The sequence below is a fragment of the Hibiscus syriacus genome, unplaced genomic scaffold (assembly GCF_006381635.1).
Source record: "Hibiscus syriacus cultivar Baekdansim isolate YM2019G1 unplaced genomic scaffold, ASM638163v2 tig00110461_pilon, whole genome shotgun sequence".
NCBI lineage: Eukaryota > Viridiplantae > Streptophyta > Magnoliopsida > Malvales > Malvaceae > Hibiscus > Hibiscus syriacus.
In genome coordinates this window covers 809,159-881,247 of record NW_024062746.1, presented here as the reverse complement: position 1 = coordinate 881,247, position 72,089 = coordinate 809,159, and the positions used below count along the sequence as shown (strand labels likewise).

The 72,089-nt window shown below is 33.7% G+C and overlaps 1 protein-coding gene and 4 pseudogenes across 1 annotated transcript; 3 read left to right on the top strand and 2 right to left on the bottom strand.

Moving 5' to 3' along the window:
* LOC120126637 overlaps positions 1-2,369 on the top strand; it is a 4,505-nt pseudogene extending 2,136 nt beyond the window's left edge.
* A 36,160-nt stretch (positions 2,370-38,529) lies between these two features.
* LOC120126695 lies at positions 38,530-40,114 on the top strand (annotated as a pseudogene).
* Positions 40,115-48,736: 8,622 nt separating this feature from the next.
* Positions 48,737-49,598, bottom strand: LOC120126689 (zinc finger protein AZF1-like). The gene has a single exon (XM_039144805.1). The coding sequence runs from the start codon at positions 49,451-49,453 to the stop codon at positions 48,752-48,754; it is 702 nt and encodes a 233-aa protein (XP_039000736.1). The 5' UTR covers positions 49,454-49,598; the 3' UTR covers positions 48,737-48,751.
* A 1,111-nt stretch (positions 49,599-50,709) lies between these two features.
* On the bottom strand, positions 50,710-63,774 carry LOC120126663 (annotated as a pseudogene).
* Positions 63,775-63,900: 126 nt separating this feature from the next.
* On the top strand, positions 63,901-68,025 carry LOC120126669 (annotated as a pseudogene).
* Positions 68,026-72,089: the final 4,064 nt, after the last annotated feature.

Sequence of the window (72,089 nt, the reverse complement as noted above, 5' to 3'; positions counted from 1 at the left end):
ATAGAAGTGGCTTAACCCTGGTGATTGTTATGTACTTCAAACTTCAAAAAATAGAGTTGAATAAGCGATGGATATGGTGCCTAGAAGCAAGCATGAAATATGCATTACTTAATGCATTTTGCTCTTGGTTTGAGGGGGAAAATAATTTGATGTTTTTCGTGATTCAATGTAACTCTGAAAATTATAAAACTACAGTAAGTTTGAAGATGAAAGATAGGTAACATTCAATATGCATGGAAAACGGAAGTTCAAATGGAGGGGAGATGGGAGTGATGTCCACTTAGGAGCAGTAGAGACTTGAGTGCATTATATATATATATATAGGGAAAGACTTGTTAAATTCTGACATGTTAGTTCAAGGGTATTGGTTTAGAGGATTTTGTTAACAAGTGCCCCAAGGGTACTCATTGAGGTTACCATATGTAGTACTATCTTCGTCTATTTGATTGAAACTGATGAATAAAGTACAAAACTCTATTCAATATTAGAAGAGGCACTTTCTAGTGCACTTCCTATTTGTTGCATGTTATTTTCAATTTGTATTACTAGATTTCTGAATATTTATCAGCTTGGGCATCTTCAGAATTCTGTTTTTTCAGTTTCAAAATTCATCCTCCATTGTAACATTTCCCCCCTTTTCTATCATTCTATTTCTGGTTTGCAGATATTTTAAAGGACCTGAGCTTCTTGTTGATTTGCAAGATTATGATTACTCTTTAGACTTGTGGAGTCTTGGCTGTATGTTTGCTGGAATGGTGAGTTACAGAGAGTAAGGTTTTATAGTGTACTTACCTTTGGAACTTCACATTCAAATTCTCCTCGTGTACATTTGTGGTGTGATGCAAGTAGACTTGTAAATGTCTTTAGGAAAGGCTGATCATCTTGAAGTCTTGGCTCAAATGTCTTCTGCTATATTACCAATATATAGTTAAATGTTAATAGAAATCAGGCAAATGGACTTATTTCTGTCAGGACACTTTGAATATGTTCAAAATATTTGTATCCTACATTTTATGGGGTAGAATTTTGCCGTTGAAAGAGCGTATCTTGATCTGCTTGCATATTCATCCGTTGGCTGTGCTAACTTTTAAGGGTTGTGCTAAACAGATATTCAGAAAGGAGCCATTCTTCTACGGGCATGATAATTATGATCAACTGGTCAAGATAGCCAAGGTATTTGAGTTGTTGATGTTTTAAGTAGGAGTGAACTTACAGAATCGTGTGCCATTGTTTACGTCCTCATCATGTATGATATTATTTTTTTGTTGAGGCCTGTATAGTTGTTCTCTTCCTCTTATTGCAATATTTGTGCTGTTTTTGAAGAAATAAGATCCTTCTATATGGCATTAATGGAGGCCTGTGGAGTGTGGGAGAGTCCTTTCAGTGATTGTTAAAATTAAATTTATTGGGGATATATAAAAATAATCCCTATATTTCTTTAATACTTGTATTTGCTGCTATAGGTTCTTGGAACAGATGAATTGAATGCTTATCTGAACAAGTACCGCATAGAATTGGATCCCCATCCGGCTGCCCTTGTTGGGAGGTTGGTAGTATAATATTATTGTCATATTGATAATAGAGAAGTGCTATGATTTCCAGTTGAGAAGAGCTTTTCCCCTCTTTTCTTGATACAGGCATAGTCGTAAACCTTGGACAAAGTTTATTAATGCTGGCAATCAACATCTAGCTTTGCCTGAGGTAGTAGAACTAGTGATTTATTTGTACAAATGTAAGACTTCTCCCTGCAGTCCATGTTTAATGTCAAATGTATTTCTTGTAAGGCCATCGACTTCGTTGATAAGCTCCTTCGATATGATCATCAAGAAAGGCCAACTGCTAAAGAAGCAATGGTAAACTCCTTATGTCTATGAACCTATTGAAGAATACCCCTTTGATTTGTCAGACGCAACTTTCAGATATTTGTCTAGCTGTAGTCTATGAACTCGCTAAAAAAATATTATAACCTAATTGGATACATTTTTTTTAATTGGCATGCAGGCTCATCCTTATTTTAACCCAATTAGAAATGCGGAAAGAGGCAGAACTCGGACGTAGCAAATGCCAATTTCATGGTGATGGTGTTGAAGAGATGGACAAATCTTACTTTTGTGGTTTGGCTGGTTACTGAATTCCTGCCTTTGTAGCGTGACCGGAGATTTGATTATTTATGTCGTTTGTTTGAGAGCCAAAGGGAAAATTCAGTTTGTTTCCGACCTTTCATGTTTAATGCTATTATTGCCTGATAATCTGCGTGTTCAGATATGAGACAACAATTTGGTTGAACCGACCTTTTTTGTGCCTCGTCATGTGCGTTACTATGATTTCACCTTCATATTTTCAGTAGGTTTTCATGGGCTTCTTGGGTATAAGCTGGCTCTTTCCATTTCTTTTTGTAGGTAAGATATTATTTATTAAAAAAAACTAAATATATATATATTTATGAAACGAATATTAATTGTCTATTTATTTTGATGTCGAGTTTATTCTTAGTCCCTGAAACAAAGGGTTCAACCACTCTACTAACATATGACACCACTGTTGGCCTATGCATTCATTATACTTCATAATATTCCTTTGGTAATTTCAATTGTATCGCAATGTTTAAACCTATTTTTTGGGTATAAAAATATATAAAAAGGAAAAAGAAGATTTGATTGTGTTTGCTTTCTTTATAAAGCTGATTACGGGGAGAGTAATCATCATTTGTTATGGAGTCAAAATTGTATGTAAGACGTTAGAAATGGAAATAGCCGATGGATATGATGTCCTAGTCTCCCGGAAACCAAACTTTTATATACTTGAAGAATGCATGAATTTGTGAGAATGGGAGATTTCCAATGAAACAGATTTTCTTACGTTTATTCATATATCCACATGTATCTTCACGCACAAAAACACGACGCTCCATCTCTTATTTATTTTGTCCCATGAATTCCGTTTCAAAGTTATTTCCCCCCCCCCCCCACATTCTCAACTAAACCCTTTTCAGGCTTCTTATTTCCCCTTATTTCTACTTTAATTTCCCCCCATGTATTTATTCAAAAATTGGATTATACGTACGACTATTTATTCGAATTATCTGTGCGTCAGTACGAATCGAATCTTTAAATAAACTTATTAAATTTATTATTTAATAAATATTTTCATTATTTTATCATTTTAGTCTTACAATTGTTAAAATTTAGATACCATTTAATGTGCAACTTTATGTACCGTCATCAAATAATATAATATTTCTATTACACCCACCTCTTAATTCACAGTAAAAAGAACAATGATAAAAGATAAATAAATATAAAACGATTATTTGATATATCAACGATAAAATCCTTTTATCTTCATAAATGATTTGAAACCACATTCAATAAATTACTATTTCTTAATTGAAAAATTGATATTAATAACATATCAAATAATAATCTATAAACATATTAACCAAACAAAAACTTAGCTTCATTGATTCAACATCAAAATCAAGTATTTTTATTCATTGTAAATATTATTTTAATTTTTTGTTGTTCACATAAAGCATCTTGTCTCATTCTTGAACATTTACTAATCAAGTGTACAGTAAAAAATGGCGATGCTTTAATTTTATAATAAGCAGGGGTGTATGGAAGGAATTTAAAAAGCTCAGTATACCTCATTTTTGGGCTATTTGTTGTGCATGTCAGCATCTGTTAATAAAGATCCTCCTTAAGTTATTTTCTTATACATAAAATATCCGTGAAACAAGTAGGTATATGTACATGAAAATCAAAGTACATAAAATATCCGTGACTGAAAGTACGTGAAAATCATTACTAATTGGTGCATAATAAATATCGACTAATTGGATCCATTCGCATTCAGTATTTTTAAATGTTATTGTCGAAACGATTTTTAAACGGGATGGGGGCGAGATTTGGAAAATCGCGTCATTTTTAATTATTTTCTTTACGATTGAATTTTAATTAAAAACAATGCAATTTTAGAAAACCTCTCGTTTTGAAAATTTGGAATTCCTTTTACGATAAAAACATATGGTTGGAGGAGTCGCCACCAATCTTTGATTAGGGTGTGATTGGGCACCCAAAAACGTTGTCATTTTAAATAAAAATTAATTTTAATTAAAACGACAAATTTACGGTCTACGTTACCAAAATCCGAGTTCGGGAGTCGGTTACGTGTGGGGAATGATTAGCACCCCCACAACGCCCGAAATCGGTACCTAGTCGATTAATTAATGTCTTTGCAACGAATTTCACAAGTTCAAATTTAATTTGATTAATGATCCCTTTAAACAACAAAAATGCAAATTTGTAACATTGAAAAGCAACAAAATATGTTGATTTAAAATTTCCAAGTCATTAGAAAGATAAAGGATATTCGATTATTTAAAAATATCGAGACCAGATCTTTAGGTGAGTTCTAACGATCTTTTCTCAAATAATTTAAATAATCGAATATTTCTTTTTCTTTCATTCCCAAATTTTAAAGTGATTAATCCAAATTTAATTAGGTGTTACTGATGGGATACAATTTTAATTTAAAATTACCAAAACAACTCTCTAGTAAGTTAGGAGAAGCCATTACGACAATTTTAAATTAAAAGAATATTACCCTTAATCTGATTATGTAACGACGTCGGGTCATGCACACGAGGTTAACATACAATATTAAAAATTATCTAATTAATAAATAATATACGAAAAACTAACATGCACTAACATTTGGGACTAAAATTAAACGTACTTAACATAACGAAACAAAATTAAAAACACAGAAACATTCGAATTAAGGACTAAAACTAAACATGCGAAAACTTGAAAACCAAATGTGCAAACGAAAGAAAACACATACACTAGCATTCAGGACTAAAATCAAATGTGCATAAAAGATGAAGTCCAAATTACTAACAAACGAGACTCGATTCCATGACCAAAACGAAAATATGGGCAAAATCGTAGTGACCTTAAAGCAATTAATCCTAAAAGCCTAATATAAAACCTACTTTGGACTAAACCTAACCCTCATTTACCCCATCATCCGTTCTCTTCTCTTCTCCCTCACCAAGGAGTCGCTCCTCTCATCCCATATCTACTCTCTTCTCCATATGGTTCAACCGAGACATCGCCTTCATCAATCAACACCGTCGGCTGGCCACCACGCCTTGGTGGCCATCTTCACCCCGATAACCACCTAGACCGTGGGGGGAGGAACCTACTAAAACCAACCCTGAACTGAGCCTAAACCCTTCTCCATTCTACCAAGGCTAAAACTTACTAACAAGATAACCTTAAGCCAGCCTCTCTCGGAATCAAACCAACACTGCTCCCTCTAGACGCTCTGACTCGTGATTCAACGGTAACATGGGCTCCGACGAGGGACCAACAACGAGGTAAAATGTCTCGTCCCCCCTACTGTTTTTATTTTTTTTCTTTTTAGAGTTAATAACATGCATGTAAAAAAGACAAAAGATTAATTGAGATACCTCTGATTTGAATTGGTTCTATTGATTTGCTTTTCATCATTCAAAAATGAAGGGAATAATACCCTTGGCTTACACTGCTTGAATCGAAAATTGGGAGCAAAAAACCCTCATCTTTACATCGTTTCTCTGTTTTTAATTTTCTAAAAGAAGATTCCCCTATTGTTGATGATTTCTCTTTCGAAGGGCTCCCCTGTTTGCTGTCTGTCCGTCCATTTTTCTGGTTGTTCACTGCTCTTGATAGCTAATTTTTGCGTGGTAATCCCCCCTACTGTTCGTTTCTGATTGCTGACCTGAGAGCCCAGAACCCCCCCAATTGTTATTGTCTTTTTTTTCTGGTTAATGAAATCTCCCTGCTCATATTCTCGATGCCCCTTACCCTGGTGTTTGCTCGGGGTGCCGAGCCTTGTCTGTCGCGCTTCACGTGGGTGGATGGTAAGCCCGGGTTGGAAATGGTGAAGGCACGGGAATGGGTTGGAAATGGTGTTGTCAGGTCGTTGTGCTCCACGCCGAGTTGGAAATGGCACCAGTTTTGTTATTATGCTGCAGCAAAGTATGGGAATGGGGTCTTCACGTGGTTCACGAGATGTTGTTGGGTGTTCCAGGTTGTAAATGGAGTGATCGGCACAAACTGATGCAGTGGGAGTGCTGCTTCACATTGACGTGGGCGCCCGGTTATGCGTTTCACGTGGGAGACACTTAGGCGTTGTGAAGCATGGGCAGCCAGGCCATGTCTCAGTCTTCACGGGCGTGGTGCTTGGCAGTGGCATGGGCTTCCTTGGGAGGCATGATCTGCTACAGTGGATGAGTGCTTCACATTGGATGCACGTGGGAGGAGTCTGCTGTTGGGTGTCTCCTTCACGTGGGATACACGATCCATTGGCAGCATATGGGTAGCTGCAACCGAATCTGGGCTATAATTGGATTAAACTTGGGCCTGTTCTTGAACTCCGGGTTGGGTTGCTTGTAATTAGGCCCGATTTGGGCTTGTTTTGTAAATGGACCTTAGACACTTACATTTGGATTTTGGATTATACTTAGGCTTCGATTTATATCTTGAATTCCAACGTGTACAATTCCAATTTAATTAAACACCTCAAGCTTCCACAATCCATCACTTAAATTAGTTCCTCATCGGCCACAAATTCCTTCAAATTAAATCTTGTTAATCTTCAAATGGATTTAAATGACCCGGAAAAAATTAGGGTATTACAGCTTCCCCTCTTTGCTCGTTGGTGTGAACACAAGAACGTGGCAAAGATAAAAATAATGACTTAATTTTGTCTGATTGCAACGTCGTTTACCTTCTTCAGTCTTCTTCTTGACTTTTGTCTTCATCTCACTTGCACGAACCCTTTTAATGGATTATTCCGCTTCTTCATATCCGAGAATCTTTGATTTCTCCCCACATCTGATGGTCTGATGGTTTTCTCCAACACTCTTCTAAAAAGGCTAAAAATGGCTCGAATGACTTATATAGTACTTGGGCGTTTTTGTCCAGTCCCATCTTCTTGCTTTAAAATTTGATAAGAGATCTGCTTCACTCGATCTCCGGGGTAAGTGAGACTTGAAAAATCTTCAGATAACATGTCTTCTCCCTATTCTTTCAATGGGTATAGGACTTGATCAATCTTAGATCAGCGGTTTCGCTCCTATTTTTCAGGATGCATGAAACTCGCACAATCTTCAACAAACGTCTCTGATCTCTATGCTTCAGAGAGTATAAGACTCGAACAATCTTCAACAATCGTTTCTGCTCCCTATTTCTTCAGAGAGTATTAGACTCGAACAATTTTCAACATTCGTGTCTGCTCACTATTTCTTCAGAGAGTATAAGACTCGAACAATCTTTAACAATCGCATCTGCCCCCTATTTCTTCAAAGAGTATAAGACTCGAACAATCTTCACTGATCGCGTCTGCCCCCTATTTCTTCAGAAAGTATAAGACTCGAACAATCTTCATCGATCGCGTCTACCCCCTATTTCTTCAGAGAGTATAAGACTCGAACAATCTTCAACGATCGCGTCCGCCCCCTATTTCTTCAGAGAGTATAAGACCCGAACAATCTTCAAAAATCGTGTCTGCCCCCCTGTTTCTTCAGAGAGTATAAGACTCGAACAATCTTCAACAATCGTGTATGCCCCCTATTTCTTCAGAGAGTATAAGACTCGAACAATCTTCAACGATCGCGTCTGCCCCCTATTTCTTCAGAGAGTATAAGACTCGAACAATCTTCAACGATCGCGTTTGCCCCCTATTTCTTCAGAGAGTATAAAACCCAAACAATCTTCAACGATCGCGTATGCCCCCTATTTCTTCAGAGAGTATAAGACCCACAATCTTCAACGATCGCGTCTGCCCCCTATTTCTTCAGAGAGTATAAGACCCACAATCTTCATCAATCGCGTCTGCCCCCTATTTCTTCAGAGAGTATAAGACTCGAACAATCTTCAACGATCGCGTCTGCCCCCTATTTCTTCAGAGAGTATAAGACCCATAATCTTCATCAATCGCGTTTGCCCCCTATTTCTTCAGAGAGTATAAGACTCGAACAATCTTCAACGATCGCGTCTGCCCCCTATTTCTTCAGAGAGTATAAGACCCAAACAATCTTCTTTTGCTTCACTACTTTTTGTGAAGGCTTTAGTTTGATTTGCTTCGAAGGTCGAACCTGAAAATCAAACATTATCAATCATTAATGTGTGCTTGAAAATATCATACTCAAAAATTTAGAGTTCCAGAAATTTTCTGAAAGTTCATCTCCATCGCGAAAACTTGTCTGGAAGCCATTAGATATGTGAATCTCCTTTGGCCCAATTGTTGTCATCATTCTTTCTAGGATTTCAAAACTGGTCATCATCATCTTGATGCTTCAATATCTTTAATCTTCAATTATAATTGGGAAACATTTTTTTCTTCGAAGAAACATCATCTCTTTTGATCTCGATGAAACTCAGACATCATCTGGTGTGATGAAGGCGCAACATGGAAGGTGAAACTATGTGGATTGACCTCTCAATTCTTCAGGGTATGCCTCTCTAAACGTGGTTCCTTGCATTTGAGGTTTGAAATCTTCCTTTCAACCATCGAGATTTCAATATCCTGCATCTTCTCTTTTCACTGGAAGATAAGTCAAAATCATGTGTTTATGCATGAAATACTAATGCAATTAAATGTATCAGTGTAATGCATTTTCTTTTATGCAAATGATGTTTTCGTGAATGCATAAATGTTGAATCAATCTTTTCTTGGCTCCAGAGTGGTGAGCTTGTTCTTCTTCCATTTGATCATTCTTTCAAATGTCTAATTCATACGTGTAGCAACTCATAGTTTCCAACTTGCATCTTTGACGGGCCCTCTGATCTTCTTATATCTTCTTTTCATCTATGTCTTCTATCTTCATTCTGGAGAAAGCGCTTACTCCCTCGACTTCTTGCTATAGTCAGAAACAATAATTATATTGCCCCATTCTCAGAGACTATGTATATGACAGCGCCAAACTCCGAAAAGATAAAAGGGAGAGTTGCATCTATTCTGATTTGACTCTTGAAACTCGACATTAGGAGGACATATCCAAATTTTCATGTCACCACATCTAATCAAACACCAAATGAGGCTCATTTTTAACAACAACCCATCTTTCAGCCTTAGCTGACTCCGCTAGTCTCTTGCCGTTAAGAATTTATCGCTTCTTCTGTGGAAATAAATCTTCATCATTTCTCATTTTTAGCCATGGGGTTGTAGAAGACAATATTCACCTTGGGTAATACAACGTTGGTTCAGCATCATATTTACTGGTTCGTAAAACATTTGACAACATATTCATCTTTCTTGTGGCTTCTGCCCATATCTTTCAACCAGAGAATCCTTTTTTGCATAGCCTTCAGAGTTTTTACACAGTATTACAAGGATACCAAAACTTAGTGGAAACCATAAGAGTAATGCAATTGATGATGAACAAAAATGAGCATACGCAGTAAACCTCACTGTCACTGTTTCACCATCTTCAGCACTCATACATTTCTATCCCATTGGAACTATTTGTTCAATCCAATGATCGTTCCACAGGTCTTCATAGGCTTCCAAAGATGCCCCACATTAATATCTCTAGCTGAAGCAGGCCTTCACTAGTGCTGCAACATTATCTTATACTGGTACAGGCCTTCAAAATGCCCCAACGTCTCAAATTGTAAGGCTCCTTCTCAATGTCTTCTTGGTCTCAATCTTGTCATCTCAACATGACGCGGGTTCAGTCATGCCCCAAGGTGGGTACTCATGGATCTCTTCGTGCCCAAAATATCCTAACTTGAATGTTCTCATTCTCGTGCCGCTACACAACAGTATAGCCGAATATCTTGAGGGCTTATCTTCATGCTTGCCATTTCTGCTATGCACTGGGGTATATGCCTCTTTCCCATAGGGTGATCATCTTCTTGATAGATTGTTGATAATGTCACAAAGGGGTGTTATAAGCTTCATTCCTCAGTCCTTCTGATCTCTCGGACTATCTGCTTCAAGATTGCAGAATGCTTCATGTTCCAACATTGTTTATTCTTCTTCTCCAATAGAGGCATAATGAGCCTCATCAGCTTCAAGGACTTTTCACATTTGAAACTTGTCCTGTTTGAAAATGTTTTTATCATTTCTCTTATTTGGAAATGTGAAAATATTATAAATGAATTCCAAAAAATACTGTCATTTTCTTCAGACTCATAATCAAAACAAATTGTAAAACAAAAGTTTACTGAATATCAAATAAGTCAAATCTTCTTTTAATCCTTCAAAAATTATATACATTTGAAAAGAGTAAAGATTAATGCTGACAAAAGGCTTAGGCTAACTTGGGAATGAAATGTGTTTCAGGTTAGCTTTATGCACCCTTGATTCTGGCGTTTTGATAAGGCAAACATTTTGCTTCTCTTCTGGAAATGTTCATTGGTTCTCAGTCTTTGTGAGCGCTTTTGGACTGTGTAATGCTTTATTAAGAGATGTATAATATCACCCCTCTGTACAGTGGTTGACAACCTTCATGTTCGAGTCACATTTTCAGGTTTTCAACTCGAATTCTCCTTTGGTTTCAAGACGTTATCTAAAATTTTACTTCTTGAACCCTCCTTTTATTCATCTTCTTATCATGCATTAAAGATTTTATTTTAAAAAATTATTTACAAATAAAATTAACCCTGAGGGGTGGAATGAAGTCTGAAGATAGCCTCTCCACTTAGAAATCCATGTATGATTAGAAGGGACTTTTCAGGCACATAATGTGGGCCATGGCTCATTGTTATGAAAGAAAATGATGAATAGGCCCAAACAAGTGTTTAAGGGTTTGTTTTGTTATCTTCAACCTTGCTCTGCCTAATTTGAATCTGCTCGTACATCTTCTCTTCTTCTTTTTTACCTTCAATGTTTCACGATCTTCGGTGAGTAAAATTGAAATGTTTGAACCACTCGTCTTGAGGTGTTTGATCGATTTTCTTTCATTTTTTTTTTCATTTTCCTCATTTTCAATTTTTTCTTTTCTTTTCTTTATTCTTTTCTTTTCCTTTTCTCTTTCTACATTTCTCTTCCTTCTCTTCATAATGACAACTCAATTTGATCTTAGAGCGCATTGTATTTGGTCTGCCTTATAGTGTCATGACTTACTTCTGTAACGAAATCCGGATTAATGATCTTCACTCGTGCGAGCAGATGTTCTTTACATTTGCCCTCCAGTGTGGAGGGTGATCCTTGGTTTGGGTTGAATCATAAAAAAAACTATAAGCTCAAAAGGGGACCACAAGGGATATATATATATATATATATATAAGGATAAATGAAACAAAGCCGTTCATCATCTCATACATGGAAGTCTTCGTAAAAGAAGTATCCCCAGGGGGACGAATTTTTAGGATTAACCTTATCTACATGAAAACAATATAATTAATGCATGATAGAATTATTTCAATGATTCCTTTTATTTCTTCTTCTTATACGTAGTCCTCGCATGCCCTTGGTTTGTTACACTCCATCTTGTCTTTATTGTAGGAAAGGTCCTCGTCATGCCCCTAGGATTTATTGAGGTTGGGGAATTGATGTCAATGATTAGTCTCTGTGTTATTTCGGGTAAGGAGTCCACCAATGGTTCTTTCGGCTTTGGATGGGACATGAAAGGTATAATCTTGCCTCTTTTCAAACGCATATAATTAATGAAGTAGCAAAACAACCTTTAACTCATTTGAAATTCAAAGAATTACAAGATTAAAACTTGAATCATTGCCCATGACCTTTGGAAAATGACGTAAGTTCATTTAAAAATCCTTTTAAAAAAAATTGAGAAAAATGACAAAAACATGTTCAAACAAGATGTTGCAAATGACAAAAAGTTTCACGATGAACAAAATGATTTTTGTGCAGTCAGGATGCCCCCATTATTCTTCTGATGCAGTGGTGTTTGATTCGATCAGGTGCTACATATTGGGTTGTAGTGCCTCACTCGAGCTCGTCATCCATTGTTCCACCAATTCTTGTGTCAATGTCCCATTTTCAACGAGCCTCTCTATCTCCTTGAACAACATCCTACAATTCTCCGTAGCATGCCCCAATGCCCCTAAGTGGAAATTACAGACACTATCTGGATCGTAATTGTGGCCAGAAGGGTTTGGTGGTAATTTCATTGGTTTCGGTTTGAGATGTTGATATTTAATCAAAGGTGGGTACAAATCTGAGATAGGAATTTGGAACACCTTCAGAGTATCTTTTGATCGTAGGACCTTCTTTAGGCGACTAGAGCGACCCACCGCCCTTTTTCTTTTACGGTTATGAGAGCTCTGGATGTGACATTCGTTCACCTCACCAGCCTTTCGCTCTTCATTTCTTGAGCTTTTGGAAGTGACTTTCAAGTTTCCCTTACTGATTGCATCTTCAATTGACTCTCCAGCCAGCATAAGATCCTTAAAATCATTCATCGAATTTCCCAACATTAACTCGAAAAAAGGAGCCGGAAGAGAATCGTGAAACATATGTGATATTTCCTCTTTTACCAAAGGAGGTTGAACTTGTGCTGCCACTCCCCTCCATCTTAGGGCATACTCTTTAAAGCTCTCAGTAGCTTTCATCCTTATCTTTTGAAGGTGATGACGTTTTGGGGCTAAGCCTTTAACATATTGATATTGCCCCAGAAAAGCATCAGCTAGGTTAACCCATGTCCGGATCTGCTCTTTGTTCAAACAATTATACCATACTACAGCTGGACCAGCAAGACTGTCATGGAAGAAATGAATCAACAAATTATCATCATTTAAGTACCCTTCCATCTTTCTACAAAACATCCTCAGATGAATTAGGGGGCAACTGGTGCCATCATATTTCTCAAAATTAGGCACCCTAAATTCATGTGGGATGACCAAGTCAGGGACCAAACTGAGTTCTCTGGCTTCTAACTCCTTGTGAGTGGCATTAACAACCTTCATATTTTTAACGGCTTCATTCAACCACTTGAATTCGTTTTCATACTGCCCATAATTGACGAGGCTCTTCCCTTGGTTTGAGTTAGATGCTCCGGGGTGAATTATTACTCTTGGTGCATTAGTCTGATGAGATTGATTTCCTTTATCCTCCACTTTCTCTCTGCCAACAGCCTTGGTTGTCAGCACCTGGATCATTTGATTCGATGCGCTTTGCAGATAACCCGATGCTTGATTCCTCTTATCTTGTTGTAACCCGAGTAACTGTTCTTGCAGCTGATCTTGTGATTTCTCATTAGAATGCTCCCTTGCTTCCATTTGTTTGCTCACGATGATGAGGAACAATATGAATGAATGATCTTGTTATTACTGAACAAAAATCTTGCATAAGTTATTTTCGTGTTTTCATAATTAATGCATGTAAAATACTTAAACAAATACATGCAATGCAAATGCAAATGCACGAGGTGCTAATCCCGAAAGTGACCACTTATAGAACAACCGTTCACTTAGACAACAAGAATTCAATAAGTACACCATGTAGTCGAAATACAACTGTGAGTCTTCATCTCTTCATTTCCTTGAGTCGTACTCTTCATGGGATCTGGTATTGCACCTTCAAAATCGTCTGCGTATTCCATCACATTTGATGACGTCGGATGTCTTGAATCTTGAAATCTTCATTCTTATCTTCCATGCGATGTGGTCTTCTCGTCTTGATGAATGGCATTCTCGTCTTGATGAATGATATCCTCGTCTTGATGAATGCTCTTCTCGTCCTTGGTACGATTGTATTTATCCCTTGACTCAACATCTTGGCCTTTACAGTTTCTTCAATCAGCTTCAGATCTCTTCATTCATCGGGTGTCCTTTATGGATCGTTTGAACATCTCTGGATCTCCTGGTTTTGACTACATAGTGGAGAATTTCTTGCCTCAACATGGTCAGCCTTCTTGTTAGTCAATCACTTGTGAATTAACACCCCTCGATGACATGAGGATGCAAATGCAATAAAATCACAATAAAATAGACATAGAACGAAAACGGGTTAGTACACATAAGATAAACAACAAGATAGTGGATACCGTAAACATCACATAAAACCTACCCTCACATGCTGGCTACCCAATCATGCTTTAGTAGATCCTACCCGACATGATATCTACCCACATGTTTTGTCATTCATAAAAGATCCTAACCGCATGGTATCTAATTCACATGTTTTGTGCGAAAATATAAAACCTAACTGCATGCTTTTCTAGTTCTCATAGTTATGGCAAAAATAAATTCGAGGAAAAGGTTAGAATGAGTTTCCCCTTCATGTCTGCGGACAGAGATTCAGCATAAGACGGGCAGAGTTTGGGTATCACTAAAAGGGTCCTCGAATTGTCCTTTGCTGGTGCCCCCTTGAGCTTGCCAGACCCTCGATCCTCACCCATTATAGGCTTAAAACGGATCAAGTTCAATTTCGAGAGGATACATTTCCCTATGTCCATGCGAGAAAACTCAATGTTTCACTCGTAAACATAAGGCATGTACCCCAGAGGTTACTAGCTAAAGCCCATGCGGAGAAAAGTAATTTTTCTCACGTAAGCGTAGCTTTCACCCCTACCTAACGGGACAGAGTACAGTTAGAATACTCTAAATATTAAAGGTTTACAGCAACAGTGGGGAAACTCATAATCCTTTGCCTCGATCCAAGAGAAACAATAGACTAAAGTGAAAGTCAGAAAACTGAAAACATGTAGATCACACATTAGTACAACTATTTACTCATTAACCCAAATTACAAATTAAGATGCATCCAAAACAATTCAAAAAATAAGGGATCAAAAACCAAATCAAAGCGAACTTATAACTTTCGTTTGCAAAGACAATTAATTAATCGACTATAGGCCTGACTCTCTAAAAGTATCCCCAGCGGAGTCGCCAAGCTGTCGAAACGATTTTTAAACGGGGTGGGGGCGAGATTTGGAAAACCGCATCATTTTTAATTATTTTCTTTACGATTGAATTTTAATTAAAAACAATGCAATTTTAGAAAATCTCTCGTTTCGAAAATTTGGAATTCCTTTTACGATAAAAACATATGGTTGGAGGAGTCGCCACCAATCTTTGATTAGGGTGTGATTGGGCACCAAAAAACGTTGTCATTTTAAATAAAAATTAATTTTAATTAAAACGACAAATTTACGGTCTACGTTACCAAAATCCGAGTTCGGGAGTCGGTTACGTGTGGGGAAGGATTAGCACCCCCACAACGCCCTAAATCGGTACCTAGTCGATTAATTAATGTCTTTGCAACGAATTTCACAAGTTCAAATTTAATTTGATTAATGATCCCTTTAAACAACAAAAATGCAAATTTGTAACATTGAAAAGCAACAAAATATGTTGATTTAAAATTTCCAAGTCATTAGAAAGATAAAGGATATTTGATTATTTAGAAATATCGAGACCAGATCTTTAGGTGAGTTCTAACGATCTTTTCTCAAATAATTTAAATAATCGAATATTTCTTTTTCTTTCATTCCCAAATTTTAAAGTGATTAATCCAAATTTAATTAGGTGTTACTGATGGGATACAATTTTAATTTAAAATTACCAAAACAACTCTCTAGTAAGTTAGGAGAAGCCATTACGACAATTTTAAATTAAAAGAATATTACCCTTAATCTGATTATGTAACGACATCGGGTCATGCACACGAGGTTAACATACAATATTAAAAATTATCTAATTAATAAATAATATACGAAAAACTAACATGCACTAACATTTGGGACTAAAATTAAACGTACTTAACATAACGAAACAAAATTAAAAACACAAAAACATTCGAATTAAGGACTAAAACTAAACATGCGAAAACTTGAAAACCAAATGTGCAAACGAAAGAAAACACATACACTAGCATTCAGGACTAAAATCAAATGTGCATAAAAGATGAAGTCCAAATTACTAACAAACAAGACTCGATTCCATGACCAAAACGAAAATATGGGCAAAATCGTAGTGACCTTAAAGTAATTAATCCTAAATGCCTAATATAAAACCTACTTTGGACTAAACCTAACCCTCATTTACCCCATCAGTCGTTCTCTTCTCTTCTCCCTCACCAAGGAGTCGCTCCTCTCATCCCATATCTACTCTCTTCTCCATATGGTTCAACCGAGACATCGCCTTCATCAATCAACACCGTCGGCTGGCCACCACGCCTTGGTGGCCATCTTCACCCCGATAACCACCTAGACCGTGGGGGAGGAACCTACTAAAACCAACCCTAAACTGAGCCTAAACCCTTCTCCATTCGACCAAGGCTAAAACTTACTAACAAGATAACCTTAAGCCAGCCTCTCTCGGAATCAAACCAACACTGCTCCCTCTAGACGCTCTGACTCGTGATTCAACGGTAACCTGGGCTCCGACGAGGGACCAACAACGAGGTAAAATGTCTCGTCCCCCCTACTGTTTTTATTTTTTTTCTTTTTAGAGTTAATAACATGCATGTAAAAAAGACAAAAGATTAATTGAGATACCTCTGATTTGAATTGGTTCTATTGATTTGCTTTTCGTTCATTAAAAAATGAAGGGAATAATACCCTTGGCTTACACTGCTTGAATCGAAAATTGGGAGCAAAAAACCCTCATCTTTACATCGTTTCTCTGTTTTTAATTTTCTAAAAGAAGATTCCCCTATTGTTGATGATTTCTCTTTCGAAGGGCTCCCCTGTTTGCTGTCTGCCTGTCCATTTTTCTGGTTGTTCACTGCTCTTGATAGCTAATTTTTGCGTGGTAATCCCCCTACTGTTCGTTTCTGATTGCTGACCTGAGAGCCCAGAACCCCCCCAGTTGTTATTGTCTTTTTTTTCTGGTTAATGAAATCTCATTGCTCATATTCTCGATGCCCCTTACCCTGGTGTTTGCTCGGGGTGCCGAGCCTTGTCTGTCGCGCTTCACGTAGGTGGATGGTAAGCCCGGGTTGGAAATGGTGAAGGCACGGGAATGGGTTGGAAATGGTGTTGTCAGGTCGTTGTGCTCCACGCCGAGTTGGAAATGGCACCAGTTTTGTTATTATGCTGCAGCAAAGTATGGGAACGGGGTCTTCACGTGGTTCACGAGATGTTGTTGGGTGTTACAGGTTGTAAGTGGAGTGATCGGCACAAACTGATGCAGTGGGAGTGCTGCTTCACATTGACGTGGGCGCCCGGTTATGCGTTTCACGTGGGAGACACTTAGGCGTTGTGGAGCATGGACAGCCAGGCCATGTCTCAGTCTTCACGGGCGTGGTGCTTGGCAGTAGCATGGGCTTTCTTGGGAGGCATGATCTGCTGCAGTGGATGAGTGCTTCACATTGGGTGCACGTGGGAGGAGTCTGCTGTTGGGTGTCTCCTTCACGTGGGATACACGATCCATTGGCAGCATATGGGTAGCTGCAACCGGATATGGGCTATAATTGGATTAAACTTGGGCCTGTTCTTGAGCTCCGGGTTGGGTTGCTTGTAATTAGGCCCGATTTGGGCTTGTTTTGTAAATGGACCTTAGACACTTACATTTGGATTTTGGATTATACTTAGGCTTCGATTTATATCTTGAATTCCAACGTGTACAATTCCAATTTAATTAAACACCTCAAGCTTCCACAATCCATCACTTAAATTAGTTCCTCATCGGCCATAAATTCCTTCAAATTAAATCTTGTTAATCTTCAAATGGATTTAAATGACCCGGACAAAATTAGGGTATTACAGTTATAAAAAAAATTCAAAATAAAAAACGTTGAAATATTTAGATGATAAATGTATTTTAAAACAGAAAATTAACAATGATAATAAATAAATCGTAATAAATAAAGAAAAAAATTTGTTTGTGAAAAAAATTACTCTGTAATTGGTGTAATTAAAATATATTATAATTAAAAAGAAAAAAAAACATTAAATCTTAAAGTGTGGGTCACCTTTCATTTCAGCATCGAAAGACAAATTAAAAATGCTGAAACTGACATCGAAGTTCATGATCGTTACGTTTTTAATTGCTTAAAATAGTCATCTATTACTTTCCCTGCTTTTTGCCAAAAGATTAGTAATTTCATGGACATGATACATGTATGCATGTCTTATGATGGATGATGCGACTATACATAGGAGGAGGAGTAAACGACGACGTGGCCCTGGTCCTCTGAAATTGTTCTTATCCTTTACCATAGTCCACCCTCGCATCCCATGCTTTCAGTTTCAGGACGTTTTGTCCTTTTCTTTTTCAACCGAGGAACCTACAAATTAACATACAAAAGCCACCATCTATGTAGATGTCTAAACTAAACCCTACTTTTGTATTTTCCTTCTTTTTTATAAATTAATAAAATAAAACCCTAAATCTTATTCATAAAAGTGGAAATCTCACATGTCAGGAAAGAGAGGACGGTGCTAATCAGATAGACTCATTTTCCGTGTTTAGGTTAAAATTAGCCCTTACCTATTTCTGCACTTGCTTTTATTACCACCAACTTAATTGGACCGACTACACAACTTTTTAATATTTTACCGATAATTTTTACAATTACATATAAACTTTAGTTTAATATACAAATAAAATTTTGAATTGATACAAAATATACATTTTTTTCAATTATATACATAAAGGTTTGGTTTTAATATTATACTCATTAGAAACAAATAAACCCATTTATTTCATGTTTAATAAATACATATGTTTATGCATGAAAGAGTTAAGATACATTTTGATAAAACATGGTCTATTCATATACATTTTAGTATGTCCTTATTGTATTTATATTTTAGTCATATTTTTATATAGGATATAATATTTCACATATAAAATTTGTATTATAGCCAAGATTATTTAGATGTAATTTTAGCCCAAGAATCAATGAAAATAAGTTTGATTGTTGTCAATGATTTGTTATATAGGTTACTGCCTTTGAAAGGAAACGATGGTGCGAATTTTAATTAGCAGCGCAACTATTAAGACATATACTTAGGTTGTCTTCATGTGGTGTCCCCTCATCATCCCTAACACAAGAACTTTGCACCAAATATTAGCTGTCTCTTCAAACATGGAAACATTGTCCACCCATTTTATATTTAATTAATCTTCAATTGCAATAACTTAAAGATGACCAAATGTTTCTTAAATGATTAGGATTTTCATGTACAGGAACAAAACACAAGCTTCCCACCTGCGGGATTTGCTCGTTTTAAGAAATTTGATATTTTTTAATTTTTCTGGGAAATTAAATAAAAAATTATTATGAGATTTATAGGTAGGGTATAGGGTAGGAGGGAGTCCATAGATTTGATTCCAAGTTAAAATCTTTCACTGTTAAGTCCCATCTTGAGGATACGATTTACATTCAACAACATCTTCCAAAAACAGATAGGTTTCAATTATGATAGTCAACTCAAATAAACTATTTAATGATAGTCAACATTCATTTGTAAAAATTAGGTCAATATAATTAATGAAGAATTTGACTGCAGTTAGGGTTGATTTTAGTCTCAATTAAAATCATATTTATTTTAAACATTAATTTCAAAATAAATCGTTTTAATATTTAATCGATAAAAGAAAATTGTTCATGTGAGAAAAGCAAAAGAGACATTAATAAATAAAAGTAAGTAGTTTATAAAATATAAAAAGAAGTGTATTAGATTTTGTCAGGATGCATGAGTGTAGTAGTCAAATGCATGCTCCCAACGTGTCGCCATAACTTGATAATATGAAAGGTCATTTCAAAGGAACTATACACATATAATTGATTTGTATACAATAATGACATCGGCATGCGATGAATTGAATTCATGGAAATGGTGTTGAAAGGGGGGGATGGGGCATAACTTGGAAACGTCTGAAAGAGGGGACACCGTGGGGGACTCTGCCGAGCCAGTGCCGCACCCTGGTGTCGGTCTCTTCCCATACAATTTGCCCTAAACCAAACAAATTTTCAATTTGTAAGAAATGACAACTCCTCCCCCTTCCCTGACCTCTGTCTCCCCCAACATTCTAAGCTGTACTCCATTCTCCACTTTATCTTCTATCAAATGCCAACTTTTTCCCAAATTACTATATTTATTATTTTATAAATGATCAAAATCGAATTTACTATTAGTAAGTCTTACAGATAATCATACAGTATATTATATTTTTAGACATATATATAAAATAACTATATGAGTTATCTTAATACTAAAAATATTTTTTTCAAATTCAGATTAGTAACGTATGTATATTATAAATGATTAAAGAAAATTTAAATAAATTTATTTTTAATAACTATGGACGAGTGTTTTTTAATATGTATATTGTGTTTTATGTGGAAAAAATGGAAGTGACTTTTTTGTAGGTATTTGTAGAGGGTGAAGTTTGTATAATATGTCACCGACCCCAAAAACATGCTGCGATAAGGAAACAAGGGTCTGGTTTTCAGGTCATTGTCTTAAACCTTAAAAATATTAACCGAATCCTACTCTTTCTACCACAAAATTATCAGCTTTTGCTTTCTGTCTTAGGTCAAATATTTGAATGTCTCGATGACTTAAAAAAAACCTAGGTCGAGCTGAAATTGGAGCATGCGCCAGTCTGAATCGTGGCCTTCCCTTCTATTATATAATTAATTTCGAATATTTATTTTATCTTAAATAATTTTTAGATTGTTTATGATCTATATATTTAAATAAAATTTTCAATTTAATGTTAATTTACTTAATATTATTATATAATTAAATTTAAGAAATTATATAAAAACACCTTTCATTTATGTCCCTTTCGAGTTTATCGTGAAAAAATATATTTGTTTTTAACTTGGATAAATTTGTATTATTTCGTAAATTTAATTGCATGACATTAAATTATATTATTCCAAATACTTTCCTCGAGCCACACCATCGGAATAGCTTCATATTTTTTTTGTAATAATATGTGATGATCAAGATGGCTAAACGCTGCTTTCCAACTGTCAAAATGAAATTTTTAATCAACCTATTAGCAAACTTGTTATCTCTTCGTTCCCATTAGACAAGACAATTAGGAATATAAATGATAAACATGTTCGGTTTCCCACAAATCGCGAGGATTATTTCAAGTTATTTTATCATCCAAAACCTACTTACCCTATAACATATCTAATCAAAGACCTTAATTGGGTTTATGAAAAAACAAAAGACAAAGAACCACATTGCCTACCATGAAGATTTCATGTTCCAAATCGGTCCTACAACTTTGTAATTTATATGAAGATCGGTCTAAAAGATCCGTACGGATATCATAAACTAGATTAAAATGAGCAAGATCCCTGCCATTAACATTTCGAGGTAATTGTTGTGGAATTTGTCACTCACGCTGTCTTATCTTAATTGTAAAAATAATAATCAGAATTATAATCTTAATTTAAAAGTACATTTTACATGTAATAATTAAACTTTTGAATTGAAAAATATTTTAAATTAAAAATTATTTGTTTGAATTACTTATGGCGTCATAAGCATTTTTACATTATACACACTCTTTCATCAATATGATTCGAGACAGCCAGATTCTCGATTTGATAATTCACACATATATATACATGTTATATTTTTGTGTCTGTTGATATAAACCCAAAACTTTTTACATACGTATAATTATTATAATATATTATATTTCAATAGGATATAATTAAGATTATCGAGAATATATTGACTCATATTTTAAAAATACATTAATTTGTAAAAGTTTGACATCAATGATACCTGATCTGATTGGTGAGGTATGATATTCTCGGTATTAGTGTTTGTGTGGTCCAAATTTGGTTTAAATTAAGTTATTTTTTATCAGAAACATGGCTAAATTTTTTCGATCCTAATAAATCTTTTATGAATCAAAATCTTGACCGATCGAGAAGTCGTGGAAGAAAAGATGGCCACAATCAAAGTGTTTTTTTAATAAATGATGCCTTTCGTCATCATAGATTAATTAAGCATAATTGTTAGTTAAATTGCTAATTCATTATTAAGATTGATTCCGAACCATCTTCAGCAGGGGGGAGGAAGATATTTTTTATGCCAAATCTACGAAGGCTCGTCTTTTAGACAAAGAATAATATTTTATCAGTAATTCTGGGGATTCTCATGAGTAAGGGATTAAAATGACAAGCTTGCGAGTTGCGAGAATCTTCCTGTTTCCACTTTATTCTTGACCCAATGTTTTTTAAGTAATATGCTTACGAATTTGACCACTAATCATGAAGTTTAGGACTGGCCATTACCCAGATTTTAATGAAATTGTAATCTAGTTTCTTTTATTCGTCTAATCTTACTTTGTTTTAACTCAACTTCGATTTGCCTAATGAATCTATATTTATATAGTTAATATAGAAGTAAATTGTTATTACATTTAGTCTAAAAATGTGTTTTCTGTGGGGATGTATCTTACAACCTTTTTTTCATTTTAATTAAAATCTTTTAAATGTATTCTTTTTTTGTTCTTTATAATCATCTGGTTTACTTTTTATCTTCTAAGTCCCGATTAATTTTTATTAATACGGAAGAGAAATTATAAATCTAAACCCTTTTAAATTCATAATTTTCAACAAAAAAAAGTACATCGTTTATATCAACTAAAATAATATTCGATACACATACAACATAATTTCTTTTATTTAAAAAATATTTTTTTTTATTAATTTAGGGGACTACAAGATAATATATGTTCTAAAGATTTACAATCATTTGACTATAAAAGCTAAAAAAATCTTTGCAGTTTTACATTTAAATCTAAGGTAACTTGATTCGTGTAGTACGACATAAAAAGCTGATATTCATTAATTTTTTTTCATTTTTTGAAATAATTATGTTATTTGATTATTGTCCGATTAATTTAAATCAAGTTTACATAAACCCATTACGGGTGACCATTTAAACTCAGTTTACTTCACTCGAAAATGTCAAGGTTCGAACCATTAAAGGTTTATTTGATAATTCATGAAAAATTTTAATTGTTAAGCATTGATATTTTATAATTTAACAATTTAAATATATTTAATGATATAAAATTAAAATCATGTGTTAAATTTCTCAATAAAAAAGTAACAAATATTAAATATAATAATTTTAATATTTGTATTTTATTTATTTTAAATATATTATCCTTTAAAATTTAAATCCATCGAATAATCTAATTACAACATTTTTTTCTGAATTAACCATGAATATTTGATTTATTGACTAATTAATCTAGATCGAAGATTATAGATGCTCATTATGATGTGAACCTTCTATCTAATTTACTCTAACCATAGATATTCTTATCTCACCTCACTAAACCAATAAATAATTTTTATATCTTAATTTTTAATATTTTTTCAGACAATACGTAAAATAATTTAAAATTATAAATAATCGAAATGTTAAATAATTAAAAATTATATTTTTAAAAAGTTATTATATGATGTCTCCATCATTGTCATTGTCATTATCACCATCGTTTGGTAACATTACTATCAATTCCAACATGTTAATGTCATCCATGATTTCATTCGTATTCATCATTGCAAATTTCATTATTCTTGTCATTGTCAACATAGTCACCTTCTTCAATTTAAATTTCTCTTTAATGGTTATAAATCACTTGCCATATACATATCTTCAAAAAATAAAGTTCAGCACTACCAATATAATAATACTTGTTGAAAGGCGCATTATGTTATATTAACTCAAAAATACTATTTATTAATTAAATATCCTCAAGAATAAAAGAGCAATGCCATAAATTTATAATACAATTTAATTATGCATTATGCATATGTAGCGACTAATAATGTTCATTTAAATTGATCAACATATTTTTAAATTTTTGTTTATTTATTTTCAATAACACTTTTTATTCCTATTCGAAAAATAACAAAACTTTTATTTTTAATATTTTAAAATATTTAATTTTTATTAAAGATTATATAAAATCGTAAACTCTATAATAAATCAACTAATTTTTTTATATTTCTATGAAAACTAATTAAGCTATAAGGTCGTGCCTTCATTTACATGTAAACTATCATGTTAGTACTATAAACTATTACATCAATATTGTAACGATGAAAGATGATTTTTATTAGTTAAAGAATATACTAATTAAATTTTGAGTTTAATAATATAATTAAGTGAAAAATATTATTTAATTATTTAAAAAAGCAAGGTAAGAGATCTTGATACCCTTAAGCCCATAAAATGAATTTAACTATTTATATTTTATACAAAACTCGAAAATTCAATTTAATAGTATTTAAAAGTTACAATGATAAAAATGTATAAATTTTAATGTGATATTTTCTTGGTAATAAAAGTTAAAAACTTGAACAAGTTATATACACGGAGAGAGACACAAATATAAACTTAAATAAATTTGATTGATTGGTTTAAATGATAAAATAAATATTTTTTTATAAATTTTAAGTTCGAATAATTATGTTCGGAAAATATGTATATTACATATATCAATTTTTTGAACATATTATTTCTTAATAACTCTTATTAAAAAAATCAGATCAGAAGCTGATGTAATCCGGTGTTCACATTTTTAAGGTTTTCGAGTTTTGTAATTTGTTTTTTTTTATAATAAAGGAGAGTTATATTATTATATTAAGAAGGTGACGTGTTTGAATCGGAGACAATAAATGATTTCTCATTTTAGCGGCTTATTTTAATTAGAGTTATGGGCATAAATACACTTTATTTGTCTTAACTACTTAACTATAGGCCTGAAAATGAATCGAACACACACGAACGGAGGTATGTTCATATTCGTTCGTTTAATAAATAAACGAACATAAACGAAAAAAAAATTGTTTATGTTCGTTCATTAAGGAATATAATTTGTTCATGTTCGTTCATTTAAATGATAAACGAACATAAGCGAACACAATAAACTAATAACACAAAAAACAAAAAACAAAATTATTCGAACACAATAATGAATGTAAAAAAAGTAAACAACAAGAATAACAACTTAAAATTCATTAATATAACATGCAACTTTAAAGTTAATTTGTTCGAATATAAAAAAAACATACATAAATCATAAATAAGCTATATGAACATAATAAAGTCTTAAAGTTAATTTGTTCAACAAAACAATCTTCTTGAAATCCAAACGACTTCAATAATATACATAACATATTCAAATTGCCCTCTGTTCGAACATAAATGAACGAACATAAACGAACATATAATCGAACGTTCAGGAACGTAAATGAACGAACGAGCCCTTTGTTCGTGTTCGTTCATTTAATTAAACGAACGCAAAATCTTGTTAATGTTCGTTCATTTAATAAATAAACGAACATAAATAAACTTCCCGCCACACGGTTCATGAACGGTTCGTTGAATGTTCCGTTCATTTACATGGCTACTTAACTATGTCTGATTAAATAGGGAATATAACGACTTCTTAATTTTTGGCTACTTTATTTATGTTATTATATAAAAAATTACACACTTAAACCTTATTCTTTTACCGTAATAAACCAACCTAATCAGGCTAATGTCATTTAATCAACTTTTATATATGTCCATCTATTCAAGTAAAAGGTTGTTTCACAAAGACTTGAGAGAAAACTATTGAAGAGTTTCTTCCTATTTCATAAGTGTTTCTAAGATCATGATATATGTTTCAATTTATTTTTTAAAATTGAAAAAAAAATATTGAGTGGTTTTAATGATAGAAGAGTATTGTTATCATAAAGGTCCAAGATTTGAATATTTATGCTTACAAGATGTGCACGAACTAAGCGACTTCGGTGGTAAAAGAATTGTTGTTATTTCTTGAGGTCTCGGATATGAGCACCATGAATGCTATAGGTGTGAGCGTTCAATGTTAAATGGTTGAAAGTTCTATCTTTAAACATGTATTGCCTTGTGCATACCTCAGATTAATCAAAAAGAAAATATTTACAAAGTGTGTGTACGTTGTTATGACTAAAAATGCTTCTGAACATATAATACCTTATAATCACTCTTATAATCACTTCAAACCATTTAAAAATTAAATAAATAATTTTATCATAATCATAAAATAGTTTTTCCTTAATAATATATCAATTATAATTCATATTATTATATATAAGTAAAAAAAACCTTAATTTCATCCACAACTCTTAATTAAAAGTATATAAATATATACTTAGCTGCAATTATTGCTAGTTACCATGGAGAGGAGTCAAAATCAACTCCCAATAATCACATACCAAACTCCAACTAGCTCACATAGATATTTCAACACGATCCATCAAATTAGGGTCCATTTTCCTACTTAAATAAATTAATTACAATGTAAAACTAAAATAGATTACTAAGTATATTCATATACAATTTATCGATAAAAAAGAATATTATTTTTCTTAAATGATAATTATATATCTCCCAAGCTTAGAATACTTGGTTTTAACTTCACATGGCTTGTCACAGACTTTCCTCTCATTTTCCCTTCTCTCTCACTGTTCATTTTAAATTGATTAAATCTTAAATAATTGTTGGTCATTTTCAATAAGCTATTTTTCTATTAATAATGAAATGAATTTATTATTAGCAGTACTTTAATCATAATGGAAACGTGTACCTTTAAATATTCACTTCAAAAAACTAAAATATAACTAGTGTATTGTAGTACCGAATAAAGTGATTCAAAAATAGTTTAAATTAATTTTGACCGAGTGAAAATAACAAATTAAATACAACTAACTATTGATTAAGGCTAATCATTATATTATTATATGCTTTGTTAATCAGTAATCTAATGACATTCTTTAATCTCATAACTGAGACATACATGTGTGCATGTAAAAATTACTTATTTGTTCAATGAAAAATATGGTGTGAAACTGACCATAACATGATATATATACACAATATATATCAAACTATTTAAAATAAAAAATAGTTAGTTCCAAAAAATAATAGTTTAAATCATCAATTATTAAATTATATTAAGAAATTACATCATATGATAAATAATTTCACATGCACTCAAATTAATACTGTATATAACTTTAAAAAGATTGTCAACAAATGTTTTAAATAATAATTAATATTCTCGAATTAATTATCAAATATTAGTTAATAAGAATATCGTAAAAGTAAATAATTAACAAACTATCATTAGTCTAATAAGATAAAAATTAAAATATGTTAAATAATATTTAAAGTTTTAATTTTAATATTATGAATGAAACATCTTAAAAAAAAGTATCCTATTAAAATAACTCAATTATTAAATTAAATATTATTAACTGTAAGAATAATTAATTGACAAAATTAATAGACGCGTTCGGTTTTCCTTTTCTTTTTAAAAAACATCATTGTTGAAACCGTTTTCAGCTTCCCAACAAACTCTCCCGGTCATTATTCGTATCATTTTATTTGAAAAAAAATAAAATCTTAAACGTCTTAAATAAAAGTTATTTTTTCAAACATTATATGACAATTTTACTTATAAACCCTGAAGAAAATTCAAAATTATTCAAACAGTTATCATAATTAATAACACAAAAAATATTAAGATATGAAAATGTAATTGATTGAATCCTAATCCGAAATAGTAAGCAACTAAGCATATAGAGAGGTTTAGGCTTTTAGGCTACATAGGTAATGACAGTGTGAAGAATCTAGCTACCATTGAAGGGGAGCCATCACGACCATCGATTTGGATTCTCATCAAATTGAAATAGATTGAAGGGAACCGATATTGATCGGAAAATCCAATCTACGCTACAATTTAGATGAAGCAGCATTTGCAGTTATTATTTTCATGAAAAATTAAAACCGTTTTTTTTTGCAGAGTCCGGTCCATTTCAATCAAAACGGCCGATATTAGGGGTTGCCTCATTCCCCCGTGATTAACGGTTTTCCATCTCGCCACGTTACACATTTCCGCTCAATTAACTTGTTGAAATTACTTATAATATTACTGTGTAAAAAAAAGTAAGTTTGTGTTAACAAAGGGTTAGGACCTTCAGAATTATTATTTTTTAATTATTCACTAATATCATATTTATTAATCGACTAATCTATGTTGAATATTGTATAAGCAAAAGCAACTCTCCAAATCCAGTTTACTTTAGTCGCAAATATTAGGGTTTAAACTCTGACTTTACTTAAAGAATTTAGTATTTCATTACATTAAACTATCTGATTTTTTATAAGAACTTCAAATTTCAGTACTTAAGTTTAAATTTTATCTAATTTAAATTTATATTTAATATTTTACTTATTATTTATATATTATAATAATAATTTTAATGATAATAATGGAACAAATTAAGATTTTACTTGTATATTAATTGATCCATCTCATTACGCCACTTATTAAGTGAATTGACATAAAATTAAATAGTTGGAATTTAATTTTCTTTAGTTGGAATTTAATTTTGTTTAGTATCACTAATCACCAAATACTTATTTAATATTAAAATAGAATTTTAATGCATAGATACAAAGTAATTTTTAAATAGAGAAAATATCCTCAGTGACCGAAAATTCCTTATAATATACGATTTTAACCAATTTTTTTACGATTTGCCAAAATGACCAACAAAATCGCAATGCGATCTCTAAATCGCAACGCGATCTCCATTATCGCAATTCAGTTTTCAAATTCGCAACGCGATTTTGACCATCGCATTGTGATTTTCGAAATCCGCGTTGCGATTTTAGATAATCGCAATGCGAATATGTAAATCGCAATGCGAATATGTAAATCGCAACGCGATAACGCTTGATCGCAGCGCGATCCGGACTATCGCAACGCGATAATACGTGATCGCAACGAGATTCTGACTATCGCGTTGCGATAATATAAAATCGCAATGCGATTTTCAAAGCGCCATTAGTATCGCAACGCGTATTTTATTTTCAAATTCCAAACACGAATATTTACCCGTAATCGCAACTCTTAACCTAAAACCATAAATCACAACTCAGTCCCATCTCCATCTCTCACTCTCTACGGAAACATCCGTCCCCATCTCCGACGAAATCCGTCCTCATTTACGGCGAAATCCGTCCCCATCTCCGGCGAAATCCGTCTATCTCCATCTCTCAGAGCCACCCTCACAATCATTCACGATCAGAAATGGAAAATCAACCAAATCAACCACTGATGGTTAGTTTTTTTTAATTAATTTTATTTTGAAATTTTTGCATTATTATTAGGTTTTTCATATTGTAATTAATGATAAGTTTACTGGTAATTTCAAAAATAGATTGCTGCAAATACTGCTACTGTATAGTCTTTAACTCTGTGAAGTTAGTATTTGTCTTTGTTTTGTCTTTTGGTTGAAGTAATACAATTCATTCAAGTTTCAATTTTAGACAAGGACCATTTGAAACCGAGAATCGCAACGACAAAATTCTCGTTGTGATAGCCATTTCGCGTTGCGATAGTCAAATTCGCGTTGCGATAATCATTTTCGTGCTGCGATTTTCATTTTCGTGTTGCGATTTTAAGTTTCAGAAACTATTCTTCTTCTGTAAATTGAAACTTGAATGAATTGCATTACTTCAACCAAAAAACAAAGACAAATGTGAAATTCACAGTGTTGCAAAATTAAGTTTGAAGAATAAACTACTACGCTTTATGTTTATTATTGTTTTTTGTATATCTTCACAGTGTAGTTTTTGGTATATCTAACTTGATATGTTTATTGTTTTTGTAGAACTTTTTTTCGGCTCAATTGACCTTAAGGAATAAAATAAGCCTAGTCACTACAATTACGTTGAAACTTTCACCTGTACAAAGATAATTGTTTGAGGATACTTGCTTCGGGCCATGGCTTAAAGTACAACATCCGGGTGGAGATGCTATGTTGACCCATTTCTGGCTTCAGACCATGACACGCGATCTACCCGAGAGTATAGAATGTGGTAATGAAGAGATATGGTTTCATTTTCCACCGGCGTATACGTGTTTTGGGGGAGGAAGTTTTGCTTAATCACTGGTCTACGCTTCGGACACGATGATGTAGGTCGATATACTAGTCATATTACCTGCCCATCATGGTATCCCGAGTTTTCCTGAGCTGTCAATGTAGAAGCCGAATTTACACGTCGACGACTTGACGAGATTATTTAATAAGAAAGATGGTTTTACTCGAATGGATGACGTCGATGTTGTCCGAGTATGCCTTTTAGTACTTTTGTATGCCGACTTTTTAGGCAGAGAGGGCAGACAACCTATTCCTAAGGACCTAATATTATTGGTAGAAGACTTAAATGCATGAAACCTATTTTCGTGGGGTTCGTATCTATGGAAAGCTACCTGGAATAAGTTGTCGTCTGCCTTTGATGACCGCAAAAGTTTGTGTGGCGATGGTTCAAAATACACTTTGTCAGATTTTATTTGGGCCTTTAAGGTAAGAATTTCTATATAATGTTTCCAAAATTATAATTAATTATTTTAACAATTACTAATATTTGTGTATTATATTGTTTGTAGATTTGGATATTGAGGCTTTTCCCGACATGCATACATATGCATTAAAAACTTCAAATGATATTCCTTGGGCTATTTCCTAGAAGAGGAAACGGCGGCTGTTGATTTGGGAAGAGTTGCTACGGTATACGACAATAAATGATGTAAGTTAACACAAATACTACCATATATAAACAAGTTATTACTAGTACACGTTTAACTTTATTTGAGCTTTTATATTGTTAGGACAACACTTCATTATAGAGGCTGACACCCACGGAGGCTGAGCTTGCCACTGATGGTGGCAACCTAGTAAGCGTTTTTTTTGATGGCACGGATGATGAGCAGCCTCCACTTCGAGAGCCATCACCTGATCGACCACACTATATACCTACAACGAGAGCCATCACCTATTATGTCACATCATCGAGCCTCTTTTTCACCATCACCTCATGATAGGCGACCGACAAAGATGCCACGACATTTATCTTCCTGTTCTCCACCTCCACGGGATGAGTTAGGGGAGTTACGTGATGAGGTCAATGTCTTGCGTGAGGAGGTCAGTACTTTACGCGATGACAATAGTGAATGGCGTGAGGAGGTATCTACTTTACGTGGTGAGTAGCGGCTCTACGTGAGATGGTAGTATCGTTGTAGAATGAGGTTCATACTCTACGTAACGAGGTAAGTTTAAGATTTTCATTTAACTTGATTTACTCGTAATTTCACTTAGATTAACCATTTCACTTGGATTGCATAGTAAATTCATTCGGTTGCTGCCAATACTGCTAAACAATTCTAAAATAACTTAGTATTTGTCTTTGTTTTGTCTTTTGGTTGAAGTTAGTAAATTCATATTTGTCTTTTGGATTGCTTAGTAAATTCATTCGGTAGTAGTTTATTCTTCAAACTTAAATTTGCAACAGTGTGAAGTTAGTATTTGTCTTTGTCTTTTCGTTGAAATAAGGCAATCCATTCAAGTTTCAATTTGCAGAAGAAGAATAGTCGCAACACGAAAATGATTATAGCAACGCGAATTTGACTATCGCAACGCGAATTTGACTATCGCAACGGGATAATCGCAATGCGAAAACGACTATCACAACGCGGAAATGACTATCGCAACGCGAATTTGACTATCGCAACGGGATAATTGCAATGCGAAAAATGACTATCGCAACGCGAATTTAGTTTCGCGTTGCGATTTTTGGTTTCGCGTTGCGATAATCATTTTCGTGTTGCGATTTTAAGTTTCGTGTTACGATTTTAAGTTTCAGAAACTATTATTCTTCTGCAAATTGAAACTTGAATGGATTGCATTACTTCAACCAAAAGACAAAGACAATACTAACTTCACAGTGTTGCAAATTTAAGTTTGAAAAATAACTACTACCCTTTATGTTATCCTTGAACATGCGCTAAACCTATATGTTGTCCTTTTAAATGTTATATAAAGTGTTTACTTCCGGAATGTTATCTGATGCATTTTGTGAACTATGATAGAATAATGACTTGGGTGAATACCGTGCAAGTTTGAAACATATTTGTCTTTGTTTTCACTGTTTAATATCATGTCTGTTTATTTATTGATTTATGTATTAATTTATTTTTAGGCCCGATAAGGTGGATGTTGTAAATCGGGTTTTTCTTGCACGATGGGGTTCACGCATCAGACGGCGTGCACGTGCCATTAAGTCTCCGTTCACCCCAATAGTGCGAAGACTCCGTAAGAAGAAGCCTGACTCACCTTTCATCGTTCAAGAGGCCTCTCCTATCGTTTAAGAGGCCCCTATCATCCCTCAAGATTTCCCTCCCACCGTTAAAGAGGCCACTGTCATCGTTGAAGAGGTCCCTCCCAACATTCTAGAGCCCGATTCACACGGCATATTATATCGAATTATTGAGAAACCCCCTCCCGTGCCAGACATGATGGATGACTGTTGGCTTTCGTATAAGTTACCGGCCAGTACCATTCCGGCAGATGAAGTGGAGAGGAAAAAAACTACCGGAAATAATTATGGATAATACCCTTTGGGCTAAGACCGCAGTTGATTTTTATCTACATGAGCGGAGCCAGGGGTATTACGCTGACATATACAAACTCAACGATAATATGCATTTGTTGATTGATCGGTCTTGGTGGGATGTGTTATTAGGGGTTGAAGACAATGGCTATTTCGATGGGGGGTAAGTCTTATATTTTTTTTATTATAATTCATTTTGATTAATTTTTTTTAAATTTATGTAATTCACTAATATATGTCATTTTTTGTAAACAGCATATTGATGCATGGGTGTCACGTCTTCTAATAATAAGAAAAATCAAGAAAAATAAAAAAAATACGCGATATACAATTATGCCGACGTCTTTTCACGTAGTTCACATGAAGAATCATCGACATGAATCATATGTGTTGGCTAATGGACAAACTAAACTTTATCCTGCATGGTGGGAGGTCGATAAGGTTAGTATTTATTTTTTAAATATTTTAAAGGTGTTTATAAATAAGTGCGCAATTGAATTATTATTTATGATTGTAGGTGTTTATCCCTGTTTTGGAACGTACTCATTGGCTTATCGTCGAGCTTCAGCTTCCATCCCTGAAGACAATAGTATATGACAACATGATAAATTACATCATTGTCTGATTTGAGAGATATTATTAAGGGATGGAGCTCTCATTTGGCTAAATTCTTGGATGCGATTAATTATTAGACTTATTCTGGAAACAAGAAGCCAAAGAAGTCAATAGTACAGTTATCAGAGACGAGACCGCGCCACAATAAACGCAAGAAGCCAGAGGGGATTGTGGTCCTCTCGTATGCATATTCTTGGAGCGTTTGACGACAGGAAGTACAGGTTTCTACCTTCCACGATAGAGATAGAGGTGCAGTAGGCTTGTGGTTTCGGCATTTATGGCTAGAACGATATATGCGAGACGTTGCCTACCTGCATCCGCGTTATGAAAGTGTCCATAAATAATTGATAAGTCAAATGCAAGTGTTGTTAAGTACCTAGAATTCAATATAATTGTTGTTTGTTGGTTTAGATGTAGAAAGTGTTATTTGAGCAAATGTTTGGTTTCTGCAGGTTATCCTGAAGTGAGCTGCGTGAAATTGATGTGCATAAACAACTGTATGGGGTACACTTTTTTTGATTGTAATTGATTCTTAAAAGTCTGTGTTTAATGATGAGAAAAATAATATATAAGAGTTGATTGTTTAATTGATGTGTAATAATTCTTATTTGTTTAATTGATGTAAATATTTCTTATTTGTGCTTGTTAATGATTAAAAGTTGATTATTGATGTGTAATAATGTTTATTTGTGCTTGTTTAATTGATTGAAATGTAAAAGTTGATTTGTTGATTTCAATCTGCATCATATTCGCGTTGCGATAGTCTAATACACTTTACGATTTTCTCATTGCGATAGTTAAATTCCCGTTGCGATAATCAAATTCGCGTTGCGATAATCATTTCGCATTGCGATTATCTCGTTGCGATAGTCAAATTCGCGTTGCGATAGTTAAATTCGCGTTGCGATAGTCATTTTCGCATTGCGATTATCCCGTTGCGATAGTCAAATTCGCGTTGTGATAGTCATTTTCGCATTGCGATTATCCCGTTGCGATATTCAAATTCACGTTGCAATAGTTATATTCGCGTTGCGATAGTCTATTCGCGTTGCGATAGTCAAATGAATGTGTAATAAGTGATAACAACTGAACAAATCATAGCAATGTTCAAACTCAAGTTACTAATATACATGGGCCTAACTGAAAATGTTAAAAGTTTACACATAAAATACACATAATACAACGTTTGCATTTAAAAATCACCTAAGTTAATAGTCCCAAAAGGTGAAGCCGATTGTGATTGGGATTTTGATTACGATTTTGATTGCCTTTTGCTTGACACCATATGAGCTTTGGATTTTGATGATGATCCATATTTTGGTTGAGGAAAAGTTGATTGTGATGGCACTGGTGATCCACATGTCAACCTTGTATGACCACTTTCCTTGCACCGACTACATGTCGATCTCTTATTCTCTTCACCCTTAGACGGTATACGATCATGACTTTTTGGTCGGCCAGGTAGCCTTAGGTTCATGGCTGGTGGCAAAACTGTTTGTAAGTCATCTGGTATGTCCCACTCACAAAGATGTGGAATAGGGTAGATATAGGCATAAGTCTGTCGATATACTTTTGTAGTGAAGCAATCCTAGCATATGCGCTTGAATCACCTTGGTTTAGATGAATAGCAACTTTTATAACATGGCCACAAGGATAACCAGATGTTTGTCATTTTATACAACTACACGTCTTTGCATTTAGATCGACAAGCCCATTTAAGTTATTATCCAGTACTTCAAACAAAGTGTTTGAACATGGTTCAACTCTCCATGACGTTGACTTCACAACACGTTTCATTATCTTTTTTTTTCAGTCCATGGTGTAACACGATGTTCCAATGTTCCTGTAAATTTAAATAAATAATAGTAAATTATATGATAAGTACGAATTTAAAGAAATAATACCTGCATGGTTTCTTTTTGTAGTACCACTGTTGAATAGAGGCTCGAAAAAACTCCATTAACATAGTAATAGGTAATTTCCGGGAATGACTTAGAGCGTTGATTGATTCTGCGCTATTATACGTCATGAAACCATATCTTGCTCCAAGTTGATGTACTCTTGACCATCTTTTAAACCCGACATCTTCTAGTGTTTGAGCACACTGAGGCAAAACATGTCTTAAACAATTTATATGCTTATTAAAATCCACTTCCTGATAAGCTTTTACAGCCTTCCAGTATGTCCATTTTTGATTTTTTATACCAGCAGACCTTGATTTTAGATTTCTATAAATGAACACCACAAAGTCCATGAAAAGCATATGGGAAACATCTTCTAACAGCGTTGTCAATTGAGTTTGCCCTATCGGATATGATTGTCAGATTGCTAATAGGACCTATGCAATCCCTAAGATGCCCTATAAACCATGTCCATGAATCAGAGGTTTCAGATTTGCCAACCCCGTAAGCTATTGGTAGTATCCAATGTTAGCATCCATGGCTACTGCTAATAAGTTTACTCCAAGGTATCGACTTTTAAATGTGCTCTGTCAACTATAATAACTGGGCGCATGCGAGTAATAAACGAACGAATCTACAAAATCATATACACAATATAATCATTTAAATGTGAAATGCATGTAACTAACAAAAATGAGTCAACAAAATTATATTGATTTACTAACCGCAACACCAATGGCGATAAACAGCAAACTCAAAGCGTCCATCTCTATATGTTTGATATGAGTTACTGACCAGGATTTTTCAGCTTTAAATTACGACAATAAGCCGGTAGTTGGCAAACGATGCTTCTGGCGACCCCCTCAACAATTCCAAGGCATAACATTGGCTCTCCAAGCTTGAGAATATGAGATACTAATCTTGAACCGAGCATTCATGTCAGTCATAATTTTATGTCCCCGATATACCCTGCCATTCAAAAACATTAACTCAGCCAGAAAACCACCCAACACCTTTTGTTTGCCTGTCTATGGTGAGGAAAAACTTGGGTTCTTGAACATGTATGTTTATCAATAAAATTCCTAACTTGAAACATTTCGCAATCTTTTATCCTCTTTGCAATCATACGCCATGTACAGTTTTTGTCAATCATACACCTTGTTTCGAAACGATCTTTGCTTGATTTGTTAACTTTTAGTTGATAGCCATCTTCCACACATTTCGTATACAAAGCTATCTTCAAGTCTTCCTTTGTATCAAAACAATCTTCTTTCTTGATACGAATAATTTTGTGTAACAATCAACTGCTATTTTTACCAACTCTTCATCCAGTATCTGAAGTAATTCTGACATATTCCAGTTATACTCCGTGGCATTTTCTTCGGGGACTTTTCTTCTTCTTTTTCTTCTTCAGGGTATATGAATTACATAATGGATGTTCAACATGTTCATTCACATTCGTAACTTCCTCCTCATTATCATCAAACATCTTCCTCGGCAGCGGTTGTTTCATCATCAAAATTCGGGTATTTACCAATATCAAAATCATTACATGCAGGGTCTGTTTCTTCTTCTGAAACATCATCAAAATCCGAGTATTGACCAAGATCAAAGTCCAGTATTGACCAGATCAAATTTCGAATACCGACTACTCATAATTTTGCTGTTGGCTCATCATCGTCTAACTGATTTATACGAAAACCGAAATTTGGTGCTGAAAGTTGATTGGGATTTGGATTAGGGAAGGTTGTGGGTTTTGAGATTGTGTTTGGTATTGGAAATGCGGTGAAACAAAATTTGCTTGGTGATGAAATTGTGGTGGAACCATTAAATTTGAGCACCATAAACTGGGGTTGAAAAACTTAGTTGATTACTACCCGATACTGACCCAACTTCACTACTTCTAGGTTCAACAACATACAATGTAACATCATCTTGCGAAACACTAATGTAAGCAATGATCGTTCAACATCTTCATTGTCGGTTAACAAATAAACTTTACCTTTTCTTTGATAAGATAGCCTAAATCCACTTAAGGCTCTAAATTCAATTTATTTGCAACATGTAACATTAGAGTTTCATAAGGTTAACTTTTTTAATGACAGTTTTAGTGAAGATTCATGGGTAAAGGCATATATGTAAAACACCATGAACATTCTCCCATGACCCTCCAAAACACAAATATATCCAAACATGATCAACATTAGATGATTTCAGTATTGTAAATTAATTTACTAAACAAACGAGATGCGAAACTAAAACCTGTTGCAGGATGGGGAAGGATGTCGTTGGATATAGGAACGGATGTCGCCGGAGAGAGTGATAGATGGAGATGGAATGAGTTGCGATTTAGGGATTTAGTTTATGAAATGATGCTGCTGCGTAGTAGTTATATACCCATTTGTGTTGCGAAACTAAAACCTGTTGCGAATTTGAAATTCAGTGATACGTTAGTCAGAATCGCGTTGCGATAGTCAGAATCGCATTGCGATCACGTATTATCGCGTTGCGATAGTCTGAATTGCGTTGCGATAGTCAGAATCACGTTGCGATCAAGTGTTATCGCGTTGCGATCAAGTGTTATCGCATTGCGATTTACATATTCGCATTGCGATTTACATATTCGCATTGCGATTATCTAAAATCGCGTTGCAAATATGGAAACTGAATTGCGATAATGGAGATCGCGTTGCGATTTAGAGATCGCATTGCGATTTTGTTGGTCATTTTGGCAAATCGTAAAAAAGTTGGTTAAAGTTGTATATTATAAGGAATTTTCGGTCACTGAGGTATTTTTTCTCTTTTAAATATATAACATGATTAGGATCCACTTATATATATAAAAACTCTTTAGTTTTACACATATTATGATTGTTTGATTAGTGAAAATAGATGGTTGAGATTGACTTATTATTTTTTCTTCTAGTGAATATCTTCTCATTTCCTAATGTTAATCTAAGCCATCTATTTTCCTCACCCATCTATTTCCTCATCCAACGATTATAAATATGTGTAAAACTAAAAGAGTTTTACATTGTGTAACATGATCATATATAATAATATATTTTTTTATTAGTTTAAAGTGATTATAAAGTAATATATATTAATTTTTTCTTAAATAATTGATAATGAATAGGGGTGCTTATCAAACGAGTCAATCGCGAGTTGGGTAGTGCTCGACTCGTGCTCATTAAAAAACTTGTTGCTTGATAAACTCTTTGCTTGTTTAATTCGTTTCTCATTAAATGCGTTGCTCGTCTCATTGCTCGTTAAATTCACCAATTTTTTTATCTTGTTTTTATCTATAGGTAAAATATACTAAACTATGTATAACTTAAGATAAATATAAATTAATAATTCAATCTAAAATTATCGAAAGAGTGTAAAATCAATTTTAAAGTTTAAACTCCAAAACAATCTACAAAAATATATTAAAATAATAATTTAAGGTTGGTTATGGGTGTAGGTAAATAATAGTTATTAATTAATAATTTAGTATTTCTTTATTTTTATTAGAAAATTAATATGTTAGTAATTTATCATCTTTTTGCGAACTTATTGAGTCGAGTTGGTATTTGATCGACTCAACTTGTTAAGATCTCGAGTCAACAAATCCATCCCACTGCTCCAAAACCCACCATTTCCACTAACATACACAGCGGTGTGAAAAATTGTAGGAAGAGAAACATTATGGGAGACGATGAGTGTGTTATAGTGGTACGAGAGTTGATCCTAGGAAAGATTTAGCGAGCGTAGAAGAAGTCGAAAAACGCTGCGAAGTTGGTCCCAGCGGCAAACTCTCTCTCTTTACCGACCTCTTAGGTGATCCTATTTGCCGGGTTCGCCACTCCCCTGCTTTTCTCATGCTGGTACTCTTTTCTTTATCTTCCCTTCATTACTAAAATCGTATTCTTCTAGTTGTTGTTCCTTACGTATATGAAAATCCCCACTCATTTTAGCTTTTCGTTTACAGGTGGCTGAATTGAGCTCGACGAAAGAAATAGTAGGGATGATTCGAGGTTGCATAAAAACCGTAACTTGTGGCAAAAAGCTCTCTCGGAATACCAAAACCAATGATCCATCGGAAGCTCTACCTATTTACACCAAAGTCGCTTACATTTTAGGCCTCAGGGTCTCCCCTTTGCACAGGTATTTACTGGCCCAGCAAATTATTGCCACTTCATACGTTAACAACTTTAGTAATTAATGATTTTAATTTGGGTTTTTGGTTTTCTTCTCAGGAGAATGGAATCGGATTAAAGCTCGTACGAAGAATGAGGACTGGTTTTTCCAGAACGGCGTGAATATTCGTACTTGGCAACGGAAAATGACAACCAAGCTTCCGTTAATCTTTTCACTGATAAATGTGGTTACTCCAAATTCCGTACTCCTTCGATTTTGGTTAACCCCGTTTTCGCTCACCGACCCCGTTTCCAACCGTGTCACCCTGATCAAGCTCTCTCCGTCCGACGCTGAGTCGCTGTACCGCCGTCGTTTCACCACCACCGAGTTCCCTCGGACATTGATTCGGTGCTCAATAATAGGCTCAGCCTGGGGACTTTCCTGGCCGTGCCACGTGGATGTTGTTACACGCAAGGATCGTGGCCCGGGTCGGATAAGTTCTATCCGACCCGCCAGAGTCGTGGGCGGTTTTGAGTGTTTGGAACTGCAAGGACGTGTTCAGGTTGGAAGTTCGCGGCGCGTCGAGGGTGAGGAAAACGTTGGCTAAAACGACAAGAATTGTGGACAAGTTGCTGCCGTTTTTGAGGTTACCGTCGATTCCGGAGGTCTTTAGGCCTTTCGGTTTGCATTTCCTGTACGGGTTGGGAGGGGAAGGGTCATCGGCGGCCAAATTGGTTAATGCGCTGTGTGCACACGCGCATAACTTGGCTAAAGAAGGAGGGTGCAGTGTAGTGGTGACGGAGGTGGCGAATCGTGAGCCGTTGAAAGTCGGGGTCCCTCATTGGAAGATGCTATCTTGCGATGAAGATATATGGTGCATCAAACGGCTCGGGAAGACTACAGTGACGGGTCTGTCGGTGACTGGACTAAATCACCACCTGGACTTTCCATATTTGTAGACCCCAGGGAATTCTGAAGTCTTAAAGTCTAACCACCAAAGAAAAGGCAAAATCTAAATACAAATGAGGTGTGTATATTTTCTAGATCTTGGGGATATGAGAAAAAGAAGAAGAGGGAATGTAAAGATATGGGTATTTTGGTGTAAGCTCGAAGAATATGTATATCCTCTGTTTTTTTCTTATATATAACATATAATGTTAGGTCGTTGGATTTTGTTTTTATAAACGGGTTTACCTTTTAAGATCTGTTCATCAGAATATCCCATTCAAGATATTCTTCCCCAATTACCCTACTTATTCCTAATACATCATTAATATATACCCCGAGGGAAATTAAGTCTTCATCATAAATAGAAATTGAAATATGAGGGGATATAATTCACAACTTTTTGTGTGTTAATTACTTAAGGAGATCTGAGATGGATGATGGGAGATTTGGATTTTAGCTGCTATTTGCTTTTTGGAAGGTACAAAGATTGAAATGGATGGGAAAAGGAAGTATTTGAAGTGTGTATCTTTTTGTTCGGTGTCGTCTTTTTTTCTATCTACGGTTTTGGGAACCTTGGGCCATGGAGAGGAGAAAAGAGATTCTAGGATTTTGTTTTTTCCTTTTCTTTAAAACAACCAAACCCAACCCTTAAAAAAGACAAAACATAACTCATGATCATCGTGTGTGAGTAACTTATAGTTAAGGTTTGTAGGTTGTTATCTTTATCTATTTATTTGGAACACTAATTGATATGAGATTCGAATATAATTATATCTATCACACATGCAAACAATTGAAGATCTCATCAGATTAGATACATATGATAGTACAAACAATTGAAGATGTCATATCACATTAGGTACACATGATAATGCAAACAATTGAAGATGTCATATTAGATTAAACATACGAATATACAAAGATCAAATATATTAGATAAGATACACAAACGTGTGAACGATCGAACATATCAAATTAGATAATTAAGTACACAAACGGATTTAAAAGTTTTGGATTACCCTATAGAAATAGATTCTAATAATGTTAATATATGCCATCGTTGGATTGAAAGGAGCTTTAGCTTAAATGGAAAAACAATGTGGGACGGTCAATAGGTTGTGCATGCAATAAACGCCTTGCGCGGGTTGGAGAGAGAGAGTGTGAGTGAGTGATGAGTAACCAAACAAATCATGGCAAAACAAAACACAGCTGGTTTTTCTACATTGGATTGGATTTCAACTTTTAAAGTTAAAGTTCACGAGGAATTTGCAGCTAAGTATTCATAAGAATCATGGCCATTTGGAAGTTCATTGGTTGATGTGTTGAAAAAAAAATTAAAAAATCAACGGAACTACAGTAACAATTAGACGAAATGCGCATCTATCGCTGTTAAAGAGGTACTGTTGTATTGGATGACTTGACATTATTTTTAATATATCGAATCAAATTTAAATTTAGATTTTTATTTTAAAATTAGATTGGGTTCCAATTTGATCTAATTAATATTTGAACATATCTAAATATAATAAAATGTATTAATAATATTAAAATTTATAAAGATATTATATATTTTAAAAATATGTACGAATTATTACGTACAAATAGATAGAATTGAAATTTTGGAAAAGTTGTCTGTCCTTGTTTTTGATTTTCTAACACTGTGATTATGAAATTCGATAGTAAAGACGTGTTTTTGTCGATAAAGTCATATGGATCCAACATTTCTCCTGTGGGGGAAAAGAAAGCAATTGATTCATTAGTGTTTGCATTTAACATCACTAAACATTATCCAAATTGTAATCATAAAACAATATTTTAAAAGTTCAATAATATTTTCAATTCTCAAACTTAAAAAAAAATCATTTTAATTCTTAAATCTTTTTCATCTCTTTTAACCTTTACTTTTTTTAATTGAACTAATTGATGAAAAATATAATATGTTTTTAATAACATTCATATTTGTTTACAATTTCATTTTTGTTTTTATAATTCTTCCAATTTTTAATAATTTAACATATTTTAAAGATACTTTAATTTTATACAAAAAAATAACCTATGTGTGTAAAAAATAAAAGGGTAAAGTACACAAATAGTTCCCCGACTATAGGAGATTATTTTATTGAGTCCATCAACCATTAAAAGTTACAAAATAGTCACACGACTATTATATGTTTCAAACATGTTATTTTCTGTTAAAAAATAGACGATTGTCTAACCTGAACGTTAACATGTTGGCCGAAACATGATAAAACCTGATCCCATAATCTCAAATGACTATACAATTCAAATGATTTTTGGATCAGATTTTATCATATCCTGTCAGTAGGGTAACGACCAAATCAAACGACCGTCAATTTTTAACGAAAATGACGAGTTTGGAACATATGAATAATCATGTGATCATTTTGTAACTTTTAATAATCGAGAGACTCAATATAATAATACCCTATAGTCGAGATACTATTTTATAACTTTTAGTAGTCAAGGTACTATTTATGTACTTTACCGAAAATAAAATAATTTGACACGGATTTAACAAGTCTAATATTTTTTCGTCAATTGATTTAATTTGACAAAAAATAAAATCTTAAAACGAGAAGATACAATAAAATAAAAAAAAAACTAAAATATATTTGTCTAAAAAAATTGAGAGTTCAAAAAAGTTAATTATTATAATTTATAACAATAATAACAAAATTAAAAACAAAAACAACTACGGTTTAAAGTAGATAAAAAATAAAACATAGTAAAATATTAAAAAATATAACATGCCAAAATTTTATAAATATATAATTATGCAAAGCTACATTTTAAAGTAGATAAAACATATAAACATTTTAAAAAATAAAATTTACAACTACGGTTTCTCAAACCTCTTCTTGGCTTCCTCTAAAAATCGAGTGGACTAAACTCAATGTCGATGGTGCTCAACTGCTGTTGTGGAGGGGTTTTACGGGATCTTGAGGGAGTTTGGATCAGTGGGTTTACTTAAGCAATTGGTAGAGGCTCGGTCCTTAACGCCGAATTGTGGGGTCTTCACATTTTTCAGTCGCCCCCAACGGAGATAGCTGCTGCATTGTTGAATGATGTTAATGGCAATCGTGTTGCACACACTGATGCTTTAGTTTAATCTGCTGCTATTCTTTCCATGGTAAAAAAAAAAAGCTTAATGTAAAATGAAGTGTCAAAACTATACTTTAGGTGCCTAAAGAATTTTTCATTAAAAATAAGTGTTTAACATTTTCAATGATACACTTTTAGGTATATGCCGTTAAATTCAATTGTTAAGTGACATGTGTCATGCATATAAAGTTTCAAAAAATTAAAATAAATTTTTAAAATTTTTTTAAGCTTGACACATGTATCTTAACTGTCGAATTTAACGACATATACTTATTTTTAACGAAAAAAAATCTTTAAACATTTACAGGTAATTTTTATATATTTAGACACTTATTTTAATAAAATCCCAAAAAATAAAACTCGGATAAAGTTACTCTTTTCACACACACAAAAAAAAGAGGGACAAGTTGATGTGTATCTTTTTTGTGTGTATGTAATGCAACGAATTAAACTTTGTTATACATAAGATAATTTAGAAAGATAAAACAGTAAAAAGAACAATAGATTCCTAGAGAAAAGAAATAGATGAAACTAATTACACTTTTATCTGATTTAAAAATATAATAAAAAATTAAAGTGATGATATAAAATTTTTATTGTTAAAATTATAAAATAATGTATTTTATAAACTTTTAACAAAATAATTTTGAAATACATATTTCATAAAATTTAATTTTTAAAAATATTTAAATAATTATAACCAAAGTTTAAAATTTTTAATTTTTAAAAAATTAATAAGAGATAAATTATAATAGGACGAAGGTAATACTAAATTTGATTATCGTCTTTGACATTAACATCAATAGCATAATATAAATAAATTAAAAATATTATATAAACATTAAAAAATCTTTACTTGCCAAAGTGGGTAATTATCCACCTAAATTTGTTACAAAAAGAAATAGATAATACTAACTGAATGTTAACATGATTTAAAAAATCTAATAAAAGTTTAAAACGGTGCGTAGAAAAAAAAAAGCTACTAGGCATGCAATATATATTAATACAAACACATACCAAACTTGATAGTGGTCTCTAAATTTAGCACCAATCCCTCAATAAAAATAAATGTAAAAAAATATATATAAACATTAAAGAAACCTTTTTACCTAATCTGTGTATTACCAACAAAATGGGATAGCTTTTACCCTCACTTTCTTTTAGGATTACACAAAAAAGACCACATTCGAAGGCACCAAATTGTAACATCAAAGCAGACATGAAAGTACAAAGAAATTGATGGGTAATTGCCAAGGTGGGCAAAGGCTTGTCGAAATACACTGTTTGTTTTTGTTACTATTATTTAATTTTTTTTATACTAACTATTGAGGTTGATGCAATGAACCAACAACTTGCAAAACCTTTTCGATTGTTTTTAAGTTTTAACGCTGACGACAAAATAGATACCCCAGATTTAATTTTCTTATTTTTTTTCTTTTGATTATGAATTATCCATTTAATCAATGACTGTAGAAAACATTTAACAATTAAAGCATATACGTTGACAATGTTGATTAGTCTAAAATCACCCCCAAAAAAGGGGGTCGAAGTAGGCGAAAGTAGGTTGGGAAAGCAGTTCCCAACATCCGATTAGGGTTGTTTTCATTTAAGCATGCTTAATTCAACCTAATAATGGTTAATTACTTAATATATGTTTAGTGTGAACAGGCTCTCTTCAAGTTCACATTATGTTCCTTTTTGTATTTTCACAAAATAATAATAATAAAAAACCTTAGACAAAAGTCGATTGGGTCAATGTCATTCTTTTGGCCTATACTTGAAAAGATGTGGGTGGTTTAGGTATGATGAAGATGGAGGAAATTGTGGTCGGCAATTTTTTTAAGATTTTATATCCGTTTATAAAATTTTATGTTTTATCGACAGTGTATCAAATAATTATATATAACTGGTAAAATGAGATTAATAAAAAAAATTAAGGAAGAGAGTAAAGAGTGATGGGAGAGTTTGATTATGTGAAGCAAATGAGCATTTAAAAAAAATAAAAGTAGCGATAATGAGAATCCTTAGAGGTTAGTCCACTCCCACTTGGTCTATAGATAGGATGAAGAACAACCTTGATTGACTCCAATCCGTCTTTTAGGGCTCCCAATTTGATGTTTAAATAATACGTACCATTGATTTGTGGGTCAGTCTCACTCACCTTATTTTAAACCCAATAACAAAAGGCTAAAGCTTCAGCATATACTAAACCCCGAAAGAAAACAAAGTTAGGCTCACTTTCTCTTTCCTTTTGTTTATTGTACATCAAAATCAATTTCTTTTTCTTACTGCTTCATTTTGAATTAATCGAACTAACGATATGACCGACATTGTCTCCATAAAAGGTGTGGAAATTTGGACTCAACCGAGACAAAGCAGGTCCTTTCAATGTAACAACTTACACTATGTGGAATCACATCATACCATATTAGTTCAAATATACATCATTGTTTTTCTATCGTGTTCTCTTGTCTGGTCCAATTTTGGAACTGTCCGTCTGGTCCAATTTTGGAACTGTCAACTGTTTAGATTTGAACTCTAAATGTCTGGTTTGATGAACTGGGCTTATGTTTTGGGTATACTACTGGAATAGTCACTTACATTTTATATTTGTATATTTTTACTCACTAAATTAAAAAAAATTAATCATGTACGTTATCTTTATATTAAGTTTTGCTCACCTAAGTTAGCTTTTGTATGATGATAGGTTGATGTGGGTCCATAGTTCATACCTTATGCAGATAGAATTTCACATCGACGATGTTAACGATCAAGTCAATTTCTAATTCATTTACTACATATCTATTATTATAAATACTTCTATATTTATATCGACAAAATATAAATGGTTTAAGACTTTATGTTTAAAGAAACATGTTTGGTCATATTTGAATACATCCGAGAAACACATGACCGAGTTTGACACATACTTAAAAAGCTGTACCAGAAAAATGCCCACATACTCTATTGATGTGCTTTTAACCAGCAATAATTTGAACATGTAGAGATGGAGTAAAGAGAGAAATGAAAAAAAACAAAACTTATAAGTTCTCAAAAAGAAATATAAGCAAGATAAAAACAACAGATTATTTAACTGGAAAGTGGAATTAACTTCTTTGTTTTATATTGGTTCAATGGTATACTCTGTTGACAAATCAAGTACATGGGTTTATTGTTCTCATCTTACATAACATGACATAATCAGAACAACTTGTAGGTGGAGCAGGAGAAGACAAGGAAAGCTGCATTTTGTATCAATTAACATAAAAAAGAGTCTTGTGTTTTGTTTCAGATTTAGACTTTCAGTTACCCTAAAAGCTGTATAGGGACATCATATTTGCATTGTTTTCACCATTGGTATAGGTATTGCTTGAGAAGCAAAGAGACAGTATTAGACTCGAAAAAAATCCAAATAAAGTTTGAATATTAAAAAATAATTTGTCAATTCTATTAACTTGAAAAATGTTTACTCGGTTCAATTGAATACTCATCCTTAAGTGTAGAATATCTACGTAGATTCAATTATTCTTTTTAAAAATAAATTTCTTATTTTTGTAGTTTATTTCCTCAACTTTGAATAATTTCTCATTTCTTCTGTCTCTTTTGTTTTAAGTCCATTTTTATCAAATTTGAACCACATGCACATATATCACTATTGAATACTTATGTAACTTCAATTTCTATTTTTAACAATAACTTTTGTCAATTTATTCCTCAAATTTGTATTTTGTTTGGCCCTTTAACTATTATTATTATTATTATTATTATTATTATTATTATTATTATTTTACAAACTCTTTCTTCTCATCAATTCTTTGAACTATTTATACCCTCACAAATATTTTGTCTTCAAAATCTATTCTTTAAAAACTAACATTATAATTATATTTACAATTTTAGGTGATACTTGATTTATTAAATAACATTACAAATATTACATATGTAAAAAGAATATGAAGATTATTTAAATTGGAGTCAATCTTTACCGTATATATATATATTGGATGGTTAGAGGAAATTATTTAAATTGATACCAATCTTTATCATATATTATAAATAATAAAAATTAAATTTAAACAGAAACTTAAACACCTCGATTTAGTTCAAATTTTATAAATCGACTCGTAAAACATTCAAATAAACTTTTAAAGATACAATAAAACTTATCAATTTATCTAACTCGAAATTTCTTGACTCAACTCGATCATTTTATTTCCCTTGATTTTTCTTTTTTTGAAACACGTCAAAAAAATTATTCTCTCTATATTTTTACTCCTATCTTTTCATTTTTTTCATCGAACCAAAAAAATCCCAAATACCTAATTTGACTTTAAACTGGAGGAAAGACCCGACTGCTGCGAAACAGATACTTTGTAAGCTGAATTAAAAGGTTTAGAACTTTAGAGACCAATTTAAAAATATAAATTATAGCTTGGGCATTGTGATGTAATTAACCCGGTATATATATTATAGTAACCAGAATCTGGTAAATGAATATTGGACAGATGTGAGTGATACAGTGGGATCTTGAGGGCGAGCTGGGAACGAGCAACGTGCATGTTTTAAGATTGAATATGTTAAATTTCTTGAGTCACCTCAATAATTAAAAGGAGGAATGATATTTTTATTTGAGATCTTAGGTTTAAATAATTATATTTATAAGGTATATGTATAATATTAATAATTAAGAAAGCTTATGAATAAATATTGTTTTATAATTATTTCAAACTATTAAAAGAAAAAATATTCATTGTTGTTGGGGGGTCACATTTACCTTACCAATCCTCACTGTTAAATTGTTTCCAGATTTCAACCATCTACTTTATTTCATTTCTTTGTTGCTCATACGGATCACATGAATAGGTTGTAGAATAAAATATAAGCACGATGACATTTCTTTGCCGCTTTAATTTAATTAGTGTAAGTATTTTAATTCTTAAATTTTTACTACGTTTTCTTCAGTCTTGAATTTTTATGATTTGTCAAATTAAAACAATTATGATGAAATATACTCGCTATTTTGTCCGTATTAGAGTGTTAATGTTAATTATTTTATTATTTTTATCATGTCATGAAAAAATTCAACAAAAACCTTGATACCAACATTTTAGTATGAATAAATAAATTATTTATTTCAATTTTATAATGATTGTGAATATTCAAGATGTAGCAGTAAAGATTCAAGGTAAATAACAGAAATAATGGGTAAAAGAGAGGCAGTACTCTCTGAGAGTTCATTGATAAAAGCTGTAATATTCTCAATGGAGAACCAGCTCTATTTATACAAAGGTAATTTTGAGTATTGGAGGAGTTATAAAGGTCTAACAAACCTAACCATTTCTCTACCAGAACTCGATCTTTAACAACATGCTAATATCCTGATATGCAAAGCACTTAACAATGATATGTAAAAAGTACAAAATAATTGACGTGCTAAATATATACACCGGTCACCGGGTAATTACATCGCAATGTCCCAGCTGCGATTCATGGAAATTAAACATGAATAAAAGAGTTTTAGAAAATCATAAATAAATAAAGATGAACATGCAAATTACACTGGAACAAAATTAAATAAATTAAACAACAGCAAAGTCCACGCCAATCATTCACCTAATCTAAATCTGATCTTTTACAACAACATTCAACAAACGTGGTAGTCGCCGTCGGTGAAATGGCTTTCCACCCCTTCATCTTTGCCGGCAAGTTTATTTTTCCGATGAACGTTGTCGATACTAGTTTCCTCCGGTCCTGCAGGTAAATTCAAGTCGAAGTCACGTTGACTTTGGCTCGATGATTTAACACCATCGCCACCGCTGTTATTGTTGCTGCTGCTGCCATTGCCGGTATCGTAGTGGCATCGTTTATGTCCTCCCAAGGCTTGACCCGAAGAAAACGTCTTGTAACAGATCGAACATGTATGAATCTTGCAACCTTGGTTGTTCGCCACGGGAGGAGGTGAATTTTTAGTCGTTGTGGCTATGGCAGCAGTGGAGAATTTATCTTCTGCAGGAGCGGTAGTGGTAGGGTGTTCGTCAGCTCCAACGACAAGTTTCCGGTGACTGGACTTGTGTCCACCTAAAGCTTGATAAGTTGGAAACCCTTTGTTACAAACTTTACACTTGTAATGATTGAAGGAACTTTTTGCGGTGGTAGAAGTGGTTCCCTGAGCCAGCATGAGAAGGCAAAGAGCTAAGTATTCTTCTTCTGTAGGTGGGTTTTCAGTTCTGGGTCGTTTCGTTCTTTTCCTCTTCATCCATGGCTCAACACAGTGGAGCTCCACTATGTCATGGTGGCCGAGCAGTGGAGGTGCTGAAGTTGGAGAATTCAACGTTTCAAGAGCCATTGTAGAGACGTTTTCAATGTTTTTTCTCTCTCTCTCTTGATTTCCAGTGAGTGTTTTGAGTGAAGGAAGGAATGGTTTTTATATTAGAAGGAAGAAGGATTATAAAAGAAGGATGAGAGGAAAGTGCTTCATAAGTGGAGAGAAAGTTCAATAGTCTAAGATACATTAGCAAGTCGTCGTTGATTGGGCGAAGTGTTGATTGGGTTACTATAGTTTATAAACAAAAGCAAATGGGGGACATAGTACCCAATGGACTTGTCTTCAAATTCGTGACTTAATTACACGACTGTCTTGCTCTTTTCTTGCATTAATCTGAACAAGAACCATCTATAGGTGAGTTCTGGGACCCATACAAATTTTTATGTTAGGAAGGAAATTTTAATTTTTTTAAAAAAAATAATTTTATAATAGGTAAAAATACAAAAAAATATTTAAAAGAATACGATAATTTAAAATTGACAGGAGTTATCGTTGATGAGTTGGTAAAAATATACAGATATTGTGTAATGAAAACACGAGAGACGGTGTGTTTAGCGTGTCACAGTAGATGACTTTTGCCTTTTGGTCTGATTTTGATAGTGTGGGGTGTCACTCGGTAATCGCGGCTACGACTTTTGCTAGTCGGTTGAGTGAGTCATCCCGAAATTACTGAGGTGGGCCATCAGTCCATGAACCGGTGACTACAGCAAACCCACGAGAAATTGTGCAATTGGGTAGGCCCCTGTTCGACGTGGACGATGGACCACTCACCATCACATTAATTAGCTTTAGCTTATCTAAAAGATGGGGTTATTTAACTCTTAACCTCGGCCATTATCTCATCATAATAAGTGATAAGCACAAAACTTTTATTACATGATAATCTAAGATGTTAAATCTCAATATTGGAACTTTCAAAGTGAACGTTTGACTGTTATACTTGAATAAGTAGGGAATTTGCTAATTGGTAGCTCATAGAGGTAGAGAGTAATGACCTGATTGACCAAGTCATGTTGTTGTTTGATGCCAACGAGTCAATGATTCATTGGCCGGCAGCCGGCCACGTTATTGTCCCAAGAGCACTACTGCAGTGCACCACATGGCTGGCAGCTATGTATTGCTAGTGTCGAAACAAGGACCCCGATCGACATAGGCAAGGTAAGGTTTTTGAGCAACTGAAGTAAAGAGGTCAACTGGTCAAGCAAAGACGAACATTATTAAGTTATAAGGACATAATATATATGGAATCATAGTAAAAAAGTCTTACAGATTTGTCACAGGCCCCCACAGATATCCTACTTTGCACTGCAACAAACCCAACATTCTCCATTGCTCAGCTGAGATCAAACCGACATTGAAGAAAACCTGAAACGAGCATATTAAACCAGTTGTAATTAAACAACTCTCATAAGAAAACAAGGGTAAGAGAGCTTAAATTTAAGGGCAAGGAGTATTTAATGTACTTGGGTCGGCTTTGATGATCATAGCAGTGCCTCCAAAATTGCAAGTCCCTCCATTTCTCTTTGTCTCCTGCCATTAATTGTTGAAAGCATAAGAAGCATGAGCAACAATGGTGTCCGGGTAGAAACAGTTCCCATTTGGCTCAAGCTCTTTACAATCAGCGCTGCCTTCACCACAAGCGTAGTCCATTGCTTCCTGTGGAGTCTCGGAAGGAACACTAGGCTTAGCCACACGCCAAAGCTTTTGCACCCCCTCCATCTGTGGTGCCGGTGAGTGTCGTCATAGGCTGGGTTACAAAGAGGCAAATGAAAGCCTGTAGGTGAGCTGGCAGGCACAAGCGGCGGAGGCATTGAAAATGGAGGCGGTGAAACGGTGGCGTTTTGTGGAGGATGAGGCTTTTTGGGTACTTTGACAGGCGTAGAAAAGCAAATAGATGGGAAGGCTGAGATCTTTCTGCTTAAGGGGTTGTTCACTTGTTGACTCGGGACAACCACATTGACCTTTGTAAGCTCAAAAGATCCAAACTTTTTCATGAAATCCAAGTGGGAGGATAGTAAAGTCAAGCTTTCATGCAAAGAGGAAGATAGATTTGGAGGTGCAACAATGGAGTAAGTGGAGTTTGTGTTTTGGAAGAACAACAGAGGTTTAACGACATTCTTAGCCAAACCATCACATAAAAGAGCAGAGCTTTGCATCAAACAACTGGAAGAAAAAACGGCTGAAACCTTGATATCTTTATCTAGACCCCACTTTGTTCGAGAGTGATAAATGTTGTAAGAGATGTTAATAAAATACCCAAACTTTCTTCATCATCATTTTGACAGAGAATAGTTTCACCCACAAGAATGGTAGCGATTTTGGTTTCTAGAAAGTGAGGTAGAACACGGAGCCTGAGCCAACTCTCAGCCTTCGAAACTGTAACCCCTCGTACCGATGCGGATAGCCCGATCCGATCTGGAGTGTCACATTAGGGTTACTGGAGCGACCACCGTAAAAATAGATAAAAATTTAAAACTTTTTATCAAAACGTAAACTTATAAAATCATTTATCAGTATTCGGAAGTAAAATAGATTTTCAGACTTGTATATAAAACAAAATACAATCTACATTCCCCCTAATCACATGTACCATACTCTGCAAACAACGCCAAAAGAGCTCCCTTACTGAATTCGATAGATGCACTGGTACAAGTCTTTAACCTGCAATGGTGAGTAATAGAGTGAGCTTCGGAAAGCTCAGTAATACAAAACTACCAGATGATGCTACATGACATGTAGATAAATGGGAAGCCATAATTTCCTCATTGAATCAAACATATACCAATTTTGGAATAATATAGGGTTCCATTAGTAGTTCATCAAGTAGAAGCCATGAATCTCAGTTCATAAGAAACCTTTCATACATCCACGTTTTCATAAGGTCGAATAGGATGTCTAGTGTGTTCCATCAGTACGATAAAATCATAATAGGTACACTAATCAAATGATAGTTCAGTAAATCTCATAAAATCATAATGAAGTTTATCTTTTGAAACTCGTAGTTTAAACCATTCTCTTGTACACCAGCCGCAGTTCCCAGAACTGTGTCCATAGGGCTTACCTTAAGCATACAGCGAAAAGGAAGCCAACCTAAGGATAGACTTTGGGGCCTGTATCCTTAAGTCCGTAAGTCTATAGGGCTTACCCTAAGCACACAGCAAAGGAAGCTAACCTAATGGAGCATCTTGGGGCCTGTGAGCCTACCCAAGAGTCATATTAGGTCCGTAAGGTTTATCAGCTCGATCAGAGCTATACTCTGTAATTCAATCCATCCAAAATCAGTATTTCAAAAATACAATTTATGCAGTAAGCATAAATTCCATAAATCCGTAATCATCGTTATCATATATCAGTGAAAACCAATAATCATATATCAGTCATAGTCTATAAATCATCACCAGTAAGTGGTATATCAATAAGCAGTAAACCATAGATTTCAGTGTACTATATTTCAAAACAGATAAAACAATTAAATAGTACTTAGGGAACACAATAGAGAATCCAAGTGTTTTCAGAGGCCATTGTAGTTATCAGTATGGATAACACGAAACTTATGAAATTTGATCTGATTCTAGGAACGAGGTCATATTAAAGAGAATCGATTAATAACCAATCTAATCAGACATTTAAGGTTGATATTTCGAATCCCTCTATGATTCATATATCTCAGGAAAGTGCTCAAGTATAACCAGAGTAATTTGAGCTGATAAAGTAAGAACGAAGATTCAGGGCACTTACCATCCATGTCAATCGATCGGACTATCAACAACTCCTAAAACTGATGTATTTCAACTGGTCAATTCATTGCCCTTCCAGGGTATTCACACTTTAATACCAACAATTCTTGTTTATAAATCATCTTCAAAATCATCGCTGAATACATCTAAAGGAAGCAATAGAGAAACCAAATAATCTTTATTTCTATCTATATGGAAACAATATCACGAATTGTCAACGTATTTATTCTTGGTTCATAACCCATAGTAATCATACATCATGCAATATCATTGGAATTCTCAGACTCATTCAATCACTTACTAAATTCTCAGTCATTAAAGTTACTTGGTTAATTTAGTAGTCAAATCAATATCCCAGTTACTTCAGAGTATTTCCGAGTAATTTAGATGCTTATGCGTTTCGGATACATGTTGTACTTCCACTTAGTTCTCTTTGGTCATTTACTAAAATCATTATTTTGTGTTCGTGGTTGATTTATCTCACGAATATCCACTTCTTAATATCGAATGCGCTCTAACGTTGAGCTGAGCCGAGTACTTCCATAATTATCATCAATCCCAATTTGAGAAGATGAACAAACATTCCAGTGGTATTTATGCCATTCATGTACTGACATAGCATTAACGTTGGTCGACCGACTTAAACTATGTTCCATAACTTAAAAAAAAAACAATGCAACATCCATGTTTATTTGGATTCCTTAATGAATCCAATTCATTTACTTATCCTTGGTCATAAGGGTATTTTGGACATTTTTATTCTCAATGTTCTTCCATTCATTTCAAAGCTTGAGGATATTCATTCATTCCTGGCTTTGTGATATTCTTTAATCATTTCCATTACATGGGTATTTTGGTCATCTTACAGATTCAGTGTATTCCAATTATTTCCTTCCATCTGATCTTATCATTTAATTCAAACGTATCATCTTTTCCAGTCCTTTCGAACAATTCTGACAAAATAGCACCCTTGATAATTTATTTTTCAAGTATTTACTCATAACTCGAAGATTTCCATGTTAAAAGTCTTTTCAAACATTACTAACGAATTATTAGGAATTTCCATACAAAAGTAGAATCTCAACCATTAAATCAATAATTTATTGGTTTAATTATAAATTCTTAGGTTACATGTTCGTTCAGAGTCAACTTTGACTATTTTTACCTCTCAAGGGTATTTTCGTAATTTTGTAACCAGATAATTTCGGTTTTATCTCTTAACGAAAATAATATAATTTGGAAATCCTATAATTAATTATTTTCCCGAACCTTCTCTGATCTTGAAATAATTCCTTAACAGACTTCTAGTATCTTGCACAAACCCTCTTGGGGTTAAAAACCGGTTATCCAAAATTTCCAAGTAAAACTAACATTTCTTATGCACATCAGTAATTATATCGGATCAATATGTCTTTTCAGAGTTATTAACCAACTTCCAGGGACAATTCTTGTCATCCTACAATATAAGGGTATTTTCTTAATTTTATCATACCAGAGTATTCTCATAATTTTCCATCCAAGTACCTTTAACATTTAACCTTTGATGATATAAATATAAGTTACAAATCCAGAGCTGATTTCTTTATCACCAATCACAAACTTGTAATTTAATTCTAACAATTCTTCAATCTCTTATATTAGTCATTCGATCCGTATTCAGTTACAAAATTTCTACCACATTCATATCGAGTGTATAAATTAATCAACTCCACAAAAAATGATCAACATTATCTTATTCATGCATTTACCAATATCAACATGTTCCATAAAGCATAAATAGGTAGTAAAATATTATCTCGATTTTCGTGCCATACTGATCGATCATAAAAATTCCATTCGAATGCCCTCGATCTTTAATTCAACTTCCAATAATTCCTCAAATATATAACAATAGAAATTTCATAAAAAATGAGGCTTAATTCTGAACAAAGGATCGAATCGGATGATTAATCAGTGAAAACCAACTTATCGGGTTCGAATTTGGCGAAACGAACTTCGGAATCGGAATCAGGACATCCACAAAACCCAAACAATAACTCTTGAATTCAAGCTCGCAAGCTCAATTTCTAGCTTCCAATCTTTTTCTCAAGAACCCGAACTTTCGAATATACGAACTCAAATCTAAATTAAATTTCCTCGCCATAAAAATAACTAGTTAAAAATCCTTCTATAATAGAGGGACATAATTGACAAAATTAAGAACTCAAAGGGCCAATTTAATACTTAACTACCAAGGTAAGTGACCAAAATAATCTTATTCAAACCATTAAACAACATTCATAACTTCATAAAAACTAGAAGACGTGGTTGATTTCTTACCAAACTTTGATGACTCATGTTGTGATTTACCCTTCATCATATATTAACTTTTTTTCTTCTAAAACCCAGGTGTTGGACCATTTCTTATTTTCTTTTCTTCTTCCATGCAACTTTCTTCCCCCATTAAACCTTCTCCCTGAGTACTGTAAATGAAGCAAGAAAACTTCACCGGCCGGAAATCAAACGCCGATGACCATCGCGTCGGTCGCCGACTCTAGTCACCGTTCAAAATCTAATTTATATTGTTCTATGCGCGTTGATCTCCTCGTCACAATTATGGCATCAAATTAACAAGATTCCTCTCCAATAATCGTAGATCTACAAGTTATCATTCGACTTCCATGAATTAAAAGCATATATATCGTCGTAGGTCACCTTCCGTTGAGATCATCCAAACAACTTCCAAAACGTTAAAAATAGGAACACCCATCCCTCTCTAACGTTCATATTTTATTTTACTGCTCTTGGGTTGTTGGATTTGCCTTGGTGATGGTCGGTTTACTTATAAGCTCCTTTTCGGAGAGCAGCTCCCTGTTTGGTTATGCGATGAAAGGTTGCACCAAAGCTAATGGTGACGCCGCAACTGTCCGTACCTCTTTTCATTTATTCCATCACCCAATCGCTGCTCACCTTGATAGCAGGCCGAGCTGCCTCCGAGAGCTCCATCTGGACGAAGGAGTCGTGACTTGAAATGGCCGTCACCGGAGCTATCGTTAGTGTCTCGCCACCGAGACAACCACCGGATTCTTGTACTCCACCATTTTCTTCACTCATTTTAGCGTTAAATTTTGTAATGATTTTAAAGTGGGTTCAACAAAACGCTCATCATTCATCATTGCTAACATGAGTTTGTGAGCAGTTGAGCATATCAAACTCTTTGGAATAGACCTATAGTAGGACAAATAAAATTGTCTTACTATATCAAATGCACCCACCACCATTATTGTACTGAAATCATAAAATAAAGAAACTCACCCCACTTATGCTCTCAGTTTCCATATTATAAAATTTATAATAATAAACAAATTCACATCAATCAATAATATATAGAATTCACGTGAATTCTAGAGTTTCTAAACCCCAAAGAAAGGTAAAATTATACTTAGAGTCCTTAATCTTCTCAAAATTTCTTGATAATCAAAATTTTAATTAGACCACTTCTATAAATATCATATGAAATTTTAACCCATAGATTGGGGTGTTACAGAAACATTGCTAGAGACCTCCCTGAGGACATTGCCATTCACTGGAACTGCTATAGGAAGATCACCGTGAGATAATTCATGAACAAGAACCTCTGGAGTTGTGTCATAAAGCTTAAGGTACTCAATAGATTCTTGACCTGCGCCTGCAAAAAGAGGAACACAAAATGTTTTCAGAACACAAAATGCCCTTCATATTCATATTTGGCCGCATAACCGAATCTAGCCTCGACTAAATATGACCATACACGAGTAGGTGTATTTAACTTAAGGTTATGAATGAATGAATGAATCTTATACAAATTAAAATATAAACTAATACTAAAAATTAAATAAATAAAACATTCACAATAATTAAAATTACAAAAGAATTTAAAATTGTTACGTATCGGCAAAATGTCTCGAGATATGATTCTCATTTAAACGTAGTAAATCGCCTTCCATTTTATAAATGCAAAAGGTAATAAAAAAATTATACTAAAATTGAATAAAATACTAAATTATTGATTAATTATAATATAATAAAAAATGTTTTACCTTCTTAATAGAATGATTGATGCTTGGAAGAATGAGAGAATTTGAGATTTGAGTGTAGTTTGGAGGTTGTGTTTGGGTGTGGTATTTATAGAAAAAGGGAAGAGGGGAGTGGGGGAGACGAGCTCCCATAAATATAAGAGGCAGACGGTTGCGGTAATGAAGGAAAGACACATATCATGATCCGCGCCTTCCGTACATGTCAGAAACCCCGTAAAGGCGTAGAATCGCTATCAACGCCTTTCCTTATGTGGCGCCAGCTCAGACCGAACCCCTCAAAGGCGCGGATCGTCCTTACGTGACACCAACTCAGGCAGAACCCCTCGAAGACGATCCGCACTTTATTACCACCGTATCAGTAAGGATGGAAATATTAAAAAACTTCATGGAGTATGGTCCCTTTACTGATCACGGATAATTTAGTCTAATATAAGATTAAGGAAATGCGCTATTGGAAATATTAAATTTTTTAATATTTCCGATAGAGCGCTACTTTAAATTATATTTTTCTACTAAAAATGTTAATTTCGCAACCTAAAATGAATATTTCCGATATTAACATTTCTGATAAAAAAATAACATTTTAGGTAACGTCCGATATTAATATTTCTAATATAAAAAACAATATTTTAAGTATTACTCTATCGAAAATATTAAAAAATATTAATATTTCTTATAACATATTTTTTTAATTTTATATTAAACTGCCTTGTACATTATCATTGATCAGTGTCACAAGTATCACGATGCTATTCATATGTAATTCTGTTGAAAACATTTTGATGTTTTGATATAACAAATTAAGTTAAATGAATTTTAAGATTTTACAAAAGATTTTCTAAGTATATTCGATGTAATTATTCGAATATCAAAATATTACTCCAAGTGTTTCAAATTTCATTTTAATCATTACTAAAGTGTAAAATTGTGTTTTATACTTAAACTATTTTAAAACAATTTTACAAAGTATTTCGAGCCTTAATCGAGCCAAAAATATTTTCTTTTTAAAGGGTTTCCAGAAAAATCAGATTGTCCAGGGGTACAGATTCCCCCCAGGGGGAACAGATTCCCCCTAGGGGGTACCGATTCTCCCCCCAGGGGGTACCGATTCCCCCTGTCTAACGATCAAAAACAGATTGCACTTAGGGAACCGATTCCCCATGAGGGGGTACCGATTCCCCCACGCTCCAAGCTATTTTATTAATTGTTTCTCATCCCCAAACGGCTCCAAAACATCCCCAACGACTATATACGACTTCAAACACATTCCAAGCTATAAATACAAGCTAAGGACACTTGAAGAAGCAAGAGAACAACCATCCAAGCAATCAAACACAAGAGAAGAGTTTTTCATTCTTATTTTATCTCTCTCTTGTAAATATTTGTTATTGTGAGCTTAATTCTTGTAAACACCTACCTTAGAGAGGTTTTATTGTTTACATCTTTTATCTTTTTGTAAAGGGGAAAGGTTATAGCTTAGCTCATGTAAAAGCTAGTGAAAAGTTCTAGTTTAGCCCGGAAAAACTAGGGAGTTGTAAGGTTATCTCTTTGTCCTCAAAAGAAAGAACAAATTAGTGAATTTGTTGGAAAATCCTTGGTGAGAAGCTAAGGTAGTGGACGTAGACTTTGGTTTAGAAAGTCGAAACACTCTAAATCGCTGTGCAATTTTTTATCTTTCAATCTCTTTACTCCCTAAGCTCAAAAATCGTTCCGACCCCTCTTTACAAACCGTTCCGATTGTCAAATCGAGCTTCCGAAAATCCCAACAATTGGCATCAGAGCCTAACTCGTTACGAAGGTTTAACCACCCTGAGACGATCCTAGAAGAAGCTCTACCAATTCCAGACACAACTGAGAAGATGGCTTCCACCTCCGGCTCGTTCCACATGGAAGACTCCCTACCAACGGACAAGCCTCCATACTTCAATGGAGACAACTATTGTCATTGGAAGAAAATAATGAAGGTATTCATCCAATCCAATGATCTTGATGCATGGGAGATAATCGAGAACGGCTACTCTTCTCCAAAGAAGAAGGAGAAGAAACGGAGTGACAAAGAATGAAAGAAAGCTCAATGCCAAGGCCATGCACATGATGTTGTGTGCATTTTGTCCTGAAATCTATGAAGGAGTTTCTTCATGTTCAAGTGCCAATGAGCTTTGGAATAAGCTCGATGAAATCCATGGAAACAAGAAAGAAGAACCAACAAATGTGGTGTCTCTAATGGCTCTTGAAGAGCCCGAGGTATCTTCTAACTCAAATGAATTTAATTCATTTACTTTTGATGAGTTACAAGATGCTTATAATAGGTTGTATTTGGGATTTGAGACCATGAATTCCAAATATACGAAATTAATTTCAAAACTCAAAATTGAAAATAAATCGATTTTGAAAGCTAGAGTTGATTTTGAAAAATGATTTAGAACTTTCAAAAATCAAAATAAATGATTTAGAAAAGAAAAATTTTGAGTTAGAAGTTAAGCTTGAAAGCTTAACCAAAGAAAAAGAATTAATTTCTAAAAACAATCTATTATGTTTAAAAATGGCAAAATGCTCACATTGCCATTATCATGGTCATTTGGAACATACTTGTCCTTTGAAGAAAGAAAAGCGTTTTAAAATTAGGCAAGTATGAGTTCCGAAAGGAACAAGGGGCATTGAAACTAACGTCCAAGGATCCAAAGTAATTTGGATACCAAAATCTACTTAAATGTCTCTTGTAGGTGTGTGGAAGCAATTGTGATGAAAATGATGATATTCAATATGCTCTAGCCACACATGAAAAGGAATGAGTAACATCTAAGCTTAATGTTTTTAATTTTAGTTATTTGGTTGCTAATTTGATTTTAAGCATGCATGAGTTTTGTTTTTAAATAATTATACATTATTGTTTTAATCTCATGTATGTTAAAAAGGTTTTATGATGAACATTTTAAAGTTTTAATGATTTTTTTAATTTTTAGTTCATCATAAGGAATTTTGGTCAAAATTGGTTTTAATGCAAATGATATCTCTCTAACAATTGATATCAACTTTTCAAATGTTTTGATTTTATAAATTTTAAAATTTTTGACCTAAAATTAAATGTTTATGCATGTGGTTTAAATGAAAATGATATCTCTCTAACAATTGATATCAAAATTTTCAAATGCATAACATTTTTGGAAAACTTTATACATATGCACTTAATTTCAATAACTGATATTGCATAAAGTATTTTAGACTTGGATGTATTGAATTTCTTGTGCTATTAACATGTTTGTTATTCTTTGTTGAAATTCAATTTTGTTTAAGTGTCAAAAACCTAAAAGCATAATTTTATTTGGAATGCATTTATTGAGGGGGAGCTTTGATTTTTCAAATGATTTTTAAAATGTCAAATTTACTACTTACTCTCCAAAGTTATTTTGAACTTTAAAGATTAGAGTCTTTTTTATTTAACAAAAAGGGGGAGAAGTGTTAAGGTGTTAAAGGGGAGAAGTGTTAAAGTAAGGGAGAGTAATTTCAAACTTGATTTCAAAATCTTAAAATTACTCAAATGTTTTGTTATATCAAAAAGGGGGAGATTGTTGAAAACATTTTGATGTTTCGATATAACAAATTAAGTTAAATGAATTTTAAGATTTTACAAAAGATTTTCTAAGTATATTCGATGTAATTATTCGAATATCAAAATATTACTCCAAGTGTTTCAAAGTTCATTTTAATCCTTACTAAAGTGTAAAATTGTGTTTTTATACTTAAATTATTTTAAAATAATTTTACAAAGTATTTCGAGCCTTAATCGAGCCAAAAATATTTTCTTTTTAAGGTTTCAAGAAAAATCAGATTGTCCAGGGGGTACCGATTCCCCCTGTCTAACGGTCAAAAACAGATTGCACTTAGGGAACCAATTCCCCATGAGGGGGTAGTGATTCCCCCCACACTCCAAGCTATTTTATTAATTGTTTCTCATCCCCAAACGGCTCCAAAACATCCCTAACGACTATATACGACTTCAAACAGATTCCAAGCTATTAATACAAGCTAAGGACACTTGAAGAAGCAAGAGAACAACCATCCAAGCAATCAAACACAAGAGAATAGTTTTTCATTCTTATTTCATCTTTCTCTTGTAAATATTTTGTTCTTGTGAGCTTAATTCTTGTAAACACCTACCTTAGAGAGGTTTTATTGTTTACATCTTTTATCCTTTTGTAAATGGGAAAGGTTCTAGCTTAGCCCGTGTAAAAGCTAGGGAAAGGTTCTAGTTTATCCCGGAAAAACTAGGGAGTTGTAAGGTTATCTATTTGTCCTCAAAAGAAAGAACAAATTAGTGAATTTGTTGAAAAATCCTTGGTGAGGAGCTAAGGTAGTGAACATAGACTTTGGTTTAGAAAGTCGAACCACTCTAAATCGCTGTGCAATTTTCTATCTTTCAATCTCCTTACTCCCTAAACTCAAAAATCATTCCGACCCCTCTTTACAAACCGTTCTGATTGTCGAATCGAGCTTCCGAAAATCCCAATAAATTCATTTTAATCAGTGAAAAGCTATGTAGGGGCTCGGGGCATTGCCCCTAATCTTTTTTTTATCACAAACAAATATTGGGATAAATCCTTATTTGGACCTTCAAATTTTGGTTTATTTTGATTTTATCCTTTTGATTTTTCATTGTTAATTATACTTTATCTCATTGAACTAGAATCTTAGCTTCCTCCCTTCTTTTAATAAAATTAGTTTTTTTTAAAAAACTTTATTTTACAATAAAAAAATTATTAAAAAAACTTTTTAATGAAGATAACCATGAATCATCAAGTGGTCTTAGTAGTAAAAAAATTATTTGAACAGTTATGTCTGTAGGACGTACGTTATGAATTGATTAAAAAAGTATTAAATAATTACTACACTATAGTCATTTAGACTATTAAAAAAATTGAAGATAACCATATGAAAAACATAACTCTTGAGGGAATTAAAGCCCGAGCCAACATATTACCCTCTGCAAATTACTAAATCAATCATAAGACTCTCTGCATATAATAAAGCCACCCTCGCTGATGTACTAAAAGGCACGACCAAAAAACTTGCACTGCTGAAGAGAAAGAGAGCATATCGCTCAAGAGACGAAATGAAATACTATTTTAAATTTTATGATTAAATTAAATAAATAATATTAATTTTATCATTGAAAATTCAATTTAGACTATTGATAATAACCCAACCTTTTGAAATACTATTATGAACCAAACCCAATTTATTATAATCAAATAAAAATTGCCCAAGTTGATGTACAATTAATGTTAGTTGATGCCAAAATAAAACAAAGTTAATTGCAAGAAAGGAATAAATCCCTCTTCCATAATCTTACCATTTACAAAAGTTTGGTAGCGAAGAAAATCAATTCATCATTATTATTTCTTAAATATATTTTAAATTAAATAAATAAGTTCTAATTTAATTAATATTTTTAATTAAATATAAAGTATAATTATCCCAATTTAAAATTTAATTACTGTAAATTACATAAGATCCAAATATAGGAATTTACTTTTAAATTTTAAAATATTTGTCAGGTTTTAATACCTCACCTTAGGGCTTAGACTTAACTTAAAGTAGTAAAGTAGGCGGTGGGCACAGGGATGGATTTTAAATGGCTCAACAAAAGCGGGTATAAAAAGAAAAGTTTTATGAGATATGTGCCACTGCATTTTCAGACGAAAGATGAAACATAATAATTTAGAGTTAATTACTCAGGAGATCCCCAAATTATGATATTTATTTTCAATTAGTCATGGACATGAACTATGTCAGTTAATTTCATAATTTTTCATGGTCATCATCGTCCTTGCACTTTGAAATAAACCCTTTGAACCCAGCTTCAAAGCTAAAGTTTTATTCCGACTTCTCATATCTGTTTCATACATGATACCAACACTGAAGAAGTGGAAAGTTCCACAACAATAATATGGTATTTGTATTTAAGCAGTTAGATATTTAACAATATTTTTACAACTAAAATATTTGCTACATATTTCAAGAAATAACACAACATGTCAACTAATTAAAATCAGACTTCTATAAATATCATTGAAAAATAAGGATTTAACCAATTAAAGAACTTCAAGAGCTTAATTAAAGAAGCTATAATAGTTTAAAGGCTTTAACCAATTGTTTATTATAACCTATATCTATGTAAAATATTGGTTGAAATACGTTTAGTATCTAAACTATTATTTTTGTTTTATTTTAATCATATAATTGTTTTTTTAAATTACATTTAATTACTTTTTGGTTTCATTTTGATCATAAATCGTTAAATAATTAACAAAACTATTGATGTGATATTACCTTATGGTTACATGTTAGCATCATTTTTAATATTTTAATGATGAATAACAAAAATGAAACCAAAGCTTAATGTTAGATATAGTTTTAAAATAAAAAATAGTTAAGTGACCAAAACCAAATTAAAGTGGTAGTTAGGATACTAAATGTGTAATTTACCCAATAAGTTATTATGAAGAAACTGAGAACTTAGTTGTGGAATCTTCTCAGACTTGCAATCCATGACTCCAGTAAAGGAAGCATTTATGGAGGGAATTTACGTAAAAAAAAGGATTTGTAAATTTTTGTTAGAAAAAAAAAATATAAAAAGAATGCGGCTATGGCTGATCTCAGGTACAGAGGAGGCATCCAGATCTTGCAGCAAATAGAAGCTTCCTCCGACTAAAACAAACTCTTATTCCTTCTCTCTTTTTACTATTCTTTGTCTTTTCTTTGTCGTGTTGTGTTCTGCAAACTCGATCTCCTCCCCCCCATTGATGAGAGAAGAAAGATCTTGGACCCAGAAATTTTCACCATGAGTTCACCTCATCATTTCATCTTCTTTCTCTTCTTACTATCATTCTCTTCATCACCATCACAAGTTTCTTCTTCTTCTGTAATTCAGGATTTTATCATTTATAGAAGAATTCTACATCAACCATTGTTTCCAGCTGGTACAGCCCCACCTCCAGGTAATGACAATTCCATACCTCCGCCATCTCCTCCGTCGCCCGAGGCTCCTGTTTTCCCTGACTCAAGTCAGCCATTCTTCCCTGAAGTTCCTTCCGGCCAACAATCCCCAGATCAGAATCAACAAATTACACCACCGGCGCCACCAGTCAATGGCTCAATCCCAATCCCAATCCCAACCGCAACACAACCCACCAAACCAGCTAAAACTGTTGTAATTGCAATCCCTGTTGGAATTGTCACTCTGGGAATGTTATCCGGACTTACTTTCTTTTTGTACCGTCATAGGGCTAAACACCCTGGAGAAACTCAGAAGCTTGTCGGAGGCAACTCGGAGAGGTTCCAGGAAGATTCCAGGGTGCCACCTTCGAGTTTTCTTTACATTGGAACTGTGGAGCCGAGCAGGAGATCGGTGAGCAAAGCGAATGGTTCACCTTATCATAAATTGAATCTGGGGAAGAGATCGGATCGGAATAGGCCGAGTCCAGAATTGCAGCCATTGCCTCCATCGGCAAAGACTACTACGCTCGAGAATGCTTCGCCGACGGCAATGTCTTCTTCATCGTCGTCTTCGTATGAAGAGAGTCAGGGGACTGGTTTTTATAATTATACCCCACAGGGCTCCATGATTAGCAACGAAGAAAGCAATTATACTCCGGTTGCGCGTTCGGTTAATGGCAATTTGGTGACACCGGCGAGGAATGAAATGAACGGGAATGCTAATACCGGTCCTCGTTCCAAAAGGACATCTCCTAAAACAAGGGTTTAGCTTCTTCACCGGAAATGAAGCATGTTATTTTACCTTAAATAAAGCAGCAACAGCAACCGAGGCGGCGGCAGACTCCTCCTCCAGCGCTACCTTCGCTGCCTCTTCAACAATCAGAAGGGCTACGAACAGAGTTATATGAGACCCCGGGAATTACGTGTGCGAAAAAGGCAAAACTTTCCACCCCACCACCTCCTCTAAATATGACTCTGCTTCGATCAATTACCAATCATTCGTCCCCACAAAGAACAAAAGCTCCACCTCCTCCTCCTCCGCCGCCGTCACCTCCACCACCCCCTCCGCCCCCAGCAGCAGCTATAGTACCTTCAATACCATGGGCAGTGAGGCCTTTTGGAAACCAATGCGTCTCCAGAACCTTTCCAAATGTTGAAAAAGCAAGAATCCTCGACCCCAAGTCCCAAAACAAGTGTAGGGAATGAGACTAGAAAATCCGTGGAAGAAGCTAATCATAAAGGTGCCAGTTCTTCAGAGAAGACAGATGGAGATGACATGGACAGTGCAAAGCCCAAGCTAAAGCCTCTGCACCGGGACAAAGTACGAGCAACATCAGAGAGAGCTTCAGTGTGGGCCCAGTTAAAATCAAGCTCCTTTCAGTGAGTGATAAAAACTTGTATAGGATATTAAGCTTTCAAAACACGACCTCTAAATCTCTTGCTTTGTTTGCAGATTGAATGAGGATATGATGGAGACCCTTTTTGGCTGCAATTCCAAAAATTCAGTGCCCAATTAGCCTATTAGAAGATCAGTTCTGCCTCCTGTTGAACAGGAAAACAGAGTGTTGAATCCAAAGAAGTCACAGAATATTGCCATATTGTTGAGAGCACTGAGTGTAACTCGAGATGAGGTGTCAGAAGCTCTATTGGATGGTAAGTCATCAGTATCATCAATCTTTTTTCCATTTTCTATCAAATAATCAGTTTCTAAAAAATTTGATATGCATTAGGATTTAAGAGCATAAAATTTGTTGGTTTTCACTTATCCCAAAAAAAAACATTATCAATCTGCAGTTTGTTGCTTTGATATAATATTAGAGTAAATTACAGTAAACCAAGTTTTAGCTACCTGAAAGAATTTATTTTTAGGTTCTTCCTCTCGGAAAATATATTTCTAGTTCGACGAATTTCGAGATCCGGGTTGCACCTCCAACACTTTTGTCAATGAAAGATGATGAATAAAACAGATGTGAAACTTGAAGAACTTAAGAAATTATTATCATTGCACTCAAAACTCAAGAGAGAGTAGGGCTCTTACATGATTATGTTAGTTTCATCATGACATATAATATACACACAGACTTTTAAGGGAAGGAAAATAATATAATTAAAAGTTATAGGATAACCAAGATCTTGAAACACACATGCTCTACAATATTTTTTCACATATATTATAATAAACTCATCTTATACAGTTGTGCTCTTCAGCTCATCTTATTAGTGTCTATCTTTTATTATTATTTCCTAATGTGATAAATTGACTTTCAGCTTTCAAGTCCTTTAAAATGAAATAATCAGTGCATTCACTGCGATGCCAATTCTGGCTTCAATTTGCAAATGATTTTAAATTTAAATCTTGAATCTCAGTTTGGTACATAACATGCTATTTTGTTTGCATTAACAGGTAACCCGGAAAGCTTAGGTGCTGAGCTTTTGGAGACTTTGGTAAAGATGGCTCCGACGAAGGAGGAAGAAATAAAACTTGTACAGTGGAGACATCTCGAAACTAGGTTCTGCAGAAAGATTTCTCAAGACCATGCTCGATATCACCTTTGCGTTCAAAAGAATTGAAGCCATGTTCTACAGAGCAAACTTTGATGCAGAAGTGAAATACTTGAGGAAGTCTTTTCAAACCCTGGCGTATTTAAAATTCATGAGGCTTAATGCTTGCTGTGACTTTAAATTCATAAGGCTCCTATAAGCTCATTTCTCTCTATGTGGTTTTCAGGAAGCAAGTGAAGAATTGAAGAATAGCCGGTTGTTCCTCAAACTCCTAGAGGCTGTTTTGACGACAGGAAACCGGATCAATAACGGTACCAATCGCGGTGATGCTAGAGCTTTTAAACTTGACACCCTTTTGAAACTTGTTGATATAAAGGGCACGGATGGGAAAACAACACTACCGCACCTTGTTGTTCAGGAGATCATTAGATCCGAAGGTGCTGGCACTAACTCTACGAATGGGAATACCGAAAACAAAATGATGTCCAACATTAAGGAGGAGGATTTCAGGAAGCAATGGTTACAAGTTGTAGCTGGCTTGAGCCGAGACCTTGACAATGTCAAGAAGGCAGCAGGAATGGATTCAGATGTCCTAAGCAGTTACGTGTCAAAGCTTGAAACGGGGCTTGAGAAGGTCAGGTTGGTTTTACGATATGAGAAGCCGGATATGCAGGGGAATTTCTTCAACTCGATGAGGATGTTTCTAAAAGAGGCTGAAGAGGAGATATCTAAGATCAAGGCCGATGAAAGAAAAGCTTTACTGCAAGTGAAAGAAGTTACCGAATATTTTCATGGGAATGCAGCGAAGGAAGAAGCTCATCCTTTCAGAATCTTCATGATTGTGAGAGATTTCCTGTCGATATTGGATCATGTCTGCAAGGAAGTGAGGCAAATGCAGGGTAGAACAGTGGTGGGTTCTGCCAGATCCTTTCGAATATCCGCAGCTGCTTCACTACCAGTTCTCAGCAGGTACAATGTGAGACCAGATGGAAGTTCAGACGACGAAGCTTGTCTCCATGAAGTTGTGTGAATACAGTCCTAAGAAAGATGAAATTTGCTCGTAGTCCCAAGGTTAGACCCTTTTTCCAGCTGAACCAACGGCAAAGATGTCCCATATACACATTACGAAGCATCCAAAAGTTTATATCATAAAGAAGTAATGAAAAGCATAGCATGCCAACTCGATCTTCAGTTCACATGGACACAACTGTTGGCTGATGAGTTATGGCATTTTCATGTTGTAATAATAAGGATAGATTGCAGGGGGAAAAATGAAGGGTACCATCATCTACATCAGACAATAAAATGGACGACCGAGTGAAACAAGCCGGGTCATGGTAACAGGCTATATTTTTCTTTGTTTACTTCAACACACATGCAATGGTCGATACTCAAAATTTTTAAGTAAAACGAAGAATGTTGATATATATATATATATATATATATATATATATATGCAATGGTCTGCATTTCTTTGATAAATTACTAATAATATATGTTTCGATTTTTTAACATTGCTTTTGGTTTGGACTTGGGAGCTATCTATGATTCTGTACATCATTATGGAAGAATTTTGTATTGTCATGGGTTGTCATGTCAGTCTAGAATTTCCGGTTTGAGTCCGGGCGACGCCAATATTACAAAACTTCATTTTGTGCCTGTATTTATCACCGCAACACAGTTGCGATAACCAAGTAAACAGGCCTTTTGGACCTATTTGTTGTAAAAAGTTCATTTTTCACCCAAAAAAAAGTTCATTAAATGATTATTTAATTTTAAAGAAAATTATTAATTTATCAGTTAATATTTAATACAATTGTATTTTGACCTCCTCAAATGATGAATCATAAGTGAACTATAGGTTTAGTTCAAAATCATTTAAGTTGGTTTTTTAATATGAAATTCATTAGGCCTTAAGGTCTAATCTCGAACATTGTAGTTTTCTTTTTCTCAAAACTTCTATTACCTATTTACAAATCAACCTGCATACAAATAAAACTAATAATTTTATGACAAAAAATATGAATAATTAGATTTTTTAGCTAACCAATCTTGTTCTAATAGGTCGTTCCCCCCCCCCCCCCCCCAAAAAAAAAAAACTCTACTTGATGGCACGTTTCTTTGTTCGTTAGTGGTAGCCTATTAAAAGTCTCAGTGGGAGGGTAGATCTGGTTAGGGTTGTGAAGAGACTGCAAATGAAAAACGTTGAGGATGGTGCAAATGAAAATCAAGGGATGAGGACTGTACCACATCAACCTTATCGAGTTGAGCCAACTAATGCATTTCAAAACGAAAAGACGACACTTTCAAATGCAAAAGGAAAGTCAACAGTGGCTCAGGATATTACTTCCAATGGCCCTCCTGGATTATTTGGTCCGAGTGTGGAAAAACTACACTGTCACTCATATAAGCTAAGAGATATAAACTCGTCTGTAGTTTTTTTTTTTAATTGAAACTAAACGACAATGTTCGAGAATAAAGAAGATATGCATATTATGTGGTTTTCAGCAGGGTTCGGAAGATGGTGCATGAGAGAGAAGTGGATGATTATGTTTGGCACGGTGTTGTCTCACTTGGCTCTTTTTGTAATAGGCACGTTGATGTAATTTTTTTTGAATGATTCTTGCTGAAGATGCCCAGTTTTAATGGTACACCAGATGAGCAACAGAGAAGGGAATTATTGCGCTAACTGAAGATACACCATCTCAATCAAAGTTTACTCTCTTGGGAAAAAAGAAGGGGTCATGTCTAGAATGTACGGTAAATGGAAGACTTTCGTAAAGTATTAGATGACTGCTCCCAATCTGATCTTAGTTATCGTGGTCCTTGATACACATGGGAGAAAGGTCAGAGTTTGGCCACAAATATTCAAGAAATACTAGATTGGCAAAGTCTGAATTTAAGTATTTTAACATTCGATAAAAATTATATTTGAAAGTTTAAATAAAAGGTAATTGTGATGGAGTTAGATATTTGAAGAAATATTCATTTCAATACATATCTTAGATCGTTTGATGAGTAAAAATAGATGTATGAGATTAACTTCTTATTTTTTTACATATGAATATTTTCTCATATTCTAATATTAATTTCAACATCTATTTTCACTTATCAAATAGTAAAATAATTCATCATAAATTTCATTTCTTCTTCGTCCCTATTTCTCTTTAAGAAGGACAAAATCATCCTCATTAAATCCCGATTGATTTTTTTTGTTACTCGTTTACCAATTGACATGTATGTAGGTTTTTTAAAAAAAAATTATTTTTATTCTCTAATTCTATATTGTTTCATTGCTCATGGAATCGTTCAAAGAACTGCATATGTGCTGGCCTGTTGACTTCAATTTAAAGCTTTTAAATGTTCATCAATCTACATAGTTGCTCTCTTTCAACATCTGTAACCTATGAATGTGCCTACAAATTAACATCCTATGGACCTATGTTTCTTCCGTTAAAAATTCATATATCAAAGTTGTTATCGTTGAAACCTGTTCTATTAACAAGAAATGACCGAGAATCATATGAAAATAGTTGATACTATAAAGAATCTCGAAATAACTCATATTCTGACCTATATTTCTTTTAAAAGTAGTAGTCGCAATGGCAATAGGAGTCACAGGGAAAATAGAGGAAGAAGCATCCAATTTTACATTAAAAAAGGCTTTGGCACGTCGAGGAAGAGCTCTTTGCGGGTAAGGACGGCTAGTAAGAAAGCTTTTGAATCAATAAAGGAAGAATGCGTCCTCATTGAATCATCTTTTGGGAATAAAAGGGAATATGCCAATGAACTTCAAACATGAGAAAAAGTTGGGGGAAGGCAAGATACTATGATTAATTGGAGAAAAAAATTAATTTTTTTTCTAAACATATTATATATCTGTAGATTGGTAGAGAGTAGAGGCAATGAGTAATAAAAATAATAAGAAGAACAATAAAATTAATTGAGGATGATTTTTGTTGTCTGGAAGAAAAATGAGAAACAATGGAAAAGATGAGGTTTACCGTGAGTGGAGGAAATTTATAGGTTGTAAAATTTAATTAAAATTTAATTTTCTATTTATTTATATCTAATTATTATAAATTAGACAAAATCAATAAATTTTATATGATATAAAAGAATCTGATTTTTTTTAATTAATTTAAAAATAATTATAAAATAGGGTAAACTACATGGGAGACCACTAAGCTATGGTCAAAAATCAATGTGACCACCGAACTATTTAATTGATTCAACAAACCACCGGCCGTTAATTTTTAACAGAGGTGATGACGTGTCCGTTAAGCTTAATTGGCATAATTATATATTTTGGTCTTTAATATTTACATATTATATCAATTTAGTCACTATTTTAATTCAATTAAATAAATTTAATTATCTCATTAGAATGTGTCTCGTGTCAATATATGATTGGAAGGTTTTATTTATGAATTTTAAATTATTTAATTAAATAATTTTCTATCTAATCAGGTGGCCCCAATGGAAGTGAAAATTAAAGGGATAAAGTTAGACTCCAAGGGATTCAAACTAGGGTCACCCGGGGAGGAAAAAAGCAAACTCCCAAACCATTGGGCCAAAGGTTCCCAATGGTTTAAAGTTAAAACAAATTATATTTGTCTTTTAAAGGTTTGTTAAAGATAAAAAAGTATACAAATTATTTGTTTAAACAAATTATTATTTAAATTAATTGTAAACTATTTTTTAATTAAAAATATTCAATTTTTATATAAATTAGAAAATTTTTTAAAAAAAGTCATTAATTCGAAAATTGACTGAATTAACCAAAATTTGTTCGGTTTGGTTAATAATTTTCAAATAAATTTTGGTTCGATTAACCGAACCGAATTAACCGAATTTTTTCTTCGATTAATTCGATTAATAATTTTAAAAAAATCGATTAGTTCGGGTAATAATTTTCAAATTAATTCAGTTCGGTTAATAATTTTCAAATTAACTGAATTTTTGCTTCAATTAATTCGATTAATAATTTAAAAAAATCAGTTAATTCGGTTCGATTAATAGTTTTAAATTAATTCAGTTTGGTTAATAATTTTCAAATAAATTTTAGTTCGATTAACCGAACCAAATTAACCGAATTTTTGTTTCGATTAATTTGGTTAATAATTTTCAAAAAAAAATATGTTAATTCGATTCGGTTAATAATTTTCAAATTAATTCGGTTAATAATTTTCAAATAAATTTTGGTTCGATTAACCAAACCGAATTAACCAATTTTTTTTCTTTAACCGTTAATCGAACTAAAATTTATTTGAAAATTATTAGTCGTGAATAATTTATTTAATTTTTTAATAATTTATTTAAACAAATAATTTGTTTAATTTTTTATCCTTAACAAACATTTAAAAG

What these genes read in the sequence shown, in the direction of transcription:
- LOC120126689 (XM_039144805.1), bottom strand. Translation starts at nt 49,453, where the DNA reads ATGGCTCTTGAAACGTTGAATTCTCCAACTTCAGCACCTCCACTGCTC.